This window comes from Monodon monoceros, unplaced genomic scaffold, assembly GCF_005190385.1.
Source record: "Monodon monoceros isolate NGI ecotype Baffin Bay Population unplaced genomic scaffold, NGI_Narwhal_1 Super_Scaffold_8, whole genome shotgun sequence".
NCBI lineage: Eukaryota > Metazoa > Chordata > Mammalia > Artiodactyla > Monodontidae > Monodon > Monodon monoceros.
Window position 1 is genome coordinate 6,278,741 of NW_021703785.1, and position 72,089 is coordinate 6,350,829.

Here is a 72,089-nt window from a genome sequence, read left to right on the forward strand (position 1 = left end):
TCTTTGATTACTGTGGCTGAAACTTCCAAAACTATGTTGAATAACAGTGGTGAGAGTAGGAAACCTTGTCTTGTTCCTGACCTTAGTGGAAATGGTTTCAGCTTTTCACCATTGAGAACAATGTTGGCTGTGGGTTTGTCATATATGGCCTTTATTATATTGTGGAAGTTTCCCTCTATGCCTACTTTCTGGAGAGTTTTTATCATAAACCAGTGTTGAATTTTGAGGAAAGCTTTTTCTGCATCTATTGGATGATCATATGGTTTTTATCCTTCAATTTGTTAATATGGTGTATCACATTGATTGATTTGCGTATATTGAAGAATTTGTCCATTTCTTCCAGGTTGCCCATTTTATTGGCATATAGTTGCTTATAGTAATCTCTCATGATCCTTTGTGTTTCTGCAGTGTCAGTTGTTACTTCTCCTATTTCATTTCTAATTCGATTGATTTGAGTCTTTTCCCTTTTTTTCTTGATGAGTCTGGCTAATGGTTTATCAATTTTGTTTATCTTCTCAATGAACCAGCTTTTAGTTTTATTGATCTTTGCTATTCTTTCCTTCATTTCTTTTTCATTTATTTCTGATCTGATCTTTATGATTTCTTTCCTTCTGCTAACTTTGGGGTTTTTTTGTTCTTCTTTCTCTAATTGCTTTAGGTGTAAGGTTAGGTTGTTTATGTGAGATTTTTCTTGTCTCTTGAGGTAGGATTGTATTGCTATAAACTACCCTCTTCGAACTGCCTTTGCTGCATCCCATAGGTTTTGGGTCATCATGTTTTCATTGTCATTTGTTTCTAGGTATTTTTCGATTTTCTCTTTGATTTCTTCAGTGATCTCTTGGTGTTTTCGTAGTGTATTGTTTAGCCTTCATGTGTGTGTACTTTTTACACTTTTTTCCCCTGTAATTGATATCTAGTCTCATAGCATTGTGTTCGGAAGAGATACTTGATAGGATTTCATTTTTCTTAAATTTACCAAGGCTTGATTTGTGACCCAAGATATGATCTATCCAGGAGAACGTTCCATGAGCACTTGAGAAGAAAGTGTATTCTGTTGCTTATGGATGGAATGTCCTATAAATATAAATTAAATCCATCTTGTTTAATGTGTCATTTAAAGCTTGTGTTTCCTTTTTTATTTTCATTTTGGATGATCTGTCCATTGGTGAAAGTGTGGTGTTAAAGTCCCCTACTATGATTGTGTTATTGTCAATTTCCCCTTTTATGGCTGCTAGCATTTGCCTTATGAATTGAGGTGCTGCTATATTGGGAGCATAAATATTTACAGTTGTTATACCTCTTTTTGGATTGATCCCTTGATCATTATGTAGTGTCCTTATTTGTCTCTTGTAATAGTATTTATTTGAAGGTCTATTTTGTCTGGTATGAGAATTGCTACTCCAGCTTTCTTTTGATTTCCATTTGCATGGAATGTCTTTTTCCATCCCCTCATTATCAGTCTGTATGTGTCCCTAGGTCTGAAGTGGGTCTCTTGTAGACAGCATATATATGGGTCTTATTTTTGTATCCATTCAGCCAGTTGATATCTTTTGGTTGGAGCATTTAATCCATTTACATTTAAGGTAATTATTGATATGTATGTTCCTATTACCATTTTCTTAATTGTTTTGGGTTTGTTATTGTAGGTCTTTTCCTTCTCTTGTGTTTCCTACCTAGAGAAGTTCCTTCAGCATTTGTTGTAAAGCTGGTTTGGTGGTGCTGAATTCTCTTAGCTTTTGCTTGTCTAAATGTTTTAATTTCTCCGTCGAATGTGAATGAGATCCTTTCCGGGTAGAGTAATCTTGGTTGTAGGTTTTTCCCTTTCATCACTTTAAATATGTCCTGCCACTCCCTTCTGGCTTGCAGAGTTTCTGCTGAGAGATCAGCTGTTAACCTTATGGGGATTCCCTTGTATGTTATTTGTTGCTTTTCCCTTGTTGCTTTCAATACTTTTCCTTTGTATTTAATTTTTGATAGTTTGATTAATATGTGTCTTGGCATGTTTCTCCTTGGATTTATCCTGTGTGGGACTCTGTGTGCTTCCTAGACTTGATTGACTATTTCCTTTCCCATATTAGGGAAGGTTTCAACTATAATCTCTTCAGATATTTTCTCCGTCCCTTTCTTTTTCTCTTCTTCTTCTGGGACCCCTATAATTCAAATGTTGTTGCATTTAATGTTGTCCCAGAGGTCTCTGAGACTGTCCTCAATTCTTGTCATTATTTTTTCTTTATTCTGCTCTGTGGTAGTTATTTCCACTATTTTATCTTCCAGGTCACTTTTCCATTCTTCTGCCTCAGTTATTCTGCTATTGCTTCCTTCTAGAGAATTTTTAATTTCATTTATTGTGTTGTTCATCATTGTTTGTTTGCTCTTTAGCTCTTCTAGGTTCCTATTAAATGTTTCTTGTATTTTCTCCATTCTATTTCCAAGATTTTGGATCATCTTTACTGTCATTACTCTGAATTCTTTTTCACGTAGACCGCCTATTTCCTCTTCATTTGTTTGGTCTGGTGGGTTTTTACTTTGCTCCCTCATCTGCTGTGTATTTCTCTGTCTTCTCATTTTGCTTAACTTACTGTGTTTGGGGTCTCATTTTCGCAGGCTGCAGGCTCGTAGTTCCCGTTGTTTTTGGTGTCTGCCCCCAGTGGCTAAGGATGTTTCAGTGGGTTGTGTAGGCTTCCTGGTGGAAGGGACTGGTGCCTGTGTTCTGGTGGATGAGGCAGGATCTTGTCTTTCTGGTGGGCAGGACTGCATCTGGTGGTGTGTTTTGGGGTGTCTGTGACCTTATTATGATTTTAGGCAGCCTCTCTGCTAATGGGTGGGGTTGTGTTCCTGTCTTGCTAGTTGTTTGGCATAGGGTGTCCAGCACGGGAGCTTGCTGGTCATTGAGTGGAGCTGGGTCTTAGCGTTGAGATGGAGATCTCTGGGAAAGCTCTCGCCATTTGATATTACGTGGGGCCGGGAGGTCTCTGGTGGTCCAATGTCCTGAACTCAGCTCTCCCACATCAGAGGCTCAGGCTTGACAGCCAGCCGGAGCACCAAGACCCTGTCAGCCACACGGCTTTTGGGAAGTCTGAGGTCTTCTGCCAGCGTTCAGTAGGTGTTCTGTAAGGAGTTGTTCCACATGTAGATGTATTTTTGATGTATTTGTGGGGAGGAAGGTGATCTCCACGTCTTACTCCTCCACCATCTTTAAGGTCCTCTCTCCTCACACCTCCTGTTGCTAGAGGATCCACATTTCATCTGGAGAGGACACAAATCTGGCAATCTCACCTCAGGCCTAGCCCTTCCACCTTTTTTCCTTTTGTGCTTAGTCTGTTTCACTTGCTCATAGTGGGCCCCGTGCAGAGGCCTTGCCCCCAGGCCTTCAGACCAGAGTTCCTCGTGAAAAGCTGAGCTGACATGTTTCAGCTCGGGACATGCACTTAAGCTCCTCACAGGACACTCAACTCAAGACGCTGTAGACGTTATTGATAGTAAGTCTATTTTATACCTTGTGCAGACCTATCTTCTGCCAGAATGAAGCGTTAAAAAAATTTTTTTTTGATCAAATCCTTTATGGTAAAGATCACAGTCTTACAGAGAAGTATCTCCTTTGAAAGGATTAGAGCTCCTAGATAGATACAAATGAGATAAGAGAAAGTAGAGACGTTAAATCATGGAACAGCAAAGGGGATAGTTTATGGAAATGAACTCATGAGATAATAATTTGAATTTGACAAGGTGATAATTAAAATCCCCAGATAGATTTCTTCCACATCTGTATGCCTTTCAGTAAGGTTGGTTAGCATATTAACTACTGCTGGAGAATACTAAAAAATATTCATGGGATGTAAAACTGCAAATAATTATTCATTTCAATTTGTATAATAAGTGTAACAAAATGCAATGCATACAATATTACACAAGAGGTACTAAACTCTATTATAGACATTTTTAGAGCATAGGCTTAGATGACAACTTTTGTCTTGATATACTCAAGACATTTAAGTATAAATTACCACTTTTTATAGTTTGAAAGAACTTTTGTATATCTTCAGTGTTCTTTAGGGCTAGTAAATTCTTATTTTGAAGGAGTAGACTAATTTTTAAATATAAAGTATTTGGATATGTGGGTATAAACATATAACAAATATATATATATGCCTATAAATAGACATTAGTGTAACCTATATATTTGATTTTGTTATGTTTTTCCTCTAGAGGAAAATTGCGATTCCTCTAGAAGAGGAGGGCACAGATGTCTGATTGAAAGAAGTCAATAACCACTATAAGTTCTAATTTCAAATAACAATCCAACATATTCTCTTTTTCATAATAGCATTCGATTGTACATACATTTTAATTTAGACATTTATATGAGAAACCATTTTAATATGATGATATTGAAACACTGTATGAAATTTGGGGGAAGAACTGTTAAGTGTGCCCACACACTATGGGTAATAGATGTCACACTTGAGTATTTCTTTGGACCTGGTGATCTATACAAAGAATATTTTCTGTCATATGGAACTTAAATACAAGAAATGAATCACTATGCAGAGATGTGTTACCATTTTCCACCTATCGAAAAGCATACAAAGAACCAGGAAGAAAGACATTTTGAAATATGTCATCAGTTACATTGATGACATTTTATACATATGGACATGGATGCAGGAACTCTTCAGTCCATAGTCAAGGGGCCAATCAACTGTGGAACCAATGATCTCCATCTGGGATGTCAGCCAGACTAAGAGAGTAAAGAAACATGACTGCAAAAAGGACGATCACTTGGGAGACCAACTTTAATGTGAAATTCTGTTAGAATGGGGAAAAATGATTTCTGAAAATAATCTTTGCAAGTCCCCTCAAGGAAGTGTAAGTTCCACTTGAAGAAACTAAATAAAAGAGAAAGAGAGAACAATCGGAAGCAAGAGGTATGGGGAAAGAAATGCCAAGCATGGACTTTTTGGAAAAAAAGGAAGAATAGGAATTTAAAGCAGAATGTCATAATTTAGAAGAGTCTTCTCTTGCAGATTAAGTGAAATCTTTAGGCCCCCTAAATAACACAAGTTACATGTGCGTTTATGTAGAGCTGTCAGATCACACGTAGCTGGTGCTGCTTCTGGAAAGGGAGGAATGTCGCACATTCTCTGCAGGTGGCTGTTAAAGTCTCATCAGCTTCCTGGACTCTGGGTTGTGTTTAGGATTCTGGCATATGGAAATGCACTTTGCTTATCCCCTTGGTGAATTAATGGGAAAACAGCCTCTTTGCTTCTGTGTTTTGCAATTCCTAATTCATGTCTTTTCATTTTTCTATGCAATTTTATTTTTTCACTACACCAGGCATGACTAATTGTTGATTTTCACCGAATTACTGCCATCATCCACTGGCCAGCTCCTCAGCAGACAGGAAGGAAAAATCAAAATTCACTCATTCTAAGAAACCATGCATCTCTCCTTATCATGGGCATGGCTGTCAGATACCTATCTCTCTTAGAGCCGTGGGTGTTCCACTGGTATTGCCAAAGGAGAGCATCTGGTCTATTGTATGAAGGAGTCTTAGTTTTGAAGAAGATATGGTTTTGGAGAAAACAAAACAAAACAGGGATCTTTTTTTCCTACTTAGTAACTCTTCATTTTCCTCACCTCCATTCTCATTTTTTTTCTACTTAAGATACCATTTTCCCTCAAATGTACTTTTCTCTAACTCCAGTCTGTGCTACTTTTGTAAAATATGATCTGAGGTTACTTCTTTTTGCTTTAATCCTTTCAGCGTCTCCCTCCTTCCTACCAGGTAGGGACCCTTCAGAGACCAGCCTTGGCTTTTTTGCTGAACCTCTCACAGCTCTCACCTTCCAGCCCTGTTCCTGCAAAGCAAAGTTTTCAGTAGATCTCAGCCACTTGTGGAGAAGATTGTAAGAACAAGTTTCGTAAAACTTCCTGTGTTTGTTTTGGAGCCAAAAACTATTTACTTATTTTCCAAGAAGTATATCAGATTATATCTAGGGAAACCACCGGTGAGCTTACCAATACTGAACAGTCTCAGAATTAACCGTTTTTCTGCTTTTACAAAAGCAGAAATGATTGCAGATGGGAAGATAAAATATAAATACAACCACATGGGTAGTGTAAATATTTTTCTAACAATAATTTAAATTTTGCTAAAAGTAATTTTTAATAATTTCAGTTGCATGAAATATTTACCTTTTTTACCTATTTCTTACATTTAGTCTATTTTAAAATCTTAAATGTTGCTATTGTTCACCCCTGACTTTGTGTTCACAAACACACCCAGTGTTCACAAACACAGATCTTTTCACCTCTATCTGTTTAACAAAATGAAAATAAAATTCTTTTATTTTGTTCCAAATTTTATGTGTTTTACATTTTTCTATTGTTTTATTCTATTTGTCTGATTCCGGTGTCTTTAAGTATATGATACAAACCATTGTGTTTTATTGTCAATTTGACCATGACTCAATGTGGTACAGCTCAAGGCTACACAATGTATACCCGAGGTATTCGGGTAGAGTTGCAAGTGTACGGAAGGACCAACACATGGCTAACATGAATTGGCTAATCTGAGAACCCATAAACTGCCAAGATCATAACTGGGTACCTTTGCACGTGTTCTCAGGAAATAAACTCATCTTAGGCTTTCTATATCTTACTGAAAGTACCTATTACTCTCAATGCGACCCTTCTTTGATCTGTCACCTGTGTCTCTGTTTATATGTCTTTTGTGCAGGCAACCTATCCAGAAAAGTGACTTGACTGTGGATGGGCTCATTTCCCAAGGAATCTGGAAAAGTGAAAGTCCTCCCAGTCCCTGGAGGAAAGTCTTTAGTTGTCACTCCTGTAGCATTTGGTTGTCACCTACCTTTTGCCTATTTGATTCTTGACGTTTCTTAAATTAACCTACTCCTTTTGCAGATCTATTACTTGAAACAGTTTGCAGTGGAAAATCATGGCCGAGACTAGATCTCCCAATATTTCTTGGCCATGTCGAAGACTAGAATTAAAAAAAGACGGCCGGGCTTCTCTGGTGGTGCAGTGGTTGAGAGTCTGCCTGCCGATGCAGGGGATGCGGGTTCATGCCCCGGTCCGGGAAGATCCCACATGCCGTGGAGCGGCTGGGCCCGTGAGCCATGGCCGCTGAGCCTGCGCGTCTGGAGCCTGTGCTCCACCACAGGAGAGGCCACAACAGTGAGGGGCCCGCGTACCGCAAAAAAAAAAAAAAAGACGGCCAATGCAGCCAGCCAATAAGGTGCCCCTTCCCATACAAGTATCTTGAATGCAATACTGTGAGGTCACTCTCCCTTTGTTTTGAAGAGAGAGAGGAAAAAAAAAAAGAATGAGTTGTTTGGTTACACAAAACAAACATTTTTTTCAGAAACATGTCAGTTTGGAAAAATCAGGAATGAAACATGCACCATGAGCTGTTTAAGCATTGTAAAAGATTTTCTTCATTGCTAGTACAATCCCATCATGGGATACTATTGTTTTTAGGAAACCATTTACCCTTTGCAGTGTCTCTGGACACTAAAAATAGCTTTCTAGTAATAAATCTGTCAAAGACACTTTCACTGGTAATTTGGGTCTTACAATTTGCCAAAAAAAACAATGGGGATAAGGGAGAAAATGACCACTACTGAAACCCTTTGGAGGGGGCTTAGCCTAATAAGTCTTAGAGTGGTCATAGGTGATATCCATTTTACTGTTCTCAACTCTGCCCTCCCAGCGGTGATAGGATGACACTTCTGTCCCTTTGCCCTGCGACTTCATAGACCCTCCAGGAGGGTATGTTAATTGCACATCGCTTGGCCTGGAGGTTGCCTCTGGTCTTGTTGATTGACTTGCTTCAGCTAATGGAAGTTTAGCAAACATAATGTGACAAAGGTTTTAAGTGAACTTCTGTGATATGTCTTGGCCTCCTGTGTTTCTGCCATTTGTCAAGAGAGGAACATGCTCCATGTCACCAGGGGTCCCAGAATGAGGAGATGCATGCATGCGGGTGAGCTAGGTCTAAATCATGGCCTAGAGCCACGTCCTGCCAATCCCAGCAGCCTCTGGCTGAGCCACCGTGGACCAGCAGGGTCATGAGCAAGGACTGACTGTTGGCTTGTTGCCAGCCTCTGAGCTTCCTGGTTGTTTATCAAGCAGCATTATGCAGTAGAAAGTTGACTAGTGTGATTCTTTCTGCATGGTCATGTATTCTGTGTCTTGCAAACTTCAGTGAAACTTATGCCTAGTGAAAGCCTGATTTTAGCTGTGTTGCTGAGGACCAAGGGACAGATCCAACCTTGAAGTGATGCTGCATGGTGTAGGTGCAACATCTGCCCGAGGAAGCCAAACAAAGAAAACAGGGATGAGTGTGGAAAAGTGCTGGAGGCTTCTAGAATCAGATGCTTTGCTGAAGGGCAGTAGGCAACTATGACATACAAAGCTGTGGGATATGTAAGCATTTTCTAGAGATTCCCAGAAAGACTTGGGGAGAGAAACCCCATAAAAGAGTAGATTTTCTGCCATAATACACAAAGGGACATGGGCTATTGCTATTTAGGCATTAAAGGGAAGCATGACCCATCCCTGAAGGCTGAGTAAGTGTGAGACACCTGGTTTACATTTATATAAATCTTTGCCCAGGACAATCCAACCTTCTAAGCACAATGCAAAGGAGCATATCCAATCTATTAAGCATAGCGTCTCTTAACTCATAATATATAGCATATAGCAAGCCCGCCACAGTCGCTAACATTTACTGAGCTCTTTCTGTGTATTAGGCTAGACCCAAAGATTTTTCAGGTTTTAACTCTTTTACAGACTTATGAGATAAATCATTTTACTATGTCTATTTCATAACTAAGTAAATTGTGGCTTAGGAAAGTTTAGTAGCTAGATTAAACCCAGCAGCAAAAAAAGTGACTATATAGTTTATTTCTTGCATAACAAGCCTTTGCTAGTTTTTCTTTTATTTTTGCTCCCTACATCTGTGACTCCTAAAACATTGTAGAGCCCAGTGTTTGTAAAATCTTTAGATATCTATATCTATCTATCTATATATATGATCATATTACATGTATAAAAATTATATATGTACATGAATTTCAATAAAAATTGGTATATGTTTAGAAATTGCAGACAGTAGGTCATCCCATCCTTGGAGTGAGATCTACAATTGATAAATTTTGTCTAAGGACCAAGTACAGTATCTACAAAGATATGATCCCATGAGATGAGGACAGAAGATTTCCTTCATAGATATCTACTAGACACATCATCCTTTTCTTTCTATTTTCTTTTCTTAGGAGAAGTATTTACTAAAATTCCACCCTAGCTGAAGCAGCTTTGCCAAGGTGAGATATGCAAATCATCTGTGTTGTGCACAGATACAGGAGGATTAATCACATCATCAACAAAAGTCAGTTGTTAACCCTGAGGTGCATTAAAAAAACATGAAAATCCACAGGCCAGTGGGTGCATAGAAATGGCATCTTATCACTCACTGACCAGATAGTTGCAACTACAATCCTATCACATTAAAAAAAAAAAAACCTTTTAAAAAACATAATAGGTCAGCTTTGCCTCTGAACAGGTATGCACAAAAGAATTCTTTTCTCTTTCTTGCTTCACCTCATCAGATGCTTTTGGAGGAAAGTGGATCATAACTCAGCAGTAATTTCTGTTTTTATTAATAGTCTTAGAAACAACATAAGAAACAAATATTTCCAGAGTAATTTACAAAAATTAATGAGTAACATTTTAGTCATTAGCCACCTCCCTAAAACAATAGCTTGAATTAGTAAAAGTAGCGAAGGGTCAGTCAGCAGTATCAATTGAAAATACAGTGTTCAATGTACCATATTATAGATCCGTAACAATGGTGACAGGAGATGTTCATTACTATTTGAGATAAATTAATCTCCGAATATCTTTCTACACAAGTTCACTAACAATTCAAAACACTCCACAGGACTCTTGACTTTGTATTATTTGTTTGTTTTACTGATGAAAATAGCTCTCAAAGTAGTATGCATGTGACCATATAACTTTCAATAATAGAGATGAAGTAATATCAAGCCAAAGGCGGCATTCTGATTAGTTATTGTGTTAATATTTATTGCTGTGTAACAAATTACCAGGAAACTTAATGACTTAAAAGAACACGTGTCCATTAGCTCACAGCACTGATGGGTCAGCAGTCTTGGGCGTGGCTTAGCTGGTAGCTGGATCCTGTGCTCAGGGTCTAATAGGCTGCGGTCAAGATGCTGGCTGGACTCAGTTCTCACTGGTAAGTTTGGTTGGGGAAGAATCTTTTTAAAATTTTTTTGGTTTTTTTTTTAGTGGGATCTTAGTTCCCTGACCAGGGATTGAACCCAGGGCTATGGCAATGAGAGCACCGAGTCCTAACCACTGCACCAACAGGGAAGTCGCAGAAGTATCTGCTTCCAAACTCTTTTGGCTTTGGTAGAATTCCCTTCCTTGTGGCTATATGGTTGGCTTTTTTTAACAGCTGGGGCTGGGGGTCCCCATTAGGTAAAGAGCCTGCCTGCAGTCCCTAGAGGCCACCTACAGTTCTCTGCCATGAGGACTTTTCCAACGTGGTCATTTACTTCATCAAGCCTCAGAGGAGGTCTGGCCTCAGTTGGCCAGGACATACTCTTGTGTGATGTAACCTTGTCACTGGGGTGACATCCTGTGACCTCTCTCCCATATTCTATTAGAAGTAAGTCACAGCTTCTGCTCGCCTTCAGGGGGGAGGGGTTACAGAAAGGTATGGACACAAGTAAGTGAGGGTTACACAAAGAGGTGGACACCAGGAGCTGGGAATATGGGGTTCCCCTTCGGGTCTGTCTGCCACACGTTTATATTTGAATGTAGCTTCTCAGAAAGATGGTAGAATAGCATGAGCATACTTTACATCTACTCTAAAGTCTAATTCTGAGTGAAGGTAAATCAGGGGCTCACTATGACAAATGGATGTTAGCAGTTTACATGTAACCTGGACTGGAATATTCTGCTGTTATTTTACTTGAACATTGGCTAGTATGTATGTTCATGTCGGTTGATTACATATTAAAATACCTGCATATTCAAGAAAGGATGGATAAGACCTCTGTTTTCACAGAACTGGCTTTCCCATGATAATAACCCTTACACTTAGGGGATGCTCTCATGTTCCAGGCAAAGTACTAATCACTGTAAACTTATGGGATGGAACTCTGATCTCCCAAGCCTCACTCATGACAAGGAAACTCTAGCTAAACTTGTCCTAGGCAAATCTGAGCTAGATCTGCTAGTTAGGGACAAAGCTTTATAAGAGTCATGGGGATTGCCTTAAAATTGTGGATACTTAGTTGTGCCTGTGAGGTTTATATCAGACAAGTCTAGCCTACTTGAAAGTTAAAAAAAAAAAAAAAAAAGCTGATCTGTTCATATGATTTTACTCAGTACAAAAACCTATCTGACTTGTCTTTGGGGGAAATTTTTTTTTTTTAAATAGTACAGATAATAAAGATTATTTCTCCAAAACAATTGTTGGAATATTACCCAAAAGAAAAAGCCTGGCAGACCTGATTCAAACCCAATGCAAACACTGGGTACTCTGAAAGAATTAAAATCAATTATTAAACCTCATTTTTCAGATGAGAAAACTGAGGTATTGGGGTTAAGTATCTTTCCCAGGGTCACACAATTAGAAAATGTTGGAGCACAGATTCACATTCAGGCAGCTGACTTTAAAGCTTATGCTATTAAACTTGATATTAAATTTTATCCATCTATGTGCAAATGTTTCTCTATCTGGAAAAAAGTCAATTTTTCAGAAAATATTCCTTTCCATCAAAAAAGTCCTAGACCCACCCAGTAGACAGTTAATCACATGGTCCTGTGGGTACTACCCATGATGATACCTGGGCCCTGTCGTATTCTAATGCAATGTGTGTGTTTATTCTGTTTGTCTCTCCTGGTGAACAGTTAATTCATTGGAGTGTGGCTGCCTCTCAAGTGTTGCATTATCCCTTGCAGATGACATCATGCAACCTGCATAGGAGGAAATTAATCCTGATGCCTTTTAAGTTCTACCCCAAATAGTCAAGCTATGTTAATGGAAAAGTGGCCTCTCAGTTTGAGAGAGGACCATCATAGCATTTGAAACAGGCTTGTAGCCTTGGGCTTCCGTATTGAGGGCATTTACTTCATCATAGTCTAAGGCCCGACGGCTTGGCCTGATCTTAATCCTTTAGAGAATAAAATTAAATGTTTTCCACTTTTCCGGTGGAGTAAGCAGAGTTTTCTTGTGCTTCCTTAATCATTGTCACACTAGTAATCCATTCTAAAATGAATTTGTTCTGGAAAAGAATGGGCCAGAGGCCTCTGTGGAGGAATACAATAGTAGAATATTTTGAAATGATGGTAAAGCAAAACAGATAATCCCATTTCCAAGCTCTTTGAAATATATATGTAGAATGTTATGTGCCTGAGGTTGAGTAAAAAGATAAATAGGTATAGTCGTTACCGAGTAATGTACTAATTGTGGACAGCATTGTGTGTACATGCTATTATGCAATCAAAAAAGGAAGAAAAAGGATTATAACCATTTTAATAATTTGATTTGCTCCATTCATCTTTAGAGTTATCTCTTCATAAAATCAGATGCTGTGTTATTCCTTTCTGGAAAGAGTAAAGAGAACATTTCCGTGGTAATCAATGCTGACAAGAATATTATAGTGATTTAGAGGAGAAAGGAGGGGGGTTTGGGGTGGGGGGAGAGACAAATGAAGAAGACCTGGTTGAAGTTATTAGTTGCCAGAAAAATATCTATTGACTTTTTGTGTTTTTAGAAGTACCTCTACTAGCTTCCAAAAATACAGCTGTTTACCGTGATTGATAAGTTCCCTTGCTTTTAAGCTTATTCACATCCATTAGTTCTGCCTTTTTCCCCTGTTAAAAATCTGAAGCTGTCAGATTGAAGTAGCATGATCAGCTAATGTTCTTGCCAGATTCAAAGCATGTCCCCGGGGGTGGCAAAGTATTCTAAATCGCAAAGAAACGGCTTTTTAAATGTTGCCTGTTGACACTGGTCACTCCATTAACTCCATCGGAAAAGGTGAAATAGATAGCAGGCAATAATAGGAACTGTGTTTAACAGGACTTTGATGATCAATTTTCTCTAAATATTTCATTTTAGACCAAACAAAAGCAGATATTTGAAATTCACTGTATTTTACATAGGCTTTTATTCAAAAATAGCCACATTTTCAAAATTGGTTAAATCATTTTCTAGTCTTCACTTCAAGTTTACTGATGATTATGTGTTTTGTTCCCTCTAGTATTCAGTTATCATCTTGCAGACTGATTTTTTTTTTTTTTTATTTCGCCTGTATTAGTTTCAGTTTCCACCTTAGCACGCCGAGATATATTTTGTACAAGTAAAGGGGGGAGGTGTCAGGGGGAGTAAATGATTTCTAAAATGTAAATTCCAAAAACACTGAGTAATTGGAAGTGATTGCCAGTATGGCTCTTACTGGGTACAGAACTCAGAAGCTCTTGTTATAAAAATAATAGAACAAATTACCTTATTCCCTGGATCCATCAGAATATTATGGTATAAATTAAATCAGGCTTAAAGAACAACAAAAAAGCCTCGAAGATGGCCATAATAAAAACAACAACAACAAAAGCCCCAGGAGAGAAGAGGGGATGTCCAGCAAGGACTACAAATATAAATATACATAAGAAGAACCCATCCATTTATTGATTTGTTAAATGTGGGAAATGATTGATGAATAATTGAATAAATGTAAGACTAGCATTGCAAAGCCAGCTGGCAAATGGTGTCATTCCCTGTACACCACTGTCTGTCATGGTTTTCCTGCTTCTCTGTTCCTCCCCCATTGTCTTCTCTTCCTGATTCCTCCCCCAGGTCTCTGAGCTCTTACAGGTTTTTGAGCTTGAGTGATTAATTTTGCCTTGGAATAGATTGGAAATGCAGAGCTGGGGTGGAGAAGGGAAGGAGCGGGGAAAAGGACGTGTGAGAAAATTGTTGATACTGAGGTTGCTGAGGCTGAGGACACAGTCATATACATGGAGAGTGACTCCCAAGGATACTTGGCACTTACACGGCATTCACTATGCAAACTGAAGAAACGAGCACGTCGTGTTGTAAACGTATGTCCCTTTATTAGTCCATGGAGAAAGAGAGTGGAAGAGAAATAAATACATGATTTTGTTATCAGTTACCTTGAAGAGGTTTCTCTGAGGAAGTGGCATCTCAGTAGGTTCCTAAGGAATTTATTGAAGTCAACCAGGGAACAACAGTGTTCCAAGCAGAGGGAATAGCAATGTGTGAAATCTCAGAAGCAAGATGAGCATGGCTTGCCTGAAGGAGAGAAAAAACTGAAGGTAGAGAAAGCATTTCAGAAGGGAGGCTGGAGAGGTGATGATTGGGGTACATTTAGACCACATTAAAAATCCCCGACTGCATCCTTAAATAGTGAGTCACTAAAAGTTTTTAATAAGAGCAACAATGTGATCACATCTGCCTTTTAAGCCCACTGTGACCTCTGCATGGAGAGTAGCATATGAAGAGGCTAAGACTGATGCCAGGTGACACAGAAGGAGATTGTTTGAGAGGCCCTTGTTGAAAAGAGGTAATAGGGAATTTATTGGTTTCCTAGGACTGCTGTAACAGGGTACCACAAACTGGGTGGCTTGAAACAACATAATGTTCAGCAGACCAGCAGTCTGAGGTCAAGGTGTCAGAAGGGCACCTCTGAAGGTGCTAGAGGAGAATCTGTTCCATACCTTTCTCTTAGCTTCTTTGCTGGTAATCCTTTGCATCCCTTGGCTTGTAGATACCTTACTCAAATCTCTGTCTCCTAAATCACATAGTATTTTGCTTGTGTGTCTTTACATTATCTTCTTCATGTGTGCCTGCCTCTGTGTGTCTCCTCCTTTTCTTATAAGGACAGAAGTCATATTGGATTGGGGCTGACCCAAATTACCTCATCTTAACTAGTTACATCTGCAAAGATTCTACTTCAAACAAGGTCACATTCACAAGTATTGGGGTTAAGACTTTAACACATCTTTGGGGGAGACATAACTTAACCTAAGAGTGGGCTTTGAAAGGAAATGACATGACGGGTAGTTGAAAGGAACCATGAAAAAGTTTTTAAGTATATTTATGGTGGTAGACGCAACAGGACTTGGTGATTGAGTGGGATTTGAGGGATGGGGTAGAGTTACGGTTGACTTCCAAGTTTCTGACACAAATAATAGATGATGATGCCATTTGTTGAGACAGGAAATTCTATAGATCAAATAAGTGATGGGGTGAGCATGGGTTCATTTTTGACATGCCACGTCTAACTGGTCTGTGAATTTTCATGTGAAACTGTATGTTGACTTGGTGACTGAAAAATGCCCTTGGAATTCAAAATGAGAGATCTGGGCTGGAGATATAAACGTAAGAGTAATTTGTGTATAAATGATAATCAGAACTCTGAAAGTAGATAACATTCCCCAGCAAGATAATATTTAGAAGAGAAGAAATTCTAATATCAACATTAAACATTTAAGAGGCCAAAATGGACTTACATTTCTGGCCAAGATGGGCAAATAGGAACCAGATTTACCCTGACATATGACAAACAAACAAACAAAAAACAGACAGAACATTTGAAACAATGGTTTGCAAGACATGGGATGTCAGGCAGCCAAGGAGAGAAATCTTTGAAAGCCCAGAAAAAAGCAGGCAAATTGAGCCCTATAATTACTTAAAATCAGGAACACAACAAAGATAACTGCACTCACAACTTCTATTTAACATAGTACTGGAGAGTCCAGCCATAGCAGCAAGGTAAGAAAAATAAAGAAAAGCCATGCAGATTGGAAAGGAAGAAGTAACTTGATTTTAGCTGCAGGCAATATAATGAGCTACATAAACAATTTAATGGAATCTGTAGAAAACTACTAGAACAAATATGTAATTTTAGCAAGGTTGCAGGATATAAGCTCAATATACAAAAATCAATTATATTTTTAAATAACAGTAATGAACAGTCTGAAGTTTAAAGTAAAAATGCTACTTATAATAGCATGAAATAAAAAATACTTAATAAATCTGACAAAATACGTGAAAGGCTTATGCAGTTACAAATTTACAACATTATAGAGAAAAATAAGATTATCTTAAAAATTGCAGAAAAATACATTTTCATGGGTCAGAAAACTCAATATTTTTAAGATGTCAGTTTTCCCCAAATTGAGCTATAAATTCCATGTAACTCCAGTAAGCTATATGTAGAAATTGACAAGCTGAATTTAAAATTCTATGGAAATACAAAGGAAGTGGTATAGTCATAATAATTTTTTTAAAAGAAAAAAAATGGGAATAAGAATAATTTTAATACAGATATTGGCAATAAGATAGACAAATAGATCAATGGAGCAATGTAGAGAGTCCCAAAATAGACTTATGTATATATGGACAATTGATTTTGGACAAAGAGGTAAAGGGAATTTGGAGGGAAAGTGTGTCATCTTTTCAACAAATGGTGCCGGGACAGTTGGGTATTTATTACAAAATAATTGAACATTGATGATATCCATCACTGTATATAAGAAGTAAATCAAGGTGAATCATTGACCAAAATATAAAACCTTAAGCTATAAATCTACCAGGAGAAATAATAGGAGACTATATTTATGAATTTGAGTTAAATAAAGATTTCTCAACTGCAACACTAAAAGCATGATTCATGCAAGAATAGACTAACAAATTGGACGTAATCAAAATTTAAAAATGAAATGAAACAAAATTTTTGACTCTTCAAAAGTCATTGTGAGAGAATTAAAAGACAGACCATAGCCTACAAGAAAATATTTGCAAATGATATACCTAATGTAGGCTCTGTATCTAGAATGTATAAAGAAATCTCAGAACTCAATAATAAGAAAGCAACCAATCTAATAAAAAAATGATCCATACTTTGACACGTCACCAAAGACACGTGCATGGTCAATATGCATTGAAAAATGCTCAGTAGTTATTAGCCATTAGTGAAATGCAAACCAAAGCACAATGGTAGCACTACATATCTATTAAATGGCTAAAATTAAAACTACTGACCATACCAAGTATTGGTGAGAATATGGAGGAACTGGAACTACCATCTCCTGCTGGTAAAAAGGCAAAATAGTTCAGTCACTTTAGAAAACAGTTGGGCAATTTCTTTAAAATCTAAGCATAAACCTACCATATGATTAACATTCTAAAAAAATTACATCAAAGTAAAAGTGAAGGTGCTGGCAAAGGAGATTAAGGAAAAGAGCAGAGTGATAAAGCACAAGGAGTGTGAGTTACAATAGAAGCCACGAGTAGGGACCAGGCAACTTCTTCTAACGCTAGGTAGAAGTAAAGGACATTTAGTACTTAAAACCATTCATTGGATTCAAAGTTTACATCATGGATTAAGGCAAAAGAATTTAGTTGAACGATTAGGCACGGGACACATGAGAATAAGTTGATTGAGAAATGATAAAATAGAGATAACAAAGACAGACCTTTTAGAGGTTTGTCTTTTAAAAGAAGGAGAGACACCAATGATTCCTTTTTCATTCAGCAAATATTTCACTTACTCTTTTGTCTACTTTATATATTGATCATTACTTTTTTATGTAAATGAATATTTCTATGTCCTAATCCTTCTTTTATTGCCTCGTTCTTGAGTGATTAGATGTGATTGGTGCTTGATTAAAATCATGTTTCCATCCATAAAAAAAAAGGGAGAGAGAGAGAGAATGGGAGAGAGCACAAGAGTGAGAGTTAGAGCAAGACAGAGAGAGAGAGAAAGAGGTTGTTAGCTGAAGAGTAAATGATTCTGGTTATGAAGTTGGTTCAAGTCCTAGCACATTAAATATTGATGATGACAGCCAATGAAGAGAGAATAATTGAATCAATAGTTTGTTGCCACTACCACAGAGGAGGGTGGGACACAGAGGCTTGGTGGGAGGTATATGTTTTCCTCAGGGGAGGGATGGAGCAGATAGGTCTGAATACTGGGTCCTAATGGTGGGATATTAAGGGGATCTTTTTCTGGTTTTTATTTTCTCTTTGATTTAGGAGGAATGCACATCTGCTGAGATTTAAGGGGTTGAATGAAGGGTCAGAATTTTAATGAGTACAAAATATTTGAAATAGTCCCTTCAGAAAGTGGGACAGGCAGTATGTATAGTGGGTTTAGACCTGGGTCACTGGAGTTACAGGGATTTGGATTCTAATCCTGCAACACTGAGCTAGTAACAGAGCCAAGCTCAGCCTCCATGTCTTCCTCTCCACGTCTGGATGATAACAGCACATGCTTCATAGGCTTCTTGGGAGGATTAAATGAAGTGCTTCAATTTATTTCTGTCTTCACAGGGCCTGACTCTTAGAGAGTCTTGAACAAATTGTGCCCATTATCATTACTATTTCTGAAGGAGACAAGAGAAAGACAGTGGTCATATTAATATCTCCCGTTACTCCCTGCAAAGAAAAATCCCCAAAGGATTCAATACCAAGAAGAAGCTCTCCCATCAGAGTCTTGTTGGAAATGAAGGTCTACCTCACCTGATTAACATGTGAAGTTCCCCCTTCAAAAAGGAAGCTGGTTTAGATGCTAACAAGCGAAAACCAAATGACAAATGCCTACCATTGACACACCTTCCTTCTTTCCTAATGACGTGCTACAACTGAGATTAAGTGTAAAATTCTGTGTAATACCCAAGCCAGAAATAACAAGCAATATTATATCTGCCAGTTCACATAGCACAATCTGCTATTATTCAAACGCTGACTAAAAAAAAACAAAAAAATGAAAGCCTCCCAAAAGGCTAAACTCATTAATTTTCCTTCGGATAAAAAAGATAAAATTTTAGTGACAGGCAATTTTAATTTTACTATTTTAATTTGTAAAATGTCGCTTGCTGAGAATTCTCATTTACTACAATGATAAATAATACAATACATGTTATGTAATAATTTTTATAATTGCAAGACTATTATCCCAACCTACTTTATTTTCACAAATACTTCTGAAAGAATGAGTTCATAAAGATTTCTGCTAAATGAGACATTGGAAAAGTAGGGAGATTAGAGGAACAGTTTTTATGGATTGTTTAAAGTTCAGGAAAGTAGTCTGTACTGGGTTGAATAGTGTCCTCTTAAAATTCCTGTCCATTCCAGAACCTCAGAATGTGATTTGTTTGGAAATAGGGTCTTGCATATACAATCAATTAAGATCAGGTCATACTGGTCATACTGGAGTAGGGTGGGTCCTAGATCCAATATGAATGTTGTCCTTAAAGAAAGAGGAGAAGAGACACAGAGACACAGAGGGAAGAAAGTCATGTGACGACAGAGGCAGAGTTCGGAGTGATGCAGCTACAAGCCAAGGATTGCCGTCCCCACTAGAGACCAGTAGACAGATATGGGACAGATTCTCCTTCAGAGCTTCCAGTGGGAACTAAGCTGCTGACATCCTTTTTTTTTTTTTAATTTTTATTGGAGTATAGTTGATTTACAATGTTGTGTTAGTTTCAGTGTACAGCAAAGTGATTCAGTTATACATATACACATATCCACTCTTTTTTTTTTTTAGATTCTTTTCCCATCTAGGTCATTACAGAGTATTGAGTAGAGTTCCCTGTGCTATACAGCAGGCTCTTATTAGTTATCTATAGTAGTGTGTATATGTCGATCCCAGTCTCCCAATTTATCCCTCCACTGCCTTTTCTCCCCGCCGGTAACCGTAACTTACTGACACCTTAATTTTGAACATCTAGCCTCCAAAACTCTGAGACAATAAATTGCTGTTGTTTAAGCCACCCAATGTGTGATAACATGCTATGGCGCCCCTAGCAAACTAATACAAAATTCTAAAAGTTTTCAATAAATGTGAAGGAATTATAGACCACAGACAAGACCCCATTACACTTCCCTAATGTTTGTTGCTCTTTTGGTCTTTCCTCTCTCTCCGTTGTGATTGGCTGAAAACTCGAAAATAACAAAATAAATAAATACGTGCAAAAGCAAAACGATATTTGTTTCAGGAACAGCACAGAAGGGACAGGTAGGGAGACTTGTTCTACAAGGGAAAAGAAGCTCATAGCAATGATAGAGAGAAAGACCCCTCAACAGATTATTCACATCTGAATTCTTAAAACACTGCACAAAGCCTAAAACGTATTTTAGTGTTCAGTAAATGGTTATTCAACACGTGAATAAATCAATGAATGATGATATGGTCAATCTGTGTGACAATAAGCAACGCATAAAGGAGGAGACAACGGTAGACAAAATTTGACCGAATATTGAGGATCACTCATTTCTGTCATTGAATGCATATTTGTTTGAGTTTCTGGCGTCTACTACACACCAGACATGGTTCTTTGTGCTTGGGATAAAGAAAGAGCAAAGTAAAGTCTTGCCCTCATGGAGTATACGTTCTCATGATTTAGTAGGAGGGGCGTGGGGGAAAATCAGAGTTTGTGCCGTGCAGTATTTATAAGGATACATACAGTTGGGCTGGAGTGGCCAGGAATAAACAGGAGAATCAATTGGTTTAAAATATCTTTCATTCTCCCTTCCATGGAAAGAGCAAAGAAGGTCTAGTCTCTGAATGAAGACAACTAGAAAGTCCCTTTTTGCTTGTTTACGCCTGAAGAAAAATGTGTGATCTGTCCCTTCCTGAGAAGAAAGGAGTGACCTTTCTCTCTGGGGTTTTGTACATGTTTGTAAAGGCACAAGTGGTATGGACATAAGCGTGCTTTGTTCAGTGGGGACAGCCACACATGATACGGCTTTCCTCAATGCCAGGTGATTGTTGAATATGTACCTAAGGGATGCAGCTACACAATAGGGAAACCCCATAGAAATTCTGTAATGAAATTTACACACTGTGACCTCCCACTGAATCTGAAGAAAAGGTCTATTTGAAAAAATGCGTTTGTATATGATACATTTGCGTAAAAAACGACAGTCCTTTCAATAGAAGTGCAGCTGCATCGTTAAGATGGTGTTCAGCCTAAGATCAACTTAGAGTTGAGTTTCTAATGAGCTGCTTTGGGCGTATTATCATTGCCTAACTAGTTCGTCAGAGGTGACCAGGAAACCAATTATGTTTCGTGGTATGGACTACCATTACAGACTATTAAGTAATACTGAACAGTAGAGATCTTGTGAAAATTATTTTGAATGATAGATTCTATTTCAGTTTGGGGCAAAGGCTGAAATATAAGAAGTTAAATCAATTTTAATGAATTTTGACAGGCAAAGGAATTAACGTCCAAGGCACAGAATTAATTCTGGAAATGATTCTCAAAGCTCTCTATTATTTTAAAATCCACGTGCCTATTTTAGGAATTAAAACTGTTCTGATGTTGCCAGGTATCTATCTCAAAATATGTTTTTCTGTCATATTTAATTTGTCATTAAAATATTTATTAATTAACCTTTTTTAAGAACAATATTTTCTCTTAAAACACTTCATGAATACATTTTAAAGATGTTTATAGTTTGATTTTTATATTTACCCATTATTTTTATATGAAATTTAAAAAATTATTTTTATATTCATATGAGTAAAATTATTTTTATAACCACAATATTTTAAGTATGTAACTTGGAAGTAAATCACTTATCTATCTGGACTGGAGGAAGTATAACTTAGGAAAACAGGAGAAATTATAGCTGGTGAGAGTACACTCAAACTAGGGTATCTCAGTTTTGATGCATGACTATGTCTTTGGAGGAATAAGCAGCACAAAGACTGACACTCCGGATCCCAGGTCTGGGAGGAGTGTGGTTTTAGGTGCCATCGGTTGGAGGTCAGAGCTTTTGATGTAAATGTCTGCTTTATACCAAGTGGGCCTGACTTCCTAGAGTGAAGGCCTGAGATTAGGAGGAGAATTGGAGAAGGGAGATGACAGAAAGGAAGGTCTGCATAGTTCTTCAGCTGAACCTGGGAATATGGACACATTTCATCCAAATGTTGCTGCTGGCTTCTCAGAAGAATTTATAGAGAACATTCTAAGCAGACTCGGATATACTGCCATGAGCCGTTGGCAGTTTGGGGATGTCGGAGCCATGCAGGGAGATAGGGCATCGGGCACCAATTGATCTGCAGGCACCTGGCGATTCTGAGACGGTGGTGACTAAAGTGGTGTCAAGGCTCAAAGGGCTTTGGTCCCCCCCAGATAGTGTAGCCGAATAAAGTGAGTTGAGAAGAAGGAAATTGGGACTGTATCTGGCCAAAGAGTTCATTCTCCGTGTATAGCCATTCGCCAGACTTAGAGAAAAAGAAAGGCCTCCTTTTATATACCCACTTCCTTTTTCACACCCACATCATAAATCACCCAGAGAGAATTGGGCCTGTTGACCTCCCCCTGGTTTTTTTCTTGATACCTTATATGTAACTTAAAACTTTAAAAAAGACCTGTGTGATTCAGGACAGGTGAATGTTTCAGTGTGAGAAGGCATCATTTTCACTTTCTGTAAAAATACCACTGGATGGAAAAAAATAGATGTATATGTATGTATAACTGAATCAGTTTGCTGTACACCTGAAACTAACACAACATTGTAAATCAGCTATACTTCAGTAAGAAGAAAACACTGTATGAATATGATTATGAATATTAAAAAGATATTACTTACTATGGGAATCATGAAGCAAGCTGATTATTGTATTTTCAGAGCTCTAAATGTGATCTATTTGAAAATTCAGAACGTAGACATTTGGAAATGTCTTTATCCTTTCAGTATTTAAAGTTGAGAAAGAAAATAAAAAGTGAGAAATTCCAGTGCCTGGATATTCCCAGGCTAATTTCTAGACAAGTGAGTTTTGATAAGTTCAAGTTTCAGATAAGAACATTTTTTTTTCTTCTCTTTTTTTCTCTAAATGGTGAGTAAAAATGTCCCTGGGAGGGCTGGAAAAAATTAGTAATAGATTGTATTAATGTGGAGAATTATTGAGATAAAGTTTTAGTAAATTGGCATAAGGATGAGAACCTCCACATAAAGAAAAGTGTATGTATATATGTTTGTGTGTTTCCAAAAGATTAGTGCAGAGTTGTTAGTTTTTCTTTATGGGAGATACATAAAATAAATGTGAATAATTGGAGACATTATACAGACACTTTTCCACCAAGACTCTGTAAGTGGATATTCCAATAAAAACAAAACGGATATCCTATCTTCTGCCTTGAACATAATACACAGTATCTACAGATTTAACCTTTTTTAAAAATGAAAAATGTTTGCATTTCAGAATGTCTTAAAGGTTCATGAAATAATATTTTTCAGCTTAAATTACCCAGATAATTTCTAAATCAATTCTTCCCTTTACTTTGCTTTTATAAATACTGCTTTTTGATTAGTATAATTTAGCCGTTGATAAATCTGAAACACTTTAACCTCCCTGCATTAGAGCGTGCCATGGAATGAAAATTTACATTTTAGTTCTCAAATGTACCAAACACAGTTTCTGTCTCTTTTCTAACTTGGTTGGGAGGACCACATAGGACATAAGTCTTTGACAAGGGGACCATTTTAGCACCAACATTACAAAAGCTCTTCTGTTCATAAGGGAAATATCTTCCCCTGAATTAAATTTAACCTCTTTAGTACCTCCATTTAGCCACCTGATAAATCCACTTGAGCTATCTTTGGGGGAGAGAGAGGTACATGGGAACAATAACACTTCCTTTTTGAACAGTTTAATAAAGCTTTGTGTGATTTCAAGATGAAAGATAATGTGTAATGCTGATAGCGCCCTCCAAAGCTCTGCATTCATGGATCCAATTACTTTTTTTGTCATGGTAAAAGCCACAGTGGATATATTAAATGGGAGTGTGGCTTAAGAAATAAGGCCCAGGAGTCTGGGTATCTGGTTTCTGAGGTTGACTTAACTTCTGCTTTCTTATCTAACGGTGGGTAGGCAGCTTAACTTTTTTGACTCAGTGTCTCCTTCCATAAAATGCCTAGCAAATATCTAAGAAATGCTTTTAAAATGACAGTGCAAATTGCCACTTAGACTCACACTGGCATTGTCCAGAAAAAAATGAGGTGAGTGTTAGCAAAGGGAAATACTACCTCCTGCTTAATTTTAGATTTATCATAACTTTTAAAAGTCACGAGATTTCTAGAAGAGGAATGACATTTTCAAAGCCTTAAAGACACTTGTAAAAGAATGCTCTTTCAACTCTTCTTTATTTCTCATGAAAGATTTGACTCTGGCATTTCTCCAACTTCCTCTCCTCCCCACCTCCCCATTGCAAGTTGAAGAGAGTTAACATCACAATGTTAACTTTTCCAATTCGGGAATATTTTCTTGGGGCTGATTCTTTCGTATAATTTTTATAAATGGATGCATATCAGATTTCATGATTTTATATTTGTATCAGATTTTATATCAGATTTTATATTTGTATATGCAGTTACCAACTTTAGATATTCAAATCTAAAACCCTCAAATTGATTCATGTAACTACAAAATAATTGATTATAAATTTGTAGAAGAAGTATCTAATTGTATTTTATAAAATCTGAGTGGATAGAACATTGTCACGTATTGATTAATGTCTCACCCATTGTCCTGAGACCATCTTGAGAGATGCAAGGTGGCCTGTAAGACAACATTTCTGAACTGTTAAAAGATAAACTGAGACATATTACACATTTTCAGTGTTTATTTGGGCAAATTAATTCCAATCGGAGAGCACCAAACAGGAAGTGGTTAGGAGCATTCCACCAATGGGAGCTGGGGTAGCGACTTTTAGAGAGAACAGGTGGAAGCAAAGCAAGGAAATTATTTAAATTGGCTGTAGCATAAAGAGTTGCCTTATTTAGGAAAGCCTAGCTGGCTGTTTGTGATTGATTGTCCTTAGGTTTTTATTTCTTAACTTGGAGACATTTACAGGTTTAGGTTTGGTTTTCTTTATGGAACTACTAAGACATTAAATCCACTTTTGTCTAGTGGACTCATTGTTTAATTAATTTAACAGTAAAAATGACCATGCTCTTAAAAATATGCATGCTGAATATACATTTTACTAGCAGTAAGCAGTGTTCTGAGTATACATTTTTTAAAAGATGTCTAGACAACTAAAACAAGTTCTTTCTATGTGATGCCTGTGAGTGTGTGGTTTAAGTATGTTTGGAAAGACTATTGTGAATCATCACATGGACTGTTGTCTCAACGAATCAAAGGTACAGATGTTAAGTATTTGGCAACAACAAATTTATTCAGTATTTCTAAATTCTTTTCATTATTTCTAGTGAATTAAATAAGTTACCATGAAATATTTAATACAGGCAAATTAAATATAAATATTTTAAAATTAGACCCTCTGTTCTAGAATTGAGAATTGTGACTTGGACTCTTCTCGTCAAGTAAATTTCTAGCATATGAATGATTTTCACAGGTTTGTATCTACAATGTGTTCTTGCCTAATTCCTTGTTCCAGAGGAAATTCTGATAAGAAAGTTGGAGAAATTAGCTTCATTTTGGAGACATGAGAATTTATTTAATTCATTTTCCTGTAGTGCAAAGATTAGGTAGCTCTGATTAGAACTCTAGACTGAGAATGAGGAAAAATAACTTCTTACAGAACTCATCTTAATTTAACTTTGCTTCAAACCAATAGACTATAGCCTCACTCCTTTGTAGACAGATTATAGCTCATCAGTATGACTAAAAAATCACTGTGGAATTGCTCTGTAGTAGTTCTGTCACTGTCCCTATAAATATAATTTCATTGAGTGACTCTTCCATTTTCTAGCTGCTCAGCTATACTTTACTGTGGCAAACTAAAGGGCCTCAGGAATATTGTAAATGACAAATTAAAATAGCCACAGATAAAACATGAAATGTCAACACTGTATTATCAGTAGTTAAAAGAAGAAAAACAAAAGTGGATCACTGAATTTCTGAACTATTTTTAAAAATCTTATTTTGCCATTGATTCTAGCTTACTCTCTTTTTTATACAAGTCTAGAAAGATAAAATGAAATTATTTAAACTTTGCTTATAATCTACTATGGCTAACTTATAGAAAATTTAAAAAAAAATGTAGGCAAAAAACAACTCCTATTGCCCAAATAAGAAATTATTAAAAAGCAGCCATAGGGAGAAGGGAAAGATAGAATCAGGTATTGCAGCTGGGCAGAGTTTGATTATAAGGTAGTCAGATTGTTGAAAAGAATCTGAAAAAAATGTTTTAAGTATTTTCTACTAAAACAAACAAAAAAGGACTAGAGTAGGCAGTCTGAAATTCATACCTTTCCTTTTTCATATTACCATTATTATACTTGTTTTCTACTTATTTTCCTCTTTCTCTATCGCTTTGTTGCTCTCAGAGTGTAACCCAGCATTAAAATCACCCAGGGTGCTTGATAAAGATTATTATTTTATAGACCATCCAAATTTACTGCTGGTATAGGGCCTGGCAATCTGCAAATTTAACAAAGTTTTCCAAGTAGTTCTTCAAAGGAATAAAATTTAATAACAACGATTAGAAAGAGTCTGTGTGATGAGAAACTATGAAGAAATCAATGAATACCTTCTTTTTAAAATTAAGACTCTTTTTTTGTTTGTTTTGTTTTGTTTTTCTAAGAGCAGTTTTAGGCTCTCAGCAAAATCAAAGGGAAGGTAGAGAGATTTCCCATGTATCTTCTGCTACCATGAATATATGTCTTCTCCCATTATCAACATAACACACCAGAATGGTACATTATTTTTACCAAGGATGAACCTACATAGACACATCAAAATCACCCTAAGTCCATAGTTTATTTTAAAGTTCAGTCTTGGTGATATACATTTTATGGGTTGGGACAAGTGTACAATGCCGTGTGTTCATCATTATACTAGCATGCTAGCACACATTATACTAGCATAGGAGAATATCTTCACTCTCCTGAAACTGCTCTGTGCTCTACCTGTTTGTCTCTCCTTGTTCCCAACCTCTGACAACCACTAATCTTTTTATTACCTACATAGTTTTGCCTTCTCCAGAATGTCACATAGTTGGAATCATACAGCGTGTGTAAGTCTTTTCAGATTGGCTTCTTTTACTTAGTAATGTACATTGAAGGTGCATCCATACCTTTTCATGGTTTGATAGTCTTTTTTTTTTAAGCGCTGAATAATATTCCATTTTCTGGATATACCGATTTATTTATTCTTTCACCTATTGATGGACATCTTGGTTGCTTCCAAGTTTTTGCAATTATGAATAAAGCTGCTATAAAGACCCACGTGCAGGTTTTTGTGTGGACATAAGTTTTTACCTCCTTTGGGTAAATACCAAGAAGCATGGTTGGTAGATCGTATGGTAAGAGTGTGTTTAATTTCATGAGAAACTGACAAATTGTCCTTCAGAGTGGCTGCACTGCTTTGTAATCCCACTAGGAACGAATAAGAGTTTCTGTTGCTCTACATCTTCCAGCATTTGTTGTCAGTGCTCCAGATTTTTGCCATCCTGATAGGTGTGTAGTGGTAGCTCATAGTTTCAATTTGCATTTCCCTGATGTGGAACACCTTTCATATGCTCATTTGACATCTGTATCTCTTCTTTGTTGAGGTGTCTGGGTCTTTGGCCTCCTTTTTTAATTAGGTCTTTGCTTTCTTACTGTTGAGTTTTAGAACTTCTGGGTAATAGTCCTTTAACAGACAGATAGGTCTTTTAGAAATATTCTCTCCTAACCTGTACCTTGTTTTCTCATTTTCTTGACATTTTCTTTTGGAGAGCAGACATTTTTAATTTTAATTAAATCCAGCTTATCAATTATTTCTTTCATGGATTGTGTCTTTGGTGGTGTATCTAAAAAAAAAAAAAAAAAAACACCATACTCAAGGCCATATGGGTTTTCTCCTGTGTTATCTTCTAGTAGTTTTAAAATGTTGTGTTTTACATTTAGGTGTGTGATCTCTTTTTACTTAATTTTTGTAAAGGATGTAAGGTTTGCATCTAGATTCATTTTCTTGCATATAGATGTCCAGTTATTCCAACACCATTTAGACTCTCTTCTCCGTTGTGTTGCCTTTGCTCCTTTGTCAGCTATCAGCTGACTACATACATGGGTATATTCCTGGGCTCTGTAGTCTGTTCCATTCCTTATTTGTCTATTCTTTCATCAGTAACACCCCGTCTTGATTATTGTAGCTTTATAATGTCTTGATGTAGGGTGTTATCAGTCCTCCAACTTTGTTCTCCTCCTTCAGTATTTTGTTGGCTCTTCTGGGTCTTTTTCCTCTCCATATAAACTAGAGAATCAATTTTTCAATATCCGTAAAATAACTTACTGGGGTTTTGATTGGGATTGCATTGAATCTATAGACCAAGGTGGGAGAACTGACATCTCAACAATATTGAGTCTTCCTACCCATGATTATGGGCTACCTCTCCATTTATTTTGTTTTTCTTTGATTTTATTCATCATAGTTTTGTAAATACTTACTTTAAACAGAGTTTTAAAAAAATAGAGAAATAAAGAACTTTTGAGCTAGAAGGTAATTAAAAATTGAGTTTATTCTGATTTTAAAAAAATCCGGAGAGGTTGTTTTCATAAAGTCCACCATAAGCAGTTAGTTTTCTTATGCTTCAAAGTTTAAAATGAAGTAGATTTATTCTCTGCACAGGGCTGGTGTAAAGAGTAAGTGACTCAAGTACATAATCATCTCTATAAATATTTCCGTGGCATTTGAAAATAAATGTCTGGATGACCTTCCTTCCTTCCTTCCCCCCTCCCTCCCTCCCACCCTCCCTTCCTCCCTTCCGTCCTTCTTCTTTAATACTCCTTTCCTGCAACACTACTTAAAATGACAAATATGGATATTAGCTATATGGTCTTTTAACATACATGCCATTTTAGTGATTATGCAGAGATTATAGGAATTCTCTAGTTTACCTAATTTTGCAGAAGTTTTTGGTTAGATTAAAATTTCTACAAATAAAGACCTTAATCAATGCAGTGTGTTGCTTGAAATCCCCTTTTTGGAGGGGATATTTGGTAATTTGGGTATAAATAATTCCTTTAATTTTGACGCATAAAGGAAATGAGGTGTGATGTTGTATGTAGGTACGAATAAAAAAAAATTTGAAATGGACTGAAAAGCTTAGTTAATGACCTGTGCAGCACAATCCTCCAAGATGTCTCTGCCTTTCACAGTTTTTGAGCTATCTTATAACTTTGTAAATCATAAGAACATAATATTAATGCAAATAAGTTTCTTTAAAAATTGCCAAGTTATTGTGTCCAGTGAAATGCTATTGATTACTGCCCTGTGAATAGACCTGTTTTACCTAAAATGTAACTTTAAATTTCCCTTTGAAATGGTTGTAACATCTTATCGTTTGTCCTGTTAATTAATGATTTAAGCAAATTGTTTGCTATTTGTAAAATATCTGTATGAACTTACGATTAAACGTTTTTAATACATTATCGTTTATCATTAAAATTTACCTTCTAGACAAGAAGCACTCCCTTCTTTACTTTCTAGTAAGTGGCAAAAACTTATTTGAAATTCTGCCCCATTGGGCTGTCTTTCATAATAAAGCATGAACGCTTCCTAGAAGTCTGCTTGAAAATACCCTATCAAATCTGTTCTGATATCCTTGTTGCCCTAGGACTGGCACCTACTTCAAACTCTATACCATGTTTTCCAGACTAATATCCTTCACCTTGGTAAATACGAAGTCCACTTGCCACACATCTGATAGGGCCACTCTTCCTCTCGATGCATTTGCTCTAATTCACTTATCAAACAGTAATTTTATAGTAGGAGGGGTTCTGGTTGGTTTTGCATGTTTGTACTGCTTTCTTATCTTCATATAGGTAGTATTTCTTAACGAATTGTGCTTTAACAAGTCTAGCCTTTATAATTCACAAACATCTAATAAATCATATAGTCAATATTAATGAATGTGCCATTTGGTATTTTGTTGGTTGATTTAGAAATGAGAACAATAAGAAGGCATGAAATTAAAAGCATCTTTTATTTATTAGTCATGGTGATTTAAAAAAAAGGAAGGAAACTGAGATGAATTACCAGAATTCCAGGATTTCCAGCGGTTAGAATTTATTATAAAAGCAAATAATAAGAGATCATCCAAGAAATAGAAAACTTAAAAAATAATTTTCAATCTGAGATAAAAGGGACATGGAGAGATTTTCTTTGCATTCATCAGAAACTGGGAAAACACAACTGTCAGAAGATTATATGTTAACTCCTGAGTGTTTAGAAGTAGGATGAAAATAAATTAGGTAGTGACAGAAAATTTTCCTCAACTGGTTCCCCTGTACATCACAAAAAACAGCTTGATATTTCTTTTTTTTTTTTTTACAAATTTAGGGCTTTCTTTTTTGAAAGCTATCACAGAGAAAGAAGGAATGTTACCTAAAAGTCAATTTGAATCTACTTTATTTTTGAGTAGTGAAACCATAATTGGAAAGTAATTCATAACCTTGGGTTTGTAAAATCTGTTACTTTTCACTTACTGTCAGCATTAGAACATAAGGCCCTAATAAAATAGTCAAAGAATGAGTTTTGTTTTACTGCAGGGAGTTTGTAAGATAAAGTAGAGAATCAGGGCCAGGGCACACAGCAGGGTGCACCTAGGAAGTTAAGACTGGGTGAGTGATAAGAGAACTTCAGAGACAACTCTGCCCTTCAGGATTTCGGCTTCAGGATTCTTTCTAGCACTAACATTATTGAACTATATGGCATAGTTCTTAAATATGTAACAAAGGATGATAAATCTCTCCTACCTGTAGAGAACTGAGATGCTTTACCTACTTCTTTCTATAGGTACTGAAGTGTATTGACTTTGGTGAATTCCCTAATTTTACACTTGTTTTTTAAAGTGAGGCTTGATCGGATGAAAATATACATTTGGAAAAAAATTCCTTCGTTATCCCAACATTCTTTATTCATGAATTGGTGTAGTGATGGACATTAGCATGAAAGAGGTATTTATTCCAAGATCTCGCTTCCTTTCATGTCTGGCTTCACTCTGTTTATTCACAATTATTTTCATAATATTTTATTGTGATGCCATAAACTAGGGACAAGCCTCTGGAGGGAATAGTGTTCCAAGGCATGGCCGTCATTAGAAGACAATAAGCTTGTTTTCATTCCAACACTCTTAGCTTTGCTAAAGGCTAAGTGGAAGAAATTAACATACTGCATGCCTTACAAAGGAAATTGTGTCTAATTATTTTGCTCCTCAAATTATCCCGTGAGGCATTGATTGGACTATAAATATGTTTTATTTCAGTTACCCTCAGCTAACATTTATAATTTTTTATGATTGTTAAAGATAGTCTATTAATTGAAATAAGATTATTCTACTAAATAAAAGTAAATAAAATCACTTGGGGAGCCAGGGTATTCGAGTAACCATTCATTTCTGGTAAGAAATTAAAAGTAGGATGAGCAGGGGCTTCCCTGTACAGGCAGGCGCAGTGGTTGGGGGTCCGCCTGCCGATGCAGGGGGCGCGGGTTCGTGCCCCGGTCCGGGAGGATCCCACATGCCGCGGAGCGGCTGGGCCCGTGGGCCATGGCCGCTGGGCCTGTGCGTCCGGAGCCTGTGCGCCGCAACGGGAGAGGCCACAGCAGTGAGTAGGCCCGCGTACCGCAAAAAACAAACAAACAACAATAACAAAAAACAATGATGCAAGGGGGCTTCCCTGGTGGTGCAGTGGTTGAGAGCCCGCCTGCCAATGCAGGGGACGCGGGTTTGTGCCCCAGTCCGGGAAGATCCTGCCGCGGAGCGGCTGGGCCCGTGAGCCATGGCCGCTGGGCCTGCGCGTCCGGAGCCTGTGCTCCGCAATGGGAGAGGCCGCAGCGGTGAGAGGCTCGCGTACTGCAAAAAAAAAAAAAAGTAGGATGAGCCAACTATCAAAGCAACATTGAAAACGTAGCCATCTAATATTGATTGTCTGTACCTTTCAGAAAAATAAAATTCAATTTAGAAAAATCTTAAGAAAATCTGTGTGCTGATTATGCTATCACAGGCTGTGGTAGGGCAGAGTAATAGCCCCCCAAGGATGGCGAGGTCTGAGTCTCTGTAACCTGTGGATATATTACTTCCTACAACATAAGGGGTTTTGCCCGTGTGATTAATGCTAAGGACCTTGAGGCGGGAAGAGTAGGCCGGTTTATCCAGGTGAGGCCAATCTAATCACAGGAGTCTTTAAAAGCAGAGAACTCTTCTCACCTGTGGTAAGAGAGGCAAGATGGCGGGAGGGTGGTGAGAGACTCAACGTGGTTGACTTTCAGGTTGGAGGAAGGGGCTGGGAGCCAAGGGGAGCAGGCAGCCCTAAGAAGCTGAGAAAGTAAGTGAACAAATTCTCTCCAAGAGCCTCCAGGAGGAACAAGCCCTGCCGACACCTTCATTTTAGTCGGTAAGCCCTATGTCGAAATTCTGATGTACAGCACTGTTACATAATGAATATGTGGGGTTTTTTAACCGTTAAATTTGTGATAGTTTGCTCTGGAAGTGATAGAAAATTAACGCAAGGCCTTACCTTGGCATATAATGTTTTAAGTTAACTGTGAGAGTTTAGAAAAGCTCTATGAAGCAGCTATAGTTAACTCGTATCTTTTGAAAAAATTATAACTAACTTTCCAGGGAGTTAACCAAATTAAACTTTGACAGATAATTAAATGAGGAACTATAGACCTAGGATTGGGTTTGTGCATATTTACCAGATCCTCTTTTCGAGATTTTCGCGTGAAAGCAAAATCGCTATCTTAAGTTGCTTAAAGTCTCTGCTTTTAAGGACTCAGGTGATTAGTTTGGCCCTGCCTGGATAATCCAGGTTACTCTCCCCACCTCAAGGTTCTTAACAACAATCACACCTGCAAAATCCCTTTTGCTACGTAAGGTAATATTTCACAAATGGAGCGTGAGATTGAGTGAAAGGATTTAATTTTTGGCTTTTCATGGAGAGATATTTGTTTATAAACTTTGAAAAAGCTTCTATATCTTTCACAAGGTGCATTTCCTGAATTATAAGTGTTGAATGGTTATTAACACTCCAGCAACCAAAAGTTATATTTTAATTAGAAAAATTGGACTCTATATCTTGCAAATTAATTGAAGTCGCTCTACTCTTGTAAATGTCAGAAGTATTATACAGTTTTACCACAGTTTAATCTAATTTCTTCAAGAATCTAAATATAAAGATTAAAAGTAACACAGCAAAGGAGTTTAAAGAGGTTTTAGATTTTCCCAGAAGACTATGGCTTTGGAAATCTATGAAATACTTTACCCAATTTACATTTGAATTAAAAGTTAAAGAAAATACTTGTAATGTGCAGATTACTTGATGTCCTGCGAAAGGGAATAAAAATAGAAAACATTAATCGCGTACATAATATGTATCAGGTATGTCCCATGTAATATTTCTAATCTTCTTAACAAATCCAGCCAGGTAAGTATTACATTTCCTATTTTTACAGATGAGAATATTGAGGTTCACATTTAGTTATAACTGGTGCAATCATATAGAGTTGGTAAATGACAGGAGAATTCGCTGCAGGTTCTACTGACTCCCAGACTTTCGCTTTTAAAAAATCTCTAACCTAGTGCCTCTCCCTTTTAACTGAAAAATAAGCACAAAGATAACCCCCATGTCTACACGGTTCCTAACAAATCCCTGTGAACAATTAGTACAGGCAGGCAGAGTGGGAGTTTATACATTGGAACTCCGACTGCCTGCTGTGGATTAAAGAGGGTCACATACTCTTTGATGCTCCTCCCAGGGAGAGTTGAGGGGCTAGGTTTCCTCCCCTTGATCATGGGTGATCCTTGGGCAGGTTCTGTTTTGATTAATGGAATATGGCAGAAGTGAGGCGACGTCAGATACTGGGCCTAGGCTTCCAGCTCTGACAGCTTCTACACCTTGTCTCCTGGGACACTGGCTCTGGAGCCCTGAGCTCCAGTGGGAGATGTCTGATTACACTGAGGCCGCCATGCTGTGAGGAACCCCAAGCTAACTTCATAAAGATGTGCAAGGGAGAGAGGAGGGAAGAAGCCCAGCAGCCATGCAGTTTTCCAGGCATTTGTGTGCTCCTAGCTAAGTCGCAGACTGTGAACAGAAATGAACCTTCTCTGTTACACCTGGTCCAGATTCCTGACCCTCAGAATCATGAAATATAATAATTACCATTAACTTTAAGCCACCTGATTTGGGCACAGTTTGTTACGCAGCAAAAGGTAATCAGAATACTGACTACATAATAGTTGATAATTTTGCCCAATGTCAATATGTAATAATCACGCACACATTATGTAATTCACTCTACTTTCTGGTTTTCTAGTAAATTTTAAGAAAAGGAAATGTTGTCCATGGCTTCATCTTCTACTCTTCATTCAAACTGATACTCATTCAAATGTCAGTGTTCTTATTACTTGGAATCTATTGAGCCAAACATTGGTCACTAAGGAATCGTCAGGCAATTAATTGTTTTCATTTTCATCCCGATGACTTGGCAGTTGCAGACACACATTTTAGGATGAATTTAGGCATACCAGCTGTCAGCTTGGTGAAAATAATGTAGTGTTTGATATATCCAAAATCCTTCCTGAATTGGGAAACTGACTCGAGATTGGTACTGCTGTGGTTAATCCCTTTGTAAATGGTAAAATATTAAATGAGTATTAGCCATTTTCAATTAAAGCTTTTTGGTTATTTTATTGAGTCCCTACATGTAGACATTCAAGACTGCAGTGATGTGTCTGGTCCAGGTTTCTAGATTTTTAAAGTGGTAGCTTGCCATACCTGATGCCAATTTTTAGGATATAAATCTGTGAGAAATAAGGAAAACTCAGGAATGATTAAGCCTACAGAATTTGTAAGCAGGGGAGGTTGTTTGCAGAGTGGACAAGTTTATATTGTTCACAACTTAGAATTTAGTAGGAATTTCCGACATAGCAGGAACACATTTATGCAGGGTTCCAGAAAAGTCTTTGTTGAGAAGGAGCTAGTCACACAAAGCAGCAGTGATTCATTTGCTCCATAAATATATATATTTAGCCCCTGTTATTAGCCAGCTATTGTATTGATACTAGATTACCAGAGGGCTGTTTTTTAACACCACTAAAACACCATAAATTGTGTTAGAAATTCAGGACATAGGTCCATTCCCACTGAATTGAAATCTCATGCATGTGGTCCAGAGATTAGCTTAAAAATCACCAAAAGTAATTTTGGGGCATAGCCAGAATGACAGAAAAGACGCCTGAATGCTCTCTTAAACTTGACTTACTAGAAAATGAGAGACAATTAAAGGGAAGTAAATATTATAAGGTTGTATTGGCTTTGAAATGAATAAGGGATTGGAGAGAACAGAAAGTGAATTACAAAAGACAATTAAGAAACTCATTAATTTATACGAAAAGTTATAGAGGACCAAACTCGAGAAATCAGAAAAAAATAGTGGAATTTTTTCCACTGTGAAATTAGAAAAAATAAAAATAAACAAAAAGACTTAAGAGCCAGGAATAAGAGAGTCAACAGTAACCCTGAGATTTTCAGTTTCATGCCTGATATGAAGATGATGATGTTTTGAAATATAACCAAACCATAAATATTAGGAGAAGGAGGTTGGATTTGTTTTCAGACATTGTAAATTTGTAATTCTTGTTGTAGTTGCATACTTTTCCTTTTTCCAAAGTTCTGAGGCAAGCAAAAATAATAAAGAAAATATGATTTCATGCCAGAGACTAAGCTAGAAAAAACTTCTCATGTCCAACATTATTTTAAGCCTCCCATGTTATTCAAAATACATATGCTATAAATTGGAATTTCCAAATTAGATCCACCTTCTTATTACAGATAAAGATGAAAAGGAAACCAGGCTTTGTCTTTTTCAGAATCATTTTTAGAACTTGCATGATGAGGAATATTCTTCCAAAACAAAGTTATTTAACATCAAATTCCAATTAAAAAGTAAACTGGACTAAATGTATTCGTGTATTAGCTTGACCTAAGTCTGGGAACTGGGCCAAACTTTTCAAATCGTAGTATCATTATTTACAAAAAAAAAAAAAAAAGGAAATGTTAACTAACATTATTAAAAGCACATATACACACACATAACAGGAACCAAAATAAATGCTAATGTTAATGAATGTTGAATATGTGTATATATATATACACAGTGAAGATAAAATAGACTCTTGAACAGTGCTGGAAATAGTAGCAATGCCAGGGGAAAATTTATACAGTCTCCTTGGCTGTAGGGTACACATTTATAGTGTTATACAAATATACAAAAGAGTCACTTCCACAGTTGCCTAAAACAAAATTGAAATCTAACATTTTGCATTTAAAGTTCTTTCCATGTCTCCATTTCTTGATGAATGGCAGTTCATGAAACTTAGGTGTCTGCAAAAATAAATCTAGTATAAATGATACCTTGGTCTGTGAAATACAAACTTTTTGTGTTTATTTAAAGAAAAAAATTACATCTGTTCATAAAGTTGTTTTTTTTCCATAATCCCACTTTTATATTTTAATGGATATTAAATAAATGAAATTCCTCCTTTCCTTCTCTTCTGCCTCTTTAGCCCCCAGCTCTGTAGACATCATCAAGAGATCATTTTATATCCTTTTAGACTTTATTCTTTTTAAAATTTTTTAATTGAAATATAGTTGATTTACAATGTGTTAGTTTCAGGGGTATAGCACAGTGATTCAGGTATATATATATATATATTTTTTTTTTTTTTTTCTTCAGATTCTTTTCCCTTATAGGTTATTACAAAATTTTGAGTATAGTTCCCTGTGCTGTACAGTAGGTCCTTGTTCTTTATCTGTTTTATATATAGTAGTGTGTATGTGTTAATCCCAAACTCTATGCTTATTAGGAATATACATTTTTGTTGTTTTTCCCCAAATAAAAATGATTTTGCAATGTGCTTTTTTGTTTTACTTACAATGAATATTTTTCCAGGTCAGTGCATGTGAATCTATAACTTTCTTTTTAATTGCTCTATGAATTTCCTTTAAGATATATTCTATAATTGATTTAACCACTTTTATATTAATTGAGAGTTCTCCCCCAATTTTTGGCTAGTAAACTACACTTCAATGAGCATCCCTGGACATATTTTTTTGTTTGTAAATAAGCTAGTATTTCTGTAGGACAGACCCCTTGAAGTAAAATTTCTAGTGAAATTCCTGGGTCAAAGGTCATGCATATTTTAATTGTGGTAGGTAATGTCAGTTTGACTTTAAAAAAAAGCTATATTCACTGCCATCAATAAATACCATTGTGAGAGTGCCCATTTTCCCTCACAAAAGGTGCATGTTATCAGTCTCTTGAAATGTTGCCAAGCAAGTGGGTGAATAAGATACCTTGTTACTCTTTAACAGAAAGTTGATATTTTGTGTTCATCGTGGACCCTGTTTTAAGTCCTGTTTTATTTGCTACATTCCATTTGGTCCAGGGCAGATATTTTCATTTTGCTTGGATTCAATAGTAAGGCAAATTATACTTTGTGCTTAACAGAGTTTTCCTAATCAGACTAGACCTTCCGGCCACCTATCTAGACAAATATCCTACTTTTCTATCTGAAATATTTGATCTCTCTTGCCCTGTCATAGGGTTTTGTGTGTGTGTGAGATGATCACCTCTGTGTGGGCTCCTGATTTTCCTAGTGACTTTGAAGCATAGTAACTTGGCTGAAATGTTGATGAGCCCAGACATGAAGGAGGTGATGATGACAGAAAAGGATAATTGAGAAGTACTGCCCTGGGGAAGAAATAGTTTGTGTCTGGGAGAGAAGAAGGGCTTGACCACTCTTTCTCAAATGACATTTCTTTTTGAAAGACAGTGTTAAGAGTGTGCAATTCCAGAGACGACGAGGTTGTTGCAGAAATATCTACCACAGCATGCTTCAACTTGTTTTCTTTAAAGGTTAAAAAAATAGAAAAATGTGCATCTCTTGAAGAGATTTCCAAACCATCATTGTGAACAGTAATCCAATATTTCAGTTTAAAAATTAAGAGGATTTTAAATAAGAAGGAATTATGTCAGGCAGAAAGCAAACATAAATACCAGCAGTCAAAAAAACCTGTGAAAAAATATGATTAAAACTGAAAATTTTAAAATATGTTTAACTGTAGTTCTTGACTTTTAAAGTCCACAGACATTTTCCCTTGAGAAAAGAATAAGAAACATTAAAATGTTGAAGAAGGGCATAAGAACACTTCAGAAAGAAACAAATTAAGAAAATATTAATATTGTGTTGCCAACTCCAAAGCCAAACAGAAAACACTTCTCAACAGGATTGGAAGTTAGTTTGAGGGAGAAGAAAACAACAATAATAACAATATAATAATAATAATAATTTTTATAATTTGTATTTTGGGGCCACTGTTATTTGTCAATCAACTAATACATGATAGTAGATTCACTCTTATTTATTATAAAAGAAAGTTTGTATCCTTTCATTTTAGGGAAAGGTTTTAACAAAATTGTCTTATTGTACATTGTAAATGCTTCAAGAGCAATTCAAGCCATGCTTCATTGAAAAAAACTCAGGACCCTTTAAGTTCTACCGGTCCATTTCTTAGAGGCCCTGTCAGCTTGGTCTCTGCTCAGAAGCTGTGCTTATCCTAAAGTTGAGAAATATTTTAAAAAACAAATTCAATATTACTAATTCAAATATTATCTGTCTCTGAAAGTAATGAATGGTATATATTGTGTTAAATGCTTGTCTATTCTTAGGGGGAGTCTCTCGCTGTGCAGATGAGGTATTTACTCTATAGTGATATGTATATGTACATATGTATATATATACAGATTTACTCTTTCCTTTCAATGACTGTATAGTATTTCCATGTGTAAATTACTCTCAGTGGTTATTTAATGTTTACATTTTTCCCCCAAGACAAGGAATGCCTTAATGAGCATTAGCCATATTTCTATTTATTGGTCCATGTATCAATCTACCATATTCTCTACCCACAGATATATTACATACTCCTGCAAGATGAGTCTTTAAAATTAGGTTGCTGAGTCATACTCCGTATTAAAAACATAGGATAGCATTTCCAAATGCTATGCAAATACTATGAAAATCATTTGCATCAATTTATATTCTCATTACTTCTTTATACAACTATTGCCTCATAAACTCAATGGCACTCAACAGAATAATTTTTATTTTTTAACTTAATTTTTGTCAAAAATAGCACCTTAGCGTCTTTTTTAATGTTGGCATTCCTAGTATGTTTTGTGGTATATAGTTAGTACTTAAACAATATTCGTTGCGTGAAAAAATAGACATTGGCTATTTTGGAGGGATTTTTTAACAAGAAAAAACATACTGATAAAAGAAACATTTGAACATTTTGTGCAGTATGAACAGACATATTAATGGAGGGTTTTTTTTGATATTTGTAAAATTTTTATAAATTTCATTATTAATGAAATGATTACATAATAATCATTTAAAAGGATCATGTTGAAATGGGCAAATAGATTCCTCTCAATCATATTATTCAAATTTTTTTCAGTGTAATAATAGATGTTATTTATTGTAAAGTGATTTAGACTGAACTGTTAAAGTTCCAGAGAGATTAGATAGTAATTGCTGCACTAAAAAAAATGTATCACATGTTAAACTAATATACATGGTTCAAGATTATATCAACAGTTCATTAAATTTGCTGTTTACTGTCAATCTTTTTTTCTTTTTTAATAATGAAGGCTCCCTAAATTTCATTGGCTCTTTCCATGTACTAATTTGTATATCTATATTAATATTTTGTCATTTGATTTAAAGTGTCAAATATTCTCTGGCTAATTTTAAATAAACTAAAAATTCGTTCTTAGTTCTCTGTGTGAACAGCCAGGTTGACGGGGGAAACAGTGTCTGGAGTTACAAGCCAATATGGTTGTTTAATACCCTTTTCTTCATGAGCACATAAAGGAAAATTTTATAAATAGCCTTTTTAATGCTATGTTTCTCATAAACTCACACCAGTAGTAATTCTGCACAGAAATATGACAGCCAAATGTGTGGAAATAAATTCCATTTGTGTATAAAATATCTAAGATAGGAAAAATTATACTTGTAAAATTTAAAGCTAGCTAAGGATTCATTGAAAAATTTTCATATACCAACTCTCCAAATCTGGTTTTAAAGAGACTGTAACATAATTCCAGGAATAAAGACCTTCTGGAATTGGGATTTATGGAAAAGAGATTATGGCCCCATAAGGTTCGAGAAATGCAGAGGGCCTGAAAGATCGTCTAGGAGAAGGTACTTTTCTTTCCTTGCTAAAGATTAAATGGGTGTTCTCAAAACACTGCTTTCTGGGAGCATACATTTCTTCTCTTGGTGTTGGATTTTGTATTGATTAATAGCTACCATTTTTTTCCCCCTTTGTAAAGAAAACTTTTAGGGATAAAAAAATCTCTGTTCTGCTCACATTAAAACCCCCTACTGGGGCTTCCCTGGTGGCGCAGTGGTTGAGAGTCCGCCTGCCTATGCAGAGGACGCGGGTTCGTGCCCCGGTTAGGGAGGATCCCACATGCAGTGGAGCGGCTGGGCCCCGTGAGCCATGGCCGCTGAGCCTGCGCGTCCGGAGCCTGTGCTCTGCAACGGGAGAGGCCACGGCGGTGAGAGGCCCGCGTACCGCAAAAAAAAGAAAAAAAAAGTAAAATCCCCTACTGACTTTGAGAGGTAAACATTGATTTTTGATGGGAGGGTGCAACTTATTGAAGAAAGGATTTGAACCCCTGGTGAGATGATGCTTCTGGGATTTACTTAGTTATCTAAACAGAATAAGTCTAATGTCCGTCTAAAGAATCATATGCCTTTAGATTTTTACATTGATAATTTCAGTAGGACATTTTGAGATAAAAAATTTCTTTCAACTTTGAAAAGGATATTTTTTTAAAAACATGACTCTTTATGTTTGTTCATTCTTTTGAAATATATCTGAGTACGGGAAGAGAAACTGAACAGTGTGCTGGGCATAGGGTTTTTGACCAGATAGTGTCTCAAAAATGCTCAGGAGAGTCTATCAAGGTTTTAGAAAGTAATCCAGTAATGGCTGAGGATACATAAGTCTGAATCATCTTATGCGCTATCCTGCGTCATTTGTAGGGGAAAGTCGTAGCTGAATGTGATGGAGACTGGACGGTGCAGGCTTTTAATGCTCTCAACATTTTGCAACTCGTATGTCAGGACAAAATTGCAATAACAAAGCTCACGGCAGCTGCCTATGCCGTGTTTGGTTGTAACTCAAATGAGAACATTCATCATGTCTCTGCCCTTCATGAATGCACATGCATGCACGTTTTCAAATATAATGTCGAAAGACATTTCAAGATTTGAATGGAATCCTTCAGACTTAAAATTAATCCAAAAGAGCAATACTTTGAAACTTTACCAAGGATTAAACAAACGGCAAGATCTTGTCCATTTAAATGTGTATGTCTTCAGGTCTGTCAGATCTTACAGAACTGTATTTTTGATATAAAAACAGCAGGCTAAATTTAACCTATACAGGGTCACGCAGACCCCTGACTAATCTCTTTTACTGGTTTGTCCTAAAATCTAAAGTAAAAAATAATTTTGCAATTTTATTTATTGCATAGTATTTGAATAATTAAAAACCCAATGTTTCTTTAATATATTACATTCTTCTGCAGACCTTCATGTATACCCAATAGCTAATGTGACATTTATAGTTAAGTAAGTTAATTTTTGTAGTTTTATTTAAGTGACTTATTTAGGACTCCATTGAGAATTTAGAGGGAGAAAAACCATATTCTTTCATAATGTTATTACTCTGCTGTTCCAATAACATTTAATAGACGGTTAACATTCTCTAACATTAAGCTTGTAGTATGGGAGCTTCGAAAATATCACATATATTTGGATTTCTCTTTAGCCCTTTAGAAGGATCATAATGATAATTTAAAATTAAATTTGAAACTGTTTTCTGAAAAGCCTGATATATGTATTTTTCTTGGGTGGGGGCCAGGGAGGGATACTGCTTTGGTATACCTGGTTAATCTTTATGACTCATTGATTATTTATCAATCCAATCACTGTATTTCTGAATTCCAGAATTAATATGCTTAATGGAAGAAATCAACCATAGTGTGACAAGTTAAAATTTGTTTGCAAAGATAAAAGTCAGTTCCTATATAAAAATATAATTAGTTAACATGCTATAAAACCCTGCTTCCTCATAAGGACAAACACTTGTTCTTTGATAGCACATATATTGATTGAATATCCATCCATTCCATGTAATAACTTCCCCAGGCTCTGTGTTTACAGTGATCGTCAATATGAATAGGTTCCATGTAAAATGTCTAGTCCTATCTGGGAAAACAATATCAATAAAATGATCACATTAGTAGATGTATACTTGATTCAAGTTTAGATGAGGATTCTGAAGGAAAGAGACTTAAGTCAATGAAACTGGCTTAAAGTAGAAATGAGGGAAATTTTCCCTCTTCCTGAAGAATTATTGATTGCGCTGAAGGAAATCTGTAGGATACGGGGCCACCTGGGCAGGGTGTAGGGGGCATTCCAGGAGAGGTCATAGTGGAAAAGACCAGGAGTGGGACCCACTCAAGGAATGAAAAGGAACTCACACTTGAGGAGAAAGGAGGGGGTGAAGGACAGCAGTTTGAGGTGATGCTCAAGAAGCCAGGGGCTGGATTAGGCAAGAAGTCTGGAATTTATCCACAAAGAACTGGGAAGCCATTAGCACATTAGGCACTTTCAAAAGTCTAGGAGAGGGCTTCCCTGGTGGCGAAGTGGTTGAGAGTCCGCCTGCGATGCAGGGGACACGGGTTCGTGCCCCGGTCCGGGAGGATCCCACGTGCCGTGGAGCGGCTGGGCCCGTGAGCCATGGCCGCTGAGCCTGCGCGTCCGGAGCCTGTGCTCCGCAAGGGGAGTGGCCACAGCAGTGAGAGGCCCGCGTACCGCAAAAAAAAAAAAAAAAAAGTCTAGGAGATATTATACATCATAGGGAACTATATTCAGTATCCTGTGATAAACCACAATGGAAAAGAATATGAAAAAATATATATATATATATATGCATGTGTGTGTATATATATATATATATATATATATGTATGTATGTATATACATATATATAACTGAGTCACTTTGCTGTACAGAAGAAATTAAATGCAACATTGTAAATCAACTAGTTCAATTAAAAAAAAAAAAAAAGAGTCCAGGAGAGAGAGGACAGCAGCAGGCATTGGGGAGAGGGCTTGACAGTCACTTCTTGATTGTGTTTTTAGAGGGTAGACAAGTATTTCAAAGCATTTACCTGGTACAAGGAGGGGCAGTAACCAAACAGCATGGGAGACTACCCAGTCAGAACCTGCTCCAGTGCCTGCAGGCTGAACAACAGCTCTGCATGGTAATGTGACTCTAAGACACTCTCTCAAATATATACACAGTGAAGAAACTGAAAGATCATTTTATGCTGTTGGCTGCCAGAGAGTTAGACTTTTGTTTTTGTTTTGCTGTACGCCAGCCTCTCACTGTTGTGGCCTCTCCCGTTGCGGAGCACAGGCTCCGGACGCGCAGGCTCAGCGGCCATGGCTCACGGGCTCAGCCGCTCCGCGGCATGTGGGATCTTCCTGGACCGGGGCATGAACCCGTGTCCCCTGCATCGGCAGGCGGACTCTCAACCACTGTGCCACCAGGGAAGCCCTGCCAGAGAGTTAGACTTTTAGTAGTCTCCATGACACTGCAGTTTGAGGAGATCTGCTTTTAACTGCAACTTTTATTTCTCTCTGCATACAAAATGACAAATGATACCTGTCCTTCTTAATAAACAAGGCTGGGTTAGGATTACCAGAAGGTCAATACTTATACCAAAGAGAATGTTGCCACCAAACCCAGAAAATACTGTCTGTCTTGCTGAGTGAAAAGCATCTCCCTGAATATCTGGAAACCTCATTGTCTTCCCACTCTGGCTCTTTTATGAGTTATCATAACTCAGCTGTAGCTGTAATGTAACTGACTAGCACTGATGATGAAATCAATAACCACTAAAACAAAAATAAATGGTGTTTGGGGTGCAAGAAACAGCCATTTTTATCTTAGGGAAAGTACATCTGACTTAAATGTACTCTAACTCCTAATATTTCACATATATTTTTTTAATAAACTCCAATTTTGCTAAAATTTCTGCAGTGTCTAATCAATATGCATAATGGTGGGCTCTCTCTTTGTGCTCAAATAGAACCAGTGCATCATTTAGATAGGAAATGCTATGTCATTTAATTCCATTAAAAATCATTTCCTGGTGGGAATTTATTTTAAGCTCTCCCTATTATTCACCTCAAGAGCTTTCGCACAAGTAAGCTTTTGGGAGAATACAATCGAGAACTTAGTTTCAAGTCTCGAAATTTAGGAGATAAATGGTAAAGGGATGCCTCTTCATCCTCCACATAAAATTAGCTTTAAAAGCTGGGACAAAGTGAGAGAGTGGCCTGGACACATATACACTACCAAATATAAAATAGATGGCTAGTGGGAAGCAGCTGCATAGCACAGGGAGATCAGCTCGGTGCTTTGTGACCGCCTGGAGGGGTGGGATAGGGAGGGTGGGAGGGAGGGAAACTCAAGAGGGAGGGGATATGGGGATATACGTATATGTATAGCTGATTCACTTTGTTATACAGCAGAAACTAGCACACCATTGTAAAGCAATGATACTCCAATAAAGATGTTTTAAAATATGTAAATATTTTAAGGCAACATTTCAGTAGAAGAATGTGAGATAACACCACTTTTAAAGCCTCAGGGTTGTCAATTCATTTTTTCTAAGGGTGGCTGATTCTTAAGTTTCTATGTCTTGACTGATTCACTTGTTATAATGAGGGAACCATTTGGGGACACTGGGGCTGTCATGATATGTACAAGTCGGTCCTTTTGGGGGGTATGGTGATCCCTGCTATTTCCAGTTTTCTATTTCTTAAACACAGCTGACCATGTAAACTGCAATGAGCTTTGTGTCTGATCTAGGAAAGCTGTTGGAATAGGTTGAGATTCAAGGGGGAGGAATGATGGAATCACCAGTAACAGACAACACAGTGCAGCAAGAAGTTTCAGAGGAGGGGGCCGGGTGCACAAGGTGGTATAACTTGGGGCCTCGATAAAGGCCAACGTAAGCCTCTGGAAGTGAATAAAAAGAAAAAAAAAAAGAGATAAGCTCTAGAAAACATATGCGGGTATCTATAATTCACATTAGTATTTATAAACATATACCCAAATTGCGCTATCAATATCTATATCTACTATCTTTACTTTTTAAAAATTTAGTTTATTGAAGTGTAGTTGATTTACAATGTTGTGTTAATTTCTACTTTGCTGTACAGCAAAGTGATTCAGTTATACATATGTATACATTCTTTTTTAAATCCTTTTCCATTATGGTTTATCACAGAATATTGAATATAGTTTCCTGTGCTGTGCGGTAGGACCTTGTTTATCCATTCTATATATAATAGTTAGCATCTGCTAATCCCAAAATCCCAGTCTATGATATCTGTATATCATTTGCTTAAACTGTGTAGGGTTGACAAGGGAGGTTACCTTTCACATTGTCTATTCTGGTTAAAATGTGAAAGTGAGATTGTGATTAGAAGCATTTGTGATTCAATCAAGTAGTAAGTACTGTCAAGATGATATATCCAATCAGGTATTATGAGGGGCATGTGATTGCAGAAGTTTATTCTGCTATCTTAAGAGACAGGCTGTGTATATTTTAGGTTATGATTTTAGAGTTTAAGAGCACAAGGCTAATTGCCTGCGGAACTCATAGTCATAGTTGGAAGAGACCAACAGGCAAAGGCAAACAGAATGATCCTCTACAGCTGCCTTGACTGGATGAGATGAAATCACAGGAAAGCCTTGTGACTGTCACACCTGGAGCTAGGTTTGCTGACTCACTGGGCACACACGTTTTGAGGGACACACTTGTGAATTTGGAAAGTAGATAAATGTGTAAAGTCATATGAATATTTATAACTCTCCAGTCCTTTTCACAGCATATTTATTAACACCAAAACAATTTTAGATGGGCTGTCAACAAAAAATACTTAAAAATAAACCACAGTCTATTTATTTCACACACATTGGTTATGATCTGCCACGTAATGTATTGTGCTACAATAACAAGTTAAACAGCCACTCAAGAATGTTTAATCAGTTTTACTGCACCGATTTCTAACAAAATCGCTTTAGATGCTTTATCAACAGCTTTAAATACAAACACACAGTGGCCAGGCTCTAACATAAATGAATGAATTTGACTTTCTGGAAGACGGTAGACAGACAAACCGGATGCTGAAGGGACAACAGTGAACTGAGAGTAGTTGGAGAGGCTCAGATTCACTTGACCTCTGTCAATCTGTTAACAGATTTTTTGGAATTTGCTTGCTAAAATTTCCAACAAGATCAGCAGCTGATCTTGATATGTGTATAACACTGAACTACCAGACAAAATAAGTATGCAACTGGAAATGGCCTGTCCACCCCCCTACCCCTTCAGGATGTGACCTTGTCTGTTCCAGTACTGAGAAAATTACTCCAGTGCAGAAAATCCATGTAAATCTCACTAGCTCTATATATTGGGAGGGGAGTGGTCACTAGAGCACTGTTCCAGAATCTCTTGTTACAGAATGGCCCAAAGCAAATTCTCAGAAGCTTGAATTTTAACCATAAACACACACAGTATTTATACTCTCTACACTGATGATCTTGCCTTGTCAAATGACAGCTTGACAAGGTTGTTCATTTGAAGTTTTTGCCTCCCTTTGTAAGTAAAAGAGTCATTTCAGTTGCTTTCTTTCCCTCTTTTTTTTTTTTCTTAGTTCACTCGACAATTCCACCTCTTCTGGCCCGTGTGAGGCCTGCCTATTTCATTAAGCAGAACCTGTTACAATAAGAGAACTCACAGAAGCATTTCCTGTGTTAGAAATTCATCCCTTCTTTCCTTCAGAATATTCTTAAAGTTGATTAAATCACCTGTATTTCAGCTTCTTGCACTTTGACTTCCTCTGATTTATGGCCGAAGTTGTAGAATGGTGCATCTGCGTCAATAGGGTCCCTTTTGTTCTCTCATCTTTTTAATGCAAAATAAGTCCATTGATTATAATAGAGAAGGGATAAGAGAAGAGAAGGGTCTTTTTTTTTTTTTTTAAAAAAAAAAAAAAAAAACCAAAAGAGCTCAATACATATTCTTGGCTGCTCGGTTTGCTGCTTACTTAAATTTGGGGATGCTATTCAAACACTGCTGCTTACAGCCCACAGGACTGGGCCTATTCTGTAACAATTTATTTGAAGGCAGGTGTCTCCTTTGTTGGATTCTTTATCCATTTTGCCAGATTATCTGCGAGTAAGAATATTGAAATAAGATCTTTAGCAACTTAACTTTGGATGTCGGTTTTCTTTTGAAGGACAGTTATTAAAAAACTCCTAGGACTGCTCACTTGCTTTTTTTCTTTTTTGTACAAAGCAATGTCATCACTTTTTTTGAGTATTACATTTCTCCTCAATAATTGACATTACATTAAAGGAACACAAAATTGTCTTAATTATGCAATAATGATCAAGGCAAAGAGTGTTTCCTAGGAACTAATGGTTGCCCGAGAGGACATGATGGCTTGAGGTCCAGCTGGTTAATAAGCCACAGGAAATGCCGCGGGCCAAGATTTGTATTATTTCACTGAGATGAAAATGAACCGAAAAAAAAAAAGGGCAAAATGGATTTATTTTCCACTAATGGGTAAAATGGCCTCATTCTGGATGCAGAAGACTTTTCATAGAAGGTGTGTGTTTCATAACAGCTAAATCAAAATTTTCAGTGATCTCTACTTTTTGTTTTTAATACAGTACAGGACAGATAATACTGTACGCTTGATTAGAAATTTTAATACAACTGAAAACACTATGCAACATTGGAGTTTTTGTCTACTCTTGTACATGCCATAGAACGTTATGGCCAACATTTGCTGTGTTAGTTTTTTTTGTGAGGTAGAAATATATTTTATACATTTTCAGTATTAAAAATAGTTACTTTTGAAAACATTCAAAAAATAGTTATTTAATGACAATCAAAGAAAATACAGGCTTTATTTTCTTTTGTTTTTAGGATTCCTTCAAATGTTAGGGAACGATAGCTGACCAAAAGGATGGCTTTAAGAGCTTAAGTAGTTTTACTTAAATTATAATACAAGGTAGACAATAACAAATGTGAACGCTGCCTTTCCATATTTCTAAGTGAAATTAATCAATTCTGGCTCAGTTCATCTATGGGGATTTTGTCAGAGGAGTTGGCACTTGAACATCTTAAAAGACAATCTCCATCTCAATAGCTGAAGGGGACATTCAAGTGGTCAGAATCAGCATGTACAGAAATGCAGACTTCCTTAAAAAGAATTTCTAAGTGCTTTATGTTTTTCAAAAGAATGAAAGAGTTTGAACAAATATAACAAGTTTAGAGTGAGCATTTATACCCATTTCACCATCTGCTGAATGGATTAGGGCCCAGCTGCAAGGTCAGATTTACACCTGACCAGGTGTTCCCTTGCCCAGGGCAGAATAAAAACAATCCAGAAGTCTCCACTGCAGCAAGATAGCTTTGCCTCCCTCAGGAAGTTCTTCCAGGTAGAGATTTATTGGAGTCTACCAATGTCCCCTTTAAAACGCATGGGACCCCTTGGTATATTATAAGCACCATGGAAAAGTCACCTTCATTTTAACATGAAATGGCTTAAAAATCAGATTACTTTTCTCCACACATCTGATATAATTTCCATTAAGGAAATAGAAATGTTGATAGTGGTTGCAGAGAGAGAAGTTATTTTGGCATAAAAGGAAAAGTGTGCCTGGGAGCAATACCAGAGCCGAGAGCTATGAGTAATAAGAAGGGTTGTAGGGGAGCAGAGGGGAGAGGACCTCAAAAGACGGGAGAGGAATGCAAGAATGGGGGGGATGAAGCAAGAGTACATTTTAACCATTTTGAATGTTACCACTGTTTGGCCCTAAAGAATTATTCTGATAAGATGAATCTTACGAAATAATAGTTTTTGACCAAGTTTGAGTCGTCAGCGTATCTTAGGTTTTTGTCTCTCAATTGCATGGCTGCGTACGTAGATCAAGATCAGTGTCTATCAAGTCAAACACTCCCATTCAAGCAGGCTGTAAAAATGTCACTAAAGATTGTTGGAGCCTATGTCTGCCTGTGATACTGACCTCATTGTATTTGAGGTGTATTTGAGAGCTTGTGTTTTCTGTATGCATATACATAAAAATATTATGGGCAAAGTGATAATTAACAAGCTTTCTGGAATGAATACAGAGTATATTCTGGTGTGACAGATATTTTTTTCTTCACAGCATTAATTTTCCATATATCCTCCATGTATCAGGTACTCTTTAGTTTCTGTGGTAGATACAAAAGCCTTACCCAACATTTTTCCACAAAGAAATTATATTAGTAGTGAGAGGATAAGCCAAACACATGTAAAAGGTTTCTAGAGAAGTGAAAGCAAACAGTAAAGTGTTGAATTGAGTAAAACAAGAAAAACAGTGCTTTCCACCTTTAAAGAAATTAGAGGAAATGATTATGGAAGGCAACATGGGACTTTGAAAGAAACTCCATGAATCCATAACTTGTATACACTAAAGGAGGGGCAAAGTTTCAACACACAAAAGGATACTTTGGTTTAATTTGATATTGTTTCCTTGTCTAGTTTTACTAAAGATGACCTGAAGCTTTCTGTCCAAGAACCAGCCTGACAAGTTTCACTTCTTATGGTTGTTAAATCCCTTCTCTTATTAATTATGTTAATTGGAGCCATTAGCTAGTAGAACCCAGTCTGGGTATTTGTCCTACCTAATTCATGCTAAGGTGCTCTCAGCTAAAGATGCAGTATTCCTTAAATGAATCTGTAAGCTTCATTTATGCCAGAACTTCTATAAAAGTATAGTCAAGAGTGTTGATGGAAAATTAGGATGATATAAATATGTAAGAACTGGGAAATATATAATCTTAAATGTTCCATGTTATTTTTATTATCTCTCTTTCCCACAGCTTTATGAGGCCTTGGGTACTAATATAAAATCCAAAATTAGAAACTTCTCTGTGGATGTTTATTGCTCAGTCTACAGTGCATGCAGTCTTGGTTCTAAAGCTCTAACTCAAACAGTGACATTGCCTGACCCTCTGACGTGTCAAAACCAGAACAGAGACAGACTCACTTACATAGAAAGCAAACTTATGGTTACCAAAGGGAAAAGGGGTGGGGGGAGGATAAATTAGGAGTTTGGCATTAGCAGATGCAAACTACTGTATATAAAAAGACAAACAACAAGGATTTACTGTATAGTACAGGGAACTCTGCTTAATATCTTTTAATAGCCTGTAATGGAAAAGAATCTAAAAAAAGTAGATATATAGATAGATAGATATCTGAATCGCTTTCCTGTACACCTGAAACTAACACGATATTGTAAACCAACTATACTTCACTTTAAAAAAACAAAACCAAGAAACAAAACCCAGAGCCTAATTGTTGCTGTGGCTGTGAATTATGAACAAACATATTTTCTAAGATGATGTATTTTTCTTTTAATTTTCATTCCTAGCTTCACAACATATATATACATAGAGGTCACCTCTGGTTTTAATATACTCACACCTTCACACATATGCACATGCTTTCAAACATAAACACACAAACATGTAAACATATATATATATATATATATATATACATATATACTTGAAGACTTGTTACAATGCAATTCGCTCTCAAATGTCTTTCCTGTTATGCTTATAATTAAGGTCTACAACTTGCCAGGGTTGATTTAATTCTTTTCACAAGATTGAGTTGAGCTAAACAGCCAGAATATGCTGGTGTTTCTAAAATAAGAAGCTTCTCAAAAGATTTGAGGTTTTGCCATACTGTCCTTAAAATGTTCCTTGTTGAGGGCTTCCCTGGTGGCGCAGTGGTCGAGAGTCCGCCTGCCGATGCAGGGGACACGGGTTCGTGCCCCCCTCCGGGAAGATCCCACATGCCGCGGAGCAGCTGGGCCCCGTGAGCCATGGCCGCTGAGCCTGCGCGTCCGGAGCCTGTGCTCCGCCACAGGAGAGGCCGCAGCGGTGAGAGGCCCGCGTACCGCAAAAAAAAAAAAAAAAAAAGGTTCCTTGTTGAAATGTAAGCATGAGGAAACATTAATTGCATAAAAATAGAAATATTTGTAACTTTCCAAACGAATTCTCATTGAATACACGTTGAGGGCCTGGTTATCTACAGGATGGATCCGTGAGTGGGGGAATTACCCGCATGCTGAGCATGATGAAACCATCACGGAGAGAAAGTGGTTTGGAGCAGATTGCACAGAGTGGAGAGGGAGGACGCAGTTCTCAATCACTTTTATTCCAAAGCCACAACATCATCCGTAAAAGCAGAAATATCCCCACTCTTTTTACATACTAACTCCTTCTCCTGTACTCATTCAACCTTATACATGTTTATGCTTGACATAAAAGTCACAAAATTTTAGTGCCAGAATGGACTTATTTTAGTAATTGGGTGCTGAGGTGCATCCCTTTATTTGTGAATTCCCTTTTCTCTGAGAAATCTATAAAAATCGATAGAACCATCAGTTGACTTTCAGGTGGGTTTTAATTTTCATAAGCCTTTAACCTCCAGTCTTATCCATAACCCATCTGGCTTAAGAAACAGCTACATTCCGAGGGCATAGGTAAGGTCAGACCCATGGGAAAGTGGGTTTTGCTTCAATCACAATGAGCTTTTCCCCTGACCACGTGAACAGAATACTCAGGCCTTCCCAGATTATCTCCGATGAAGAAGCAGGGTTTTTTTGTTTTTGTTTTTTGGTTTTTTTTGCGGTACGCGGGCCTCTCACTGTGTGGCCCCTCCCGTTGCAGAGCACAGGCTCCGGACGCGCAGGCTCGGCAGCCATGGCTCACGGGCCCAGCCGCTCCGCGGCATGTGGGATGTTCCCGGACCGGGGCACGAACCCGTGTCCCCTGCATCAGCAGGCGGACTCTCAACCACTGCGCCACCAGGGAAGCCCTGTAATCTGTTTTAAACAGAACGGTTTTGAGTCAAGATGGGATGGTACACATGTCCAGTTCATTTTAGTGAAGATTTACTGAGATCCTACTTTGCGCCCTGCCGTAAGCAAGGCACCACGTCCTTTGCTAACAGTGATCATCCAGTCCAAACTTCACAAGTGAAGCAACAAGGCGCAAAGGGTTTATGCCAGAAAATTATACCCTAACTCTCCTGTGACCAGCTCAGTGGACTCTCCCTTCCACAGTGCCCTCACCAGGGGTTTCTGTTCTCCATCAGGGCAGCGCCATTGCCTCTTGGCTGTCCCCTGCCCTCCCCAGCTCTCCTGAGGCATTCGTATGTATGTATGCCTGTGTTGAGTATAACAAGTTCTGAGATGCTGTTAGAATTTAGAAGGTAGGGCCAAGTGTACTAAACCTCTCTCACTACTCACGTTAGGTCTGCAAAATGAAAATGAGGTCTTGATCTGCACAAAATGACAATATCTCCTCTACTGGGAAACACTGCTACCAGATCTATCCTTCGTAAGCTCATAGCTTCTTCAGACAAACCTAAAGTATCGTACACATTATCACTATTTCTAACTCCTAGGAAGGCCAGTAGCGTTTAAATACAAGGTTAGGGTAGTTTCAACTCAGTGGCCACAGTCCATGATGCGTGCATAGAGAATTCATGCACGTGCCTTTGTACTTAGAGTAGTGAGTCGGTCTACATCGGAGCTTGTGGCAAGGTTTTTAGTTGTTTTGCTTTCAGGTTTCTGGCTAAACAACCCCGAGCACGGGAAGCATCAGAATCACCTGAAGGTCTTAATAAAAAAATGTTCTGGGGCTCCGCCCCCAGAGATACACACTCAGTGGGTCTAGGGTGGGCTTGAATCTGTGTTTCAAACAGCTTCCCAGGTGACACTGGTTTTATTTTCGGCTTAAAATGATTGACTACAAATGAGTGAAACTCTCCACTATGAACAAAATAAAGTCAAAAGCTCCCTCACAGGACACAACAGGGGCCTGAGGATGTGGCCGTGGCTTTTGCACTCTCAGGTCCCAACATGGCTCTTGTTCAGCAATGAGCTGCAGCCTTGGCTGCTCTCTGCATACATTTTTTCTCTTCAAAGCTTCCGTGCTTGACCTGTCTGCACCTTCTGCTCAGGGTGTCCATCCACTCTTATAGCCTGGAAAGTGACCACGTACCCTTCAAGGCCAAGTTTGAAGGGTATTTCTTCTAAGTAGAATGCCGCCCATTACCAAACTTAAATGAATGAAAATGAGCACCTCTCAAAATGTGATTACAGTGAGCTGTTTCACGATGTTTCACAATCTAAGAACATCCTGATAATACCCTCATGGGCTTCCGTAGGCTCCATCAGGGGTACAAGATTCAGATTAAATTTTGGATCAGAAAACTGTTTTCAGTGTTCACCTGATACCTTTTTATTTTATACCATGATTTTCAAGTAATAAAGTGTTTGTGTCTCTCAACATTTTTGACACGGATCTTAATCTGCCGAACCACAAAAATATGTTGACCATAACACTTCAGAACATCATTAACTTATAGACACTTAAAATGCAAATAGCTTAGGTATGAGGCAAAGTCACTATAAAAGATTTTTTTTTTTTTTTTTTAAAGCTTGACTTTTGGAGATTTAACTTCTCTTATGTCCTGGAGTAAATCTTTCTTACTAAGACATATCGATTTAACACAACATTGTAAATCAACTATATTTCAATTTTTAAAAATTGGAAAAAAAGATATATTAATTTAAGCTAACATAATTTTATCAAACGCTGATTTTGTGTGTGTGTGAGATATAAACTTACACATATACCTAAATTTACAAGCGTTCAAACCTTCTCATAGATAAATAGTCAGTACTCCAGAGTCTGACGTTATTGTAGAGAGTCTTACTAAATCTTGAGACCTAAGGTTGCCAAAACGATACCTGGTTAATCTGCGTCAAATAGTGGTGCACACTTTATCATTACCCAAGTGGGCAAGGCCTGGCTGCCGGCAGCCTTCCTTAAATGTTAAGGAGTAATACATGGATGCTAAATAAAGGCTTATCAGGTTACTGTACATCAGAACACTGATAAAACTGCCTCAGGAAAGCACCAAATGGAACAAGGACCTATTCAGAAAATGTTGGTTTGTAGATAGGCCATCACAATGGAACCCATCTAAGTGACAGCATGGCTTAAGTGTGGAATTTTTCCTCCCGAGTCAGGAAATTCTAGGGCGGGAACCAAAGCCTGGCTCAGCTCCTGAGATGTGGCCGGCATCCAGGTGGTTTTTCTGCGGCCTGCTGGTTTTCTGAGACATGTGAATTCTGGAAGATAAGAACAGGATAGCCTGTTAGCTCCAACATGTGGCCCTTGTCAGATTAACAAAAGGAGCGGGAGGCCTTGTGCAGGGTTCCATTTTCCTGCATGTCCTTATGAGTGGAGCACAATATAATGTTCAAACTTTAAATCCTGATGTGAGAATGGGAGAGAGAATAAAAGATATGTGAGCTGCAGAAACAGAATCTGACTCCTCCTTTTCATTTTTTATAGGCTCACTTCAAGATCACAAGACTGTTCTTCTATATTTTGTTGTTTTCCATTTCATCTTGTGCTTTTTTTTAAATTGAAGTGTGGTTTATTTACAATGTTGTGTTAGTTTCAGGTATACAGCAAAGTGATTCAGTTATACATATATATACACGTTCTTTTTTCATATTCTTTTCCCTTATGGTTTATTACAGGATATCAAATATAGCTCCCTGTGCTATACGGTAGGACTTTGTTGTTTATTTTATATAGTAGTGTGTATATGTTACTCCCAATCTCGTGCTTTTTAAAACTATATTATGTGTCATCATTTAATGACAGGGCTCCTTTAAAATGTAGCTGGGCCTTAGGACAGAAGTAGAAAAAGTAAGGCACACAGTTTTGTTTATATCATCCCAGAGAATGGAATCTTTTTAAGTTAATTGTGTCTTTCTCACTAATTCCCATCGGGGCATGAAAGCCCCTACTTCAATGACCTTGGGGATGATGGGTATAAGCATCCAGGAAGTCCTTTCCATTATCTAATCTAAGTCACTCTAGCTATAATTCCCCTGTTTTGTTTTTGATAGAGAAAATGAGCCTATTTCCACATTACAGACAGCGGCAGTAAAGTTATAGTATGTTTTGAAAAACGCTGAAGGCAAACGGGGAGGGCAACTGACTAATGTTTTCAATCATTATTTTGATACTAGTGTTATATACAGTGTGTACTAGGGAAACAGTTTCTTGTAACATAGTTGGGAGATTGTAATTTGTAGAGACAGGTAAATTGTGGATTTGGGATTCAGACTCAGGCCTGACTAGTTCTAAAGTCTATATCCATTTTTTCTTTCTGTATTGTTCTCAGAAAGCATGAAGGAAGAAAAGCATGTTTCATATAACCAAGACAGGTATTACAGTGTTTATATAATACTTGGGGACATAATATTTAAAACAGGCTTCATGAATTTACTCATAGTTGTACTGAGAAACAACGTCTGAAAGGGTCAAGGAATTGGAGGGTTAAACAAATCCGCAAGTTCAATAAAGTGTATCATCGTGATCTCCTTTGTGCATACACACACTAATTAAATGCGATACATATAAAACTATGATACTCAAATTTATCACAGTTACTAGAATGCTTAGTAAACAGTTATGATTTGCATTAACAAATCCACATTTAACCATAAAAGTGGTTAGTTTTCCAGATGAAATATCCACTATAGCCATGTAAAGTGATAGGAAATAACTCAGTCCGACCTTAGCCACACTTGCGAAGTAATCACAGTAGCCTAGGGCAGCACTGCAGCATCACTTACTCTCCTAAGTACATGATCGAAACTTATAGGCACCTGGGCTCAGCTGTCTGCTATGCAGAGGGAGGGCTATGCAAAAGCATGTTGGACCCAGTTGAGATGGGAAACGGCAGCAAAGTCAACATTGACTTTGTCTCGCAGATCATCGCTATTTGACCCCTCTGTAGAGAACAGCTCCATCCTTTGTCTCTGACTGAATGTCCATGCTTCAATTGGAGGCAAAATCCTAAGAATTCTTCAGCTTTTCAGAGTTTTTAGAAGTTTTTCACAGCAACTTGCCTTTGGTATTGTCATCATGTGGATTTAAAAGAAGTACAGAGCATGGTTTTGTCTTTGAGGAGTTTCGAATACCATTGACAAGACAAGATAAATGGAAAAACCAATTATAATCACGATTGGAGTCCTTTCTCTATCATTAACTTTCTGTATTAGACAAGCCTGTTCTTGTGTCTGGACCAGTGTAAAGTGAAAGGGTTGGACTACACTGTGTCTGCCCAAATTCCATTTGAATTTATGAATTCTGTCATTCTTCTAAATGATGTCGAGTGAATATGGTACGGAAAAAATGGTGAAGGGATTTCAAGGAAGGAGGGAGGAAGAGGGTCAGAAGGGTCAGAGAAATTTTAGATTGGACAAGCTTTGGGCTGATATTAAAAGCAAAGGTAAGAAGCAGCTGAACTGAGAAGTCAGAGGGAGGAGGGCTATTATAGGAAAAATAGAAAGAATAAGGAAAACAGAGGTGAAAAAAACATGAGGCAGTCTCATCTGGTATTGAGAAGTTTGGCTTGACTGCTGGGAATGGAAGATGATTTTGTATCAGAGGGTATCAGAAAGCCTTGGAGCCCGGGCTAGCAGGGCTGGATTTGATCTCAAGGATAATGAGAAGTCTTTCCAAGCATCAATCAGGCATCCTTTTCTATCAGACACAGAGAAGAGGGGAATGTCCATCTGAGGCAGTTGGAGCTAGAGATCAAGCTGGTAGCCATCGTTTCCGGAGATGAACCGGCCCATAAAATGTTTGACCCCAAAAAAGTAATGAAATGACACCACCAACAAAAAAGTTTGCACTCTTTTGAAATTGCAAAGACCTGGTAAAGCAGACTCTACAATTGCACATGGTAATGATTAGCAGGAGGTGGGTGTTTACCGCCACCTTCACAGGGCCTGTAAGCTCCGCGCTGTTACAACTAAGGCTGGGCCCACTGCTCCTCAGCTCCCGGAAACAGGAGGCTGTTGGAGTTTAAGATCATTAGTGTAGGGGGACTTCCCTGGCGGTCCAGCGGTTAAGACTCCGTGCTCCCAGTGCAAGGGCCCAGGTTCGATCCCTGGTCAGGGAACTAGATCCCCCATGCCGCAACTGGGAGCCTGCATGCCACAACTAAAGATCCCGCCTGCTGCAACTAAGACCCAGTGCAGCCAAATCAATAAATATTCTTTAAGAATTTTTTTTTACATCATTAGTGCAGGGATCTAGATGGAAGGATGCTTCAGAAAACTCCTGTAGAGATTTCTTCCTCAGAGGAGGTTATCTATGAGTTTTGTTTTGAAAGCACAGTAAATATAATTTTGATGGTTGAATTGATATAGAAGATCGAGGGGAAGACTAGCTCAGGTGATGATGGAGCTTAAAAACATTTAGTGTCTATATGAATAACTGATGATACTTTTGAAAGTCTTCAGAGAATGGACATGTAATTGCATCATTTTCGCATTATATGATGCGGCAAATTGAAAGCATTATGTTTATTCAAATGCTCATGTGTTGCTTCCCCAAATGTTGGCATATCTCGATTGACCCAGAATAGGTATGAATGCTAAAGCAAAGTACATTATCTTACTTCATGCTTACATTAGTTTTGAGTACACAGATTTCTTGTCTAGCTCACTGCAAGGAATTTTCAAAATATGATGGATGTTCCTAATCTATATTGAACATCTGGCTGGAGTGAGATTTTATAAATGAAACAGCATGTCTTATGGCCAAATACCAAAGATGGTTCCGGAACATCATATTTGAGCATGAAGAGGCCACTAAATAGAACTAAACTGAGGCTAGGAAAGCAACTATGTAACAATGATCCAACTAGGCACTGGTTAAAGTATGTAGTATTCGACCCAGGTATTTACTAAGGACAGGGAAAAGATGCTTAGCTGAAAGACGAATCACACTCTATTTACTGTATTTACATTTTGTGTTCAGTTTGATTCAGGTGAATTCTGAGGCCCTGAAATCAGCAAATTGTTATTAATTTTTGTTTGTATCACTATACTTAATTCAAAACTGGCTGTTAAGTGCGTCTTGAAGTCAATTCAGTTAATATATGATTGGTAGTTTTAAAAAATGTATTTTTGCCTTTTTTTCTTAGTTAGTTTTCAACTCTAATCCCCAAATCCAAAGATAGCTTGGAAACATAGAACAAATTTGCAAAACTGAGTAATTTGGCTTCAGTTGGCTATTGAAAGTACTGAAGTAAAATAAGACAATTGAAACAATCAAAAAATTGGAATAGGTAAAGGGGGGGCTCAAAATCACATTGCTTCTTAGTTTCCAGTAAATTTTGTATTTGCAGTAAATTTATGGAGACAGAGCAAACACACAATAGTTTCACCAGACATTCACAGCATGTGATTCCAAGATCGTTGCGGGATTTGTTTCAAGTTTATTTTCTAAGTTGTCCTGGAAGCTCTCCTTCCCAGGTATATCTTCTCTTCTGTCTCATGTATCATGTCTTACTTCAGCTCCTCCGACAGCACGTCAGGCATTAGCAGCAGAATAATCTGTATGCACAGTGGGGGGAGAGAGGCAAACCAAATACACATTGAATAGGAAACAAGAAGTTTTCAGCAGTGGATACATTATTCTCCCCAGTAAAGGAGCAAATCTGCTAAGCATATGGAGACATGCTCAGGGATCAATGGAAGAACTTCTAAGTATATGGTCATCCTGTGAAAATTTATATCTGGACTGGAGGATGTGTTTGGATAGTATAAGTAATATTCTCATAAAATTTTTGGAGTGACACATGAAGAATGAGGGAAACTGTAATATAAAAAGCACATGTGAGATCCTTGCCAATGATTAAGCCATCCTTTTGCCCCATAAAGACACTGATTTTCATCCCATCCTGATCTTTTAGAGTAGCTCAGTTTTATGTATCTTGAGAATTCTTATAACAAAGCACAACTGAAATTAGTGTAATGAGCTTAGGTTAGGGGAAAGTAAGAGTCCTTGGATCTTGGATAAATATACTTAGTTTAACAAATTTGTCAAAATGTACCCACCGAGGATATCATTTTCCTTACAAAAATATGATGTATACATTTATTTATTTGATATTTTTTCTTAACCTCAGAGCCTATAGGATAAACTTGACAAAGAAATTCTGCTAGACTTATGTTTTTAATATACTGTCTTAAATTCTAGCATTTCTTTCAGATATTTACCCCGAAGACTCATTCTAGATCTATTTGTTATGGGAGAAGAATGAGAAAGAGACCGTATAATAAAGTTTCCTCTTCTCTTCCTGATTGTCTTAAAAAAATTGGAGAAATGGTTTCTAAATTATCAAATATTCTACTGAGAACTCAGCAGGTGGCTCCAAATTAAATTCACGAAAACGTCCAGAATGATATTTTCCTTAGAAAATCCCAGGATATGATTTTACCAAGGTGATGGGATTCAAACCCAAGCCTCTTTGCTAAGAGATAAAAATAAACCACTGAACTCTAAAATCAAGAATAATACTTTCAGTTAAAATGTAAGTGGTTAAAAATGAGTAAATAAAGTGCCAATATGCATTGGCATAGAGTAAGATTAAAAGTTGTGTACAGCTGAGGAAAATATTTTACCGTTCCAAGTTCTGTACTATTGGAAGTTCAGTCTTGCTAAAACCTTTTGATAAATCTCATTAATAAATAGTTATTATATTTGATTGTTCATACTTTCATATTGCTCTTTGGATTCTTCCTCTTCACTCATAACTGTCTTTAGAATCAGTGCACCCAGTTAAAATACACACAGTACATAATAGAAAATATACAGAATTTTCTAGTTAGCATATTATGTTGATTTAAAACTTAACTTCCTCCCATGAATTTTCGTTTTGATCAATTCACAAAAGCCACTTTAAAAACAGCCATGATGATTAAATTTTCACCATTTAATGAAATTAGTTTCTCACAGATATATTGACTAAACCAAATTCTGTTGTGAAAACCATAATTTTATCCTTAATCTAAAAATAAAATAAATTTAATCTCGTAACTTATTTACTTTAGCACGTTTATTATATAGGCATGTGTTGAATGCTGTGTAATGATCATTTATTATATTGAAAACATAAAGATACAATGAACTCACAGAGGATGGAATGAACGTCCCATTCTGACTAATTATATTTTGTGAATAACTGACACTTATGTTTCCTTAATTTTGAACTTAGCCTTGCTATAAGCAATTGAATAGTTTGTTTTATTATAGTTTCAGAATATTTGAAATAATCTGATGGTCTCTAGATCACACAGTAAAAATTACAGAACGTCACATTGTTAAAATTATGTTAATATTACCAAACCTTACCAACAATTTTAATAGTACCATACTATTTTGGCATTTTCCTCTTGTATATAAAAATCAAGAGAAAAGCTCCAACCATGAAAGCTTCTAATAGGAGTGGACTAAACATGGGCTAAACCTGTAACTTCATAGAATTTTCTTCTGGGAAGTCAGAATGCCAGTACTAAAATTTCTAAATATCCTAAACTTTCTGATTCTTGCACAGTCCTCTTGTCCCACTAAAGATACAGGGCAAACCCTGCCATTCAAAAAGACTATAAATTCTTCCTTTCATTTCCATTGTAGGGTTCAGTATCAGTGAATTGAAGAAGGATAGTAAACACATCACTCAAAATGACTACTACTATATTACGAGCTGGTAGTCTTCATTCCCAGTTCTCCTTCTGAGACTTGTCAGCTGTCTGGAATTTTTTTATACCTGATATAGAAAATACGAAGGTCATATTCCTTCCAGTTGTAATATTCCATGTTTCTATGGGATAGTATTTTGTACTCTACCTACCATGACTTTTATTCAGCACCAACTGCATGTCAGTCACTGGCCTAAGAGTTTTTCACATTATAATAACATTCAATTTTTAAAATACTCGTTTAAGGTAGCTAGGCATGAAAAAGAATGACAGACAAATAAAGACTTTCTCCAAGATCACAGAGCTCAGTAAGCAAGGAAAGAGATCACCTAGTTTATGGCCCTGAAAACCCTCCTTTTAGTACCAGGTCAGAAGGTCTCTGAGGAATCACTTAATTCAAACCTCACTTTTCACAGAAAGTTTACAGAATTGCCTCAGGTAATTCAAACGTCTCACAGTCTTTCTGGGGCAAACTTGTTCTGAAACGGCCAGATGTAAATAGTATCAGCTTTGTGGACCATAGGGTCTCATGAAAGAATCCACGGGCAATAGCGAACCAATGAAGGGCGCTGTTTCAATAAATTATTTGTGGACACTGTTTATTTATATATTATATATATTTATTTATGGATACATGTTTATAGACATATAAAATTAGAATTTCATATAATGTTCACCTGTCATGAAATTCTATTCTTTTGTTTGTTTTTTCCCCAACTATTTAAAAATTTAAAATCAATCTTATCTCACAGGCCCGATAAGGACAGATGGTGCCCACGGGCCATAGTTTGCAGGCCCCTGTTCTAGAGGAGGATCCTTTTAAATCTAAATGTCTTGTACCCCATGGAAGTTCTCTAATAACTACAAGTGATGAGCGGACACTCTCACCAGAACAATTTTATAATAACGATAGCACTCAATTTGCCAGACATTGCCCAAAATGTTTCATACATATTATTGATAGTTCAGTCAATCTTACAGCAGCCCCATGAAGTAGATATGATTTACCTTACATAGAGAAGGAAATGGGGACTTTGTCTATTGCAGTGACACCTCTGGCCCCACGCGTGAATGCGGCAGAATTCAGATGTTTATCTCTAAACTCCAAAAAGTTATAATTCTTATATATCTAACGAGTAAGGGAAAAAGCAAGTAATTTTCCCATTTCAGGAGGAAGAGGTAACCTAGAGAAACCCACCCAATGCTAATATCAGGGAGCACTGGTGTTCTAGGGATATTTGGAAGGCATTCTGATGTCTTAGTCATGAGAAAAACAAATAACTGTGCAAGTGCTATACCCATATTCTAATTGCTTGATGCCTTGCTCTGCCTTCAAAATTGTGTTTAATGGCTTCATATGTCAAACACAAACAATAGCATAGGAGTGAAATATACAGCCACTATGTTTTGATTAGTGCAGTCATTTTTTTTTATTTCTAACTCTCATATACACCTTAAACTGATAGCTTCTTGGCTTATTTTGTGAGGAGACTGAAGACGGGTGGTGAGTGAGCCTCATGTACACATGCTATATATTTAACTGCATTGTGCTAAACAGATACTCTTTGGGGTGAAAATTGTCTGACCTTCCTTGATAGAACAGTTAGCTTTTTACAAGAAAATGAGCTATGCTTCTTGTTTTTACAACTATTCCTTTAGGACTAAATGATGAAATGATAGCTTATCCACCACTGACTGGACAAAACTCCAACTGTGTCTATTGCTTTACATTTGTTTTATTTAACACTTGACCCTAGAAAACCTTGTAAAGTGTCTTCAGTTTCTACAGAATCTAGAAACTTTATGCAAATATATCACTCTTTTCCCATACTTCAGGGCAAAGGCCATTTTTCCCTGTCAACATTTTCAAACTGTGGGGCTTCAAATAATTGAAATGAATGAGTATTTGTATTTTAATATTTATCTCACTGGTTTTCTAAATTCAGTTTACTAAATGCTTACATCTGCCGATGTCATTAAATCATGAAGTGTATATACTACATGTTATTATAGATTTAATAGCAGACGGGAAAAGTCATGAAAAATATTATAAATAAACTTAATTGACAACTCTTTCAACATTTTGCATGTCTTTCAAAAAAGATATACACACACGCCCACTCAATATATGAGGTGATGAAAATACATAATTTGCTTTGTTAAGTAACTTACTCATAAAGTCAATGCATTGTGTAAAGTGCCAAAACTCTGTAAGAATATGCATTACAAATGAATTTAAAATATATGTACATTACATTATAGGAATTATTGATTATATGGTACATAATTTGTGTTCTAAGTCCAGAGAGTCCCTAACTTAAGGTGGTTCAACTTATCTTTTGACTTTATGATGGTGCAAAAGCGATACGAATTCAGTGGAAACTGTACTTCAAATTTTGAATTTCGATCTTTTCCTGGGCTAGTGATACGTGGTCCCATCCTCTCTTGTGATGCTGGGCAATGGCAGTGAACCACAGCTCCCCGTCTGCCCCACGATCACGAGGGTCGACAACCAATACGCTGGTAACCACTCTGCACCCAGCCAGCCATTCTGTTTTTCACTTTCAGTACGCTAGTCGATAAATTACATGAGATGTTCAACACTTTATATAAAATAGACTTTGCATTAGATGATTTTGCCCAACTGTAGGCTAATGTAAATGTTCTGAACACGTTTAAGGTAGGCTGGGATCAACCATGAAGTTTAGATAGGTTACATGTATTAAGTGCATTTTCAACTTAAGCTCTTTTTAACTTAGGACAGATTTATTGGGACGTAACGCAATAAATAGATAACTTGAGGAATATCTGTATTGTATCATATAAAGGCTATAAGTATCAGAAGTATCTTTCTGAGAAAACTAGCTCTGCTATCTCCATGAAGGAATAAGTGATGGTAATACAGCATGACACAAAAGTGTTTGAATTAGTTTGGCAAAGATAGATACATATACTGAAATAAAAGGTTAACACCTGGCACTATCCTTCCCCTAGCACTTAACACATTGTCCTGAAATAATCCTCATCCAAGTATTTTACCATTAGAAGTGCCTCCCATCAGGGGTTTCTTCCATTTTGTGTCTTTGTACATTTAAACCTTAGACAAGTAATGATAAATTATTGGTGCTCAGTAAACAATATTTGTTTCAACTAACAGAAGAAAGCAGTCTTTGCAATTAATAATAGAAATATAAAATTTGCAGGGTCTTCCAAATAATGAGAATCACACACAAAACATACAGAGAGAAGGAGGGAGGGAGGGAGGGGTCTCCCCCAGGAACATCAAAATTATGGATAGATTGAGGGTTATATAAATACATTAACTTGTCCTAAGTTGTTTAGTTCTGCTAATTCTCTGGGGAGGAGAAAAAGATCTGACGTTTGTTTAGTGCCTCTTATGCAAAACACATAGTGCAAGGGCATTTTCATTCTTTATCCCTTTTTGTACCAACAGGTTTGGGAAAGCACTTCACAGCAAGCTACATGTAATGATTGATCTATTTTTATACTAATACTTATCACAGCATTTTGAAACATGTTACTATATGACAGTGGTAAATCATAGTGTTTTGACATATTTTACCATAGGACAGCGGCAAAAATTGTTTCCTGTTTTTAAGCTTTCCGTAATATTTTTTCAGATTCATCATCTCATATAAATTGTCATTAGTTTTGGTGACAAAGTACACTATTGAATTTAATTGATGACTATGAAATTACAATCTGATACTTACAAGACTTAGTAATCTAGTATCAACATGTTTAGGAGAAATTTCAATATGAGCTGACTGTCAGGGATGAAAAAGTCCATCCTGTTTTCATTGTTAAAGTGGCAATCTTACAAGTAGCAGAAACACTTCTGGAAAAAACAAAACACCAAAGAAAATGAGAAACTGTTGACTGGTACCCTGGATTGTTTTATGCCTGATTTCAGTTCCTCTTACATTTCTTTAAAATTACCCTTGAAAATTTCAGAAGAGCTTTCAAACTTATTTTTCATAGTTATTTTCAAAGTTTCTTCCAAAAAATGGTCTAATATGGTGCTTTTTTGTGTGGCGTGATTCTCTATCTGTAGAGACATAGTGCTTTCACTCCCAAAATATAATAAGGATACATATTGTTTTGTCATGTGAACACGTCTTTCAAAAATCACTTGATCTATTTCTACTCACATAGAATTTTAATAACACATTTATGTTTCCTTATTATCCAATTCTATCCTATGTTCCAATAGTATTTAAATAAAACAGTATAATATACTACTTAGAGCTAGCCTCACCATATCTCAAATGGCATTAAAAGCAAGCTCCTCTTCTGAAGTTCTGTAGTCACAAAAAAAGTCATTAAAATTTAAAACATTAAAAACAGAAATATGACTTTGCCGTTTAAGCTGATGGCTCTTCTATTTTATTTTTTAACTCCTGAGTGTAAGTTATAATTTACAATCATATTTTTTACAAGTCCTTAATAGAAGAATTTATTTTAAAGAAAATAAAAATGAGTAATTGTTGCATTACTGTTTATCAGAAGTGGAAAGGCCTTGATTCAACAATGCCTGCCAAGTTGTGAGTTTCAAATTCTACTTAAAGAAATATTGCTTACTTATGCAATATCCACTGTGCCTTAACTAAAATACATATACTGATGGTTTTATTTTCGAGCACTTATATTCATAGATTCCTGCCATATGATTGCATTTTATAGTATGATATGAGTGTGTCCATAATGATTTCATTTGTTCATAGTTTATATAATTGTTCAATGAACATGCTACAATTTTAATTTCAAATCATCACTGATCATTCTGGTCAGCTGCTGAGAGATATTCCTCGCTCTTGACATCAAGTTCTACATTCTGTCCATAATAATAACAACAGCTATTTAGAGAGCAGTTTGCCATATTATTACACATATTACCTCATTTAAGCCAGACCACAAACCTGTGGTGTAGTTATTACTATCCCTACTTTATAAATGAGAGATGTGGGATTCAGAAAGGTTAGGCCATTTATTTGAGATTTCTTAATAAGTGACCAAGACAGGAATTCAATTCTGTGTACAAAATCCAATATAATTTATGTTTATATTTAATATCAGCCAAAATGAACAAGTTTTTATGTATAGGTGGGATATATGTAAAATTCGACTTTAAGGAACCTGATCTATTGTTGTTTATTTTAATTCCTGAGTTACTAATTAACTCTAGAATTATTTAAATTCAGAGGGGAAAAATTATTTTCTTATGTTATTCCACAAATGATATGAACTTTTTACTTAGGAATATTATAGCAAGAAGATACAGGCTTTGGCTAAAGCACAAGGGCTTTGGAATACATATAAAAATTTATTTTGACAGTGACTCTTTCGTCTGAGGGATCTTCTTCTTAAAGATTCCCTTCTTTAGGGACTTCCCTGGCGGTCCAGTGATTAATACTTCACCTTCCAATGCAGGGAGTGCAGGTTCAATCCCTGGTGGGGGAACTAAGATCCCGCATGCCACGTGGCCAAAAAGCCAAAACATAAAACAGAAGCAATATTGTAACAAATTCAATAAAGACTTAAAAAAATACATTTAAGGGCTTCCCTGGTGGCTCAGTGGTTGAGAGTCAGCGTGCCGATACAGGGGACACGGGTTCGTACCCCGGTCCGGGAAGATCCCTCATGCCGCGGAGCGGCTGGGCCCGTGAGCCATGGCCGCTGAGCCTTCACGTCTGGAGCCTGTGCTCCGCAACGGGAGAGGCCACAACAGTGAGAGGCCCATGTACCGCAAAAAAAAACAACCACATTTTAAAAAAATTCCCTTCTTTAAAGTCTTTAAATATAGGGTGATCCCCTGATGATTATGGAAGATTTATGTTTGTACTTGATAAGGGAAAAATAACTAAATTATTTTCAACATTATGGCCATAAGCTTCTCTAGGGAACTAAAAAATGAGTGTGCAAACACACAATTTGATTGACTCCAAAAAATAATTTTTGATGGTCTCATAATCAATTTATAAATATAGAAATATATTCATAAACATCATTTCCTTCTTATGTAGGATGAAAGAGAGGCAGGGCAGATGGAAAGTAGTCTGATAAACCATCTGTGGGATCCCAGTCATTCTATCCACTCCCAAGAATCAACTGAGTGGGTACTTGGAAATTCCCTACCCTGACCCAGGTAATCTTTTTATTAAAATCATATGGTTATTAGTTTTTATTTTCCAGATGGAAAACATGAAGACCAACAGAATATTTATGTGGAAACTGGGTTCCTGGATCCCTGTGCAGTGGTCTTTCACTTCTGAAATCTGAGGTCCACTCCTGTTATAGACTAACACATTCTTTATTCGATCACCTAATCCACCTGCTTTTATTCCTTTGAAGGTTTTTAATATTTTATTTAAAAGCATACCAGAACAAACAGAAGTATTAAAGGAGAGAAAAAAAGGAATGTGTGTTTTGTTTGTTTGTTTGTTTTGTTTTGTTTTGTTTTTGCGGTACGCGGGCCTCTCACTGCCGTGGCCTCTCCCGCTGCGGAGCACAGGCTCCAGACGCGCAGGCTCAGCAGCCATGGCTCACGGGCCCAGCGGCTCCGCGGCATGTGGGATCTTCCCGGACCGGGACACGAACCCGCGTCCCCTGCATTGGCAGGTGGACTCTCAACCACTGTGCCACCAGGGAAGCCCAGGAATGTGTTCTTTTACAGGTAACTTCTTTCTCTACTCATCAGTGAAGGGCACTTGGTCAATAAATGAATTTCTCACAAACCCTCCCTCTTTCTCTACACAACCTAAATGGGCACATGTGAAGCATGGCTTAAAGGGGCTATATTCCATGTCAGCACATCCCAAGAACACTGGCAAAGCCATTATAATCATTCCCTTACTCAATGTAGTTTGAATAAAGAACATAACTAGACTCATGCTAATGATCAGATAACAAGTCATATATTAGGCAAGTAAAGAGTGTCAACTTTTATGAAACTAAGTTTCAGAAAAGCTTGGTGAATTGTCTAGCATTCCACACCAAAATTGTGTAAAGACTTCCTAGAACTCAGTTATCTATGAGTTGGTTGACAGAAAACTATGTGAGCGTGTTTTCCCCAAGACGCCCTGGTACTTAGCCAACTGAGACATAGTCTATAAAATTAGTTACAACGTGGTCTATGTTGTCATATTTAATTATGTAAATACAACAACAGAAACCAAAATTCTTGGTACGTTAACTATTGCATCAGTTTGTGTTCTTTAGCTACTAATAAAAGAAATCAACTGTGCCTGCCTGATTTAAGCAAAGAAGTTAGGTATGAGGGGTAGCTTAGAGAATCAAAGACACAGCTACAGAACCAGACTCAGAAAGGACAGGAGAAAGAGTAGCCCTGGGCATCCTTGTACAGAACCTCATCTCGTCTCGTTTAGGTCCCTCCCCAAGGATAAAGCAGCTGCATGTGTGTTTTCCTCCCATGTGTCCTTCCAGTTAAGGGTCAGATGCTGAGAAAGAGACCCTGGTGACCCTGTTTGTCCAGGTCAGGACAACCATCTGGCTTGGCAGCTTCCACAAGTGAGCCCAGGATACAAGAGTAATTTCCCCTCAAGGAAACTCAGAGTTCTTGCCAGAAAAGAAGAAAGTGGTTACTGGTCATCAAAGCAAGGCCTTAACTTTTGTCAAAGCTCAATGTAAATGTTGCTACCTCCAAGAAGCCATTTTCTAATCCTGCAAACCTTCCTCAGTACATCCACTTTCACGAGACAAGCACATGCATATTCCATAAAATGGGATGTATTGGAGAGCAAGACAGACCAGGCTTTTTCCTCAGGGAGCGTAAATTCTAGCAGAAAAAAGTATTTCTGGACTACCATATTTGTGCTTCTCTTAGGATCTCGATGCCTTCTGTGTTAGTTACAAGTCTTTCTCTATCAAGAGATCTTTAAGCTCTTTAGTGAAGACAAAAAAAATAGTTGATGTTTGCATCTTCCATAACACTTAGCACGTTGTGTCACAGAGTGCCCACTAATAAACACTTCAACATCGGTCTTAAGTGCACAGTCTCCTAACTTGGTCTCCTGCTTATCCTGTCTTTGATGGCTCTGCTACATGTGTAATAAAATCCAAATTCTCAAAATGGTTCTTAAAGTATTTCATAACCTTCCCTTAAGGTACCCCCAGTTTTACTAGCACTATATCATTTATGTGGTCTACGTTGTAATTGTACCCTCCAGTCAGATTTAAACTCATCTTCCGCTTTGGTGTTCTTACATTTCTTTGTTATTTATACCTCTATGACTGCAGACAAACTCTGTGCCTTATATTGGAGTTGTTTGAGTGTGTTTCTTTAACTGTCTATGGATTGTGAGATCCTGGGGAAGGGAACTAGTTAGTTACAGCTTTCTTTAACGTCTAGTAGGATGCTATGCACAAAGTAAGAGTTCAGTTACTCTTGTTAACTAAGTTTTTTAAAAAAATATGTTCTTGTTAATTAAAATGTATTTGTATGCATTATATGCCAACATTATGCTAGCCCTATAGAAAGAGAGTTATATGTGATACGTTTTTTACCCTTAAGGATATTAGAACATAAAATAATTGGAATAAGCTGTTAGGACAGAAACACAGAAGTACGATAGAGACACTAAGAAGGAAATGGTCAATTATACTTAGGTGGACAAAAAATGATTTCATAGAACAGATGAAATGAATCTCAAAGGATAAATGAAGGTATAATCCTTGCAGACAAGAAGGTGAGTGTTTTCCAGAACAGAGAGGCAACAGCAGGATGAACAAGAATGTGAAGCATGAAGGAGGTAGAACATCCAATTCAAGAAACAAACCTATAAGATATTAGAGAAGTGATCTGGGAGGAAGATCATCTGTATATCTAAGGAGAGAGAATTTGATTTCTTTAATGTAATGGAGACCTATTGGAAGGTTTTAAGGTAAAGAATTAGGTGATTGGCTATACATTCTAGAAAGTTCATTTTGACTTCCTATGGGGAATGGATTGAATGTGGAAGCAGGTGAGTCAAAGAGCCTGAACCAATTTTGGCAGCAACAGTAAATTTTTAAAAAGTGAGTGAGTACAAGAGATGGTAACATGTTGATTAAACTGAATCCACAGCAGGTGGTAACTGCTAACAAGGGGGTGTGTGAGCGGGGTCACCCCAGCTGACTCCAAGATTTCATAGGGGAGAGGAGAAATGAATAGTTCTTCCTTGGCTGAGACTAAGGATGGCGGGGAAAGAAGCAAATCTGAGAGAATATGAAGGGGAAAAAAGGAGAGAGGAGAGAAGAAAGGAGGGCGCTAGACAGAAGACAAGAGGAGGGTGAGGGGAAGGACGGCAGGGAGAAGTGGACCTCTGCATTTTTCAAAATGAGGTGTGGACAAAAGAAAGGAATGTGTGAAAAGAGAGGAGACATGGTCAGAAGGAAAGAGGAGGTAGGGGATTTTGTTGTTTGGCATCAGGATATCTAATATCACTGAGAAGATCAAGTGTGATGAGCAGAACTAGAAACATTAAGCAAGCATTCAAGTGACGTTTAAGAACAGGAAAAACTATGTAATGGTGACAGGACTCGTAGGCGTGGTTACAGGGTATTGACAGGGCAGGGGCATAAGGAATCCTGGGGTGTTGGACACTATTTCTCAGTCTATGTAGTGATTGCATGACTGCATTCTATGTGCTTTGCTATACGTTATGTTATGCTTCAATTCAAAAAATGTCACCAAAAAAACCCCAAAATAAGTGAAATAAAGATAGCACCTATAAAGATAAAGAAAGAAAGATAAAGATAAAGAAAATATGAAGTGACTTTCCCAGATCACCTGGTACAAAGTCAGATGCAAGATTCAAACCCAGGTCTGTTTGTCTCCCGTGTATTTTCTATTAACCACTATGCTCCTCTGCCCCCAGAAAATAACCTTTTCCATTGGTTTCCACTGGATAGCAAAGTGGGTTTACTCCCCTCTCAGTCTTATCTTGAAAGCACTTACCTAGTCTACTAATCAATAGATTGAATTATTTTTACTTACAAATTTTGCCTGAAAAATACTGTAAGTTTGGTCAAATATTGTTCTGAGTTATCCGTCAAAGGATTCTGTAGGTACTACATATAGATTTGCTAAAATCTAAAATGATTCATAGATCTGAATTTTTTAATCTATTGTCAGTAGTGATATATGATAATGAAAATACTAGTTCATCTTAATAATATCTTGAACTAAAAAACTTAAGATAAAAAACTTGAATATCACGGAATAGAAGGAAATACTCAAAGTAAATTTCATATAGGGACAGGTAAGTCTCTTTCTCTTCATAAAACGTCTTTAATTTCCAATATAGAACCCTTCTTTTCCTGTTTAGTTTAATATCTTTTTTTCAAAGAGTATGCATATTTTAATGACATTTTTTTTTTTTTACCTTTACAAAGTATTGTGAATTAGGCAAGGTAGATGTTTGACATCTGTTTAACATATGAATTAATTGTGGATTGCCAAATAATAAATATTTTACCAAAATAATAAATATTTACCACATTAAATATCTACCAAATAGATATTTAAATGCAGAAAAGCTGAAATGACCGTCTGATGTAATGAGTTTGTCTTCTTGGCATACTGACTTCTCATTGTAAGCAAACGTATTTTCATTATGGCGTAGACATCTTTCTCCTGTGAGCTTTTTCGGAGTGTCCACCAAGAAACTGACATATGGGTTATCCACAACATGTAGAATTTTTAACCTGAAAAGCTGAAAGCCATCCCTTGGAAAAAAGCTACCACATTAAGATGTTTCCCAGGAGGCCCCTCCCAAATGATGACGTATAGCTGCAATGTGCCTCTGGCCATTTCTTAATACTAGGAATGGTACCATTTCTCCCATTGATCATAACTTAAAATGTTGTTGTCAGTTTAAGGTGAGGTCACATTTCATGTGGACTTACATACACGCATTTCAAATAGTGTGATAAAAATTAATAGATTTTCAGGCTATTTCCAATATACACAGTAATGCAATTCTCTCAAGTTAAAAATGTGTTGAGATTTGCATAATTCTTTAGCTTGTGGACCAGGTGAACTACAAAATGGGCCTATTGATGCTGGATGACATCATTTCAGCAGATAAATGGTGATATTGGCAATCCTTTGTCAGAATTTGTCTTAGCTTCTGAAT

General features: G+C 37.1%; 1 protein-coding gene across 1 annotated transcript; it reads right to left on the reverse strand.

Annotated features, from left to right (window-relative positions):
* Positions 1-23,954: 23,954 nt before the first annotated feature.
* On the reverse strand, positions 23,955-28,738 carry DAOA (D-amino acid oxidase activator). Its single transcript, XM_029210518.1, is given in 2 exon segments — positions 23,955-24,075; positions 28,665-28,738. Coding segments are annotated over 2 exon segments (195 nt in total).
* Positions 28,739-72,089: the final 43,351 nt, after the last annotated feature.